The sequence below is a fragment of the Vicia villosa genome, linkage group LG2, assembly GCF_029867415.1.
Source record: "Vicia villosa cultivar HV-30 ecotype Madison, WI linkage group LG2, Vvil1.0, whole genome shotgun sequence".
Lineage (NCBI taxonomy): Eukaryota > Viridiplantae > Streptophyta > Magnoliopsida > Fabales > Fabaceae > Vicia > Vicia villosa.
The window spans coordinates 114,890,564-114,962,652 of NC_081181.1; the positions used below are offsets into that span (position 1 = coordinate 114,890,564).

Sequence of the window (72,089 nt, forward strand, 5' to 3'; positions counted from 1 at the left end):
AAATCCAAGAATTTGAAGTAGCTCTATAAATACCCATCAAGATTAATTGAAAGGGTTACGAACTTTTACCCTAAGTGCCGTCATTATTTTTTCTGCAAATTTCCAGTTCAGTATACTTCTTCCATACCCACTTCCTGCAATAGATTTCCACACCGGAAATACTATTGCAAATTCAATTTTCTTTTTAGCTTCACATTTAGTTTCATTTTTTAGGATTAGATTTAATTTCAGCATTTAATTCAAGTCCCGGATTCAAGAACCAGTACTGCAAGATTACAATTTTTAGTCTGCAATTTAATTCAGGTTTATTTATTAGCATTTATTATTATCTACTGTTTATGTTAATTTATCAAATTATGTCCGGTTTAATTTATGTCTGTTATATCTGCTCTGATTCGTCTATCAAAATAATGTCCGGCTAAATAAACATTATTCGTATGTAAAGTCATATAACAGAGGGAATCTAGTGACGCCATCGATGTAATTTATTAATGAAGAATTGTTTATCTGGCTATAATTTCTAAATGCTTACTTAAACTGTTTTGTAACGAGAGTTAAAACGATAGAAGTTAGGATCAATAAAATTGAGAGTTTGAGGTTTTAACTGGACCATAGAAATTAGGCATTAACCTTAAATACAGCGAGAGCGCTTTAAGATTAACTAGTCTTCATTTGTTTTCAAAAATCATTTTAAACTTTAATTGATACAGCGAGAGCGCTCACTTAGGTTTAATAGTGAAATCATAATCAATAAACACGAGAGTGTGAGAGGAAGGTTTTTAAACTAACGATTTCTACTGAAAAGCGATTCTTAATCACGATCCGCATCGATTGTTACTAGATCCCCGACGTCCGACTATTACATACCGATATAATCATCCTTTGATTTAATTTAATTCTATTCTTTTATTTTCCCCCGTCTGATCTTAATCAATCAAACGATAGCCTTAGATTTACGTAGTGACAATTAACTACATTAGGTCGATTCTTAGTCCTTTGGGTTCAATATCTTTTAAAACTACGTGATAGACTGTGCACTTGCAGTCATAATCACAGACATACCCACTTTGTCGTGATCATCTGGACTGTCGCAAAATCACACGGTATAGGTTCAAAAGTTCGGCGCAGTTTCGGATCACCACAAAGAACACAAAACACAGAGTCACCACCGGAACCGGGAACATAGTCACCATCAAATCATAGTCACCAACGGTGCCTTTACCTGTAAATAATCATCGCGCCCCACTCACGTGTATAGTCTAGGTCAAGGTAAGGTCAAGAGAAACGTAGTATACGGTTCACATGAAAGTAAGACCGTCACACACGGCTGTGGGTAACGATAATAACCTCATTTGAAATCACTACTTTGCTCGTGGAACACATGGTTCAATCTCTAGAGACGTACACCTCAAAGAAACACATGACTCCACTCTGTCCTAGTGTTCCTATAGTTCACTCATAGCCTATGTATTGGGCCTTTTACCTCATAGAACAATTCCACCCGCCAATGAAAATCCAAACAGTTCAGAACTATGACGCATAAAAGTAAAAGCGCAAATAGGATGCAACGGAAACAGATAAATATGCAAAGCATTAAAGAAAATAAACACCCACAGATAAAAATAAGCAAGTGCTAGGATTGACTCGCATAGGGAGTGACCAGCAAGATGTCAACCATTCCCCAGCAGAGTCGGAAGCTGCCGCTCCCAAGATTTTCAACCAAGTACAAAAACGAAAGTGGCGCAAGAAAGAGAGGGAAAGGGAACACAAAATAAACCTGGGGAATAGGATAAGCAAGGTCGAAGCGATCAAGAGAAACATGTAAGGGAGTCAGTTACGCGAGGGGAAGGTGTTAGCACCCCTCACATCCATCGTACTTGATGGGATCCATGCTTGTTATCTATTATATGGGTGTGTAGAGGATTTATGTCTAACGCTAAACTAGAATGCATGCAAAATGTAAGGAAAAGAAAGAGTTGTACTCTTACAGGCCCTACCCCGCTGCCTACATATCCTTTTTAGGAATCAGAGTTACGGTAGCTCGGCTAACTAGCTTCTATTTTTCTTTTGTATTTTTTAGTTGAACAGTTACATTCGCATCCTATGGAAGCTCGACCTTTGGAGACTTACGCGTGGGAGGTAGGAAGAGTGCTCTTAAGCGCCATTGAGGCAAAAGTAAAGAAAGAGTGTGGTTTATGTTTTAAAGAATGCATGAAAGAATAGCTAATGCAAAAGGGAAGTTTACCTAATGTTAGCATACAAAAGGGAATCTAGCAAGCTACTGGGAAGGCAGCACAAATGAACAATAATATCACACAAACGAGTGCGGCTCATAAAGTAAACAACTATCGAAGTAGAGACCTGTGGACAAGGGAAAAGAAAATAAAACGGGGAGCTTTTAGCCAAGGGGTCATATCAACCTAGGAAAACAAATCTACTGTAATGGATATGGGTGTCTATATCGTGGTATCGTATCACCAGGTACATGGCGGAAAAGGGGGTAAAGCAAAAATCGTGCGTGGGCACACAAAGCATCAGCGTCGGGCAACGTGAGCTATACAAAACATGGGGGTCAGACTACTAGGCCCTTCCACACGCCTTATTCAGGTCTTAGACTCAAATTGGTTCTTGGGAACATGTTCAGAGCATCTACTTGCAAAACGTGAGCATAAGAACGACTCGACTGAAAGTTGCGGGGTTTGATTGTGAACCCTCTCCGCTTGCCTACTTTGAGGACTTTTCTGCAAGCATAAAAATAAACACACACAAACAAAGCCTCTTTCGAAGGCTTGGCTAGATGAATGTCTAATCCTACTTCTCATGTTATTAAAAATGCACAAAAGAAAAATACGGAAAGAGATAAAAGGGAACAAAGAATTAATATCGAATGAATAGCAATATGTAAATAAACAACAAATAAAAGATAGAAACTCAGAGGTCCGTGCGCAAGCTGGCAACAAGCGACAAACGTGTAAGAGATCGGGTAAACGACATAGCATCAACAAAGCGCAATGATGAGACACAAAAATAAATCGCGTGTCGGAGACATCCGGGTAGTACACCTACAAAGTGTCACAACAGACAAGCAACAAACAATGCGAAGGTATGTAAGTGTCGTGTCTCAACAGGGAGACGAACGAACGGAATAGGGAGAATAATGTCGTGTCCCGCAAATAAAGTGGAACACGAAGCAAAAGCGTCGATCGGAAATCCCACTCAAATTCCCTCGTATAAACTAGCACACATTGTCAGTAACAAAAGGAAGTGCAACCGGAGTTGCACGAGATAAAAACGAAAAGCATGAAATGGCAAAAAGTGGTTATGTCATATTCACAAAGTAGCATGAAATGGAATTGAAACTAGCATACTAAAGTGCGTTGACACACAAATCACCATTCAAATACACATACAAGTCGATTAAAACTTAAAGCACACGAATTACATCACTCGGAAGCGAAAACAGCAAAAACGGGAAAATAAGCGTAAAAAATTAGTTGCTCTGAATTAAACGAAACTTGCACAGTCACCTACAAACGTGCTAACAGACACAAAAATGAACTCGATTTTAATTAATTTGGCCTATAAGTGGTCCAAAAGGGAAATTTCATAATTCTAGCAGTAGCGAAATCAAAAAATGAAGTCGGTCAAAATGAAAAAGTAAGCGCACACACAGCCCCAGAATTATCAACATACTCGAAAAACACTATTCACATTCGCAAAAACTCAAAACGGTTATGAAATTATGACAAAAATAGCAAACCCGACACAATTACGTTACTCATGAAATTTGGAAATAGCACAACAAATACATGCATCATTCAAAATTTAAGCTCGTGTGTCAAGCAACAAGCAATTCCAATATTTTTTGAATAAATTATCAATAAAAAGTTCGGTTCATGTTTTTGGATTTTCATGTTAATTTCACAACAATACAACAATTATTTCAAGGCATTTCTTAGCACATAGATGAACAAGTAAAGAGCATCTACAATTATATCATGACTCAAGCACAACACAACATATCATAGTTCATGATTTGCATCACACAAGTAACAACAATTCCATTCAAGGACTAGCTTCAAACAACAATTTGTGAGCATTTTCATGAATCAATAACAACACCAATAACTAATTTCCAGCACGTGTATAGCTACAATTAAAGTCCACTTTTCACATTTAAACTCAACAATCAAGCATAGCCATGAACCACGACAATTAGTCATCATTAATTAACATTTTCATGAGTTTTTCTCAAGAAACAAATCACAACAACAACATTTATTAATTTTCTAGCACTTGGTAACAATTAGGCTTCACCACAACAGCAAAATCATCATCAAGATTCACACAATCATTTTAGCAAACACTTAGAGTGCATAATTTCCAACAACAAATAGATCTAACTATTTGAACAATCTACACCAATCATCATCATCAATTATCAATCAACAACAATAATTATCAACTAAATTTATGTTATCATCAACAATCAAGCAATTATTCAAGATTCAAGCACTTGCCGAAATCGAAGAACAAATTGAAGTGCGAAGATGGAGAGATTGAGATCGCAAATCGCAAGAGAGAGAGAGAGAGAGAGAGAGAGAGAGAGAGAGAGAGAGAGAGAGAGAGAGAGAGAGAGAGAGAGAGAGAGAGAGAGAGAGAGAGAGAGAGAGAGAGAGAGAGAGAGAGGCGTAAGCTTCACGGAGGAAGGAGATCGAAAATTTTGTGATTTTCCAGAAAAATGTTCTTCTATTTCTTCGTGTTCGTGATGAAGTTGTTGAAGAATTTGAGAACAGAAATGTGTTTGATCTTGGAGAGAAAGAGAAAGAAAATTTTGGATTGTTTTTGGGGAATTGAAGTTCTTGAATTCGCTATTAAGATTGGATGAAGTTATTAGTGTTCTTGAGTTTTTGTAGATTTTGATTCAAGAGAGAAGGGAGAAAAAATTGTGAGAGGCTTTGTGAAGAGAGAGAGTGTGTGAAAGTTGGTGAATGAGTGTGTTATGAGACAAATGACAATATCTAGTATGGGCAAAAGTGAGTGAATTGGATAAAATGAGCATCAAAATAGTCCAAACAAATAGTGCAGAATTTTATTCGGTTAGACTTCGACACGTTCGGAGCAAATTCGCAGGGGGCTCTGTGCGAAATTCGGAACCAGGCTGAGAAGCAAAAATGTAGCTGACATCGATAAAAGCCTTATGCCAAAAAATGAGCCAAATCGGATAAAAACGAAGGAGATATGAATTTTGGAATATTCAGTAGTCGGCATAAAAACAAACAGCAGCACTGTGTTAGGTGTTTGTGCCAATCACTGACACGTCTTCACGTAAAAACTGGTATTGATCGGGGCAGAATTCGGACTCGTACTTCAAAGTAAAGTTGTAGGTCTCTGAGTCAGTGACATCGTGTAAAAAGATGAGCTCAATCGGATAAGAAACGACCGAGTTATGAATTTTCTCGTGAAACGACTATTAAATTTGAATTTCCCTTTCCAGTTCAGCCACTTTGTTTTTCAAAATAAACCAAAAATGAAGGTCTTCATAGCACCATTCGGACTCGGGCTTCAAAACAAAGTTGTAGTTAATAAGACTTATGACCCCATGTCAAAATATCAGCCTGATACTATAAAAATCGACTGAGTTATGATTTTTGCAAGATTGAGAATATTGTGGAACGCATCACAAAAATCTTTCAGTGTATCCAAATTTCGGAGGCCTTCTGGTCAAAATTGACTCTCGGGCAATAATGACAGCATTAAGATGGCATCAATACCGAATTTTGGGCACCGGAACAACGTCAATATCATGTTCCAAACTCAAGTTATGAATTTTTTAGTCCAAAAAGTAACGGTACAACCCATTAAATCCACTGTAAAACCTCGGGCAAATTGCGAATTCGGGGACCTTCCTTGAAGAAACAATTCTCGAACTCAAAACGTGAAACATAGTAGACCTCGAGACGAAACTTTTAGCATATGGCTCGCTTAAAAACATTATTGCGGTCAGAATTTTTGAATTTTTGAATATCCGAAAGACAGTGGAACAGTAAATTTAAATTTTAGAAACAATTAATTCTTGCCCCTTTCCTTTATGAATTGGCTTCCGGACCGAACACGGAAGATGTAGAGAAAGTCGAAATAGTCCCAACCCCACGAGAATCAAGATCATACGGCCTTCCATTCGAAAGTTATGAATATTTGCATTTGCCTTAAAAACATACTTTTGCAACAAACTGTCTGAAAAAATAGAACTCTTTATGATTTTTTATTACTTTTCAAACGACTAAATAAACTTCTTCCATAACTTATAGCACAAATGAAGAGGGAAAATTTTGGGGTGCAACAATTATCTTTAGGACTTATCCCTTGTTTGTTCACCCAAGCCACATTACAACCTCGGAAAGCCCTTGTAGTTCAATATGACTTTTGGATGAATGCATAATTTGGTCTATTGTTTGCAAGATTGTTGGGTGAGTGAAAATCCCTCATTTTTGTGTACCGATGAATTTTTGCTTGGTGTGATTCTTGATTGAACTTGTTTTTTTTTAGAATATTTTGCATGATTTTTGTACTTAGGATTTGTTTCGTTTTTATGCGTCGTTGTAGTATAGTGGTAAGCATTCTTTTGCATTTATGTTGTTGAATTTTGAACCATAAAACTGTTTCGTTTTCCAAACCTTGTTGATACATGATTCTTTGGTTGATTAATTGTGATTCTTTAAGTTTTTTTGACCTTGTTTGAGGATAAACAAGAATAAGTTGGGGAGAGTTTGATAAGTGCCAAAATATCGTTATTGTGAGTATATAATTGTGGCACATATCGATTCTATTCATTCCGTTTTTATAATAAAATCCCAACTTTTGTGTGAATATCTGCATACTTGTGTTTTTGATTCATCTGTGTACCGATTAATAGTTTTCCATTCATTTTGTAGGTATTCATGCATATTTGGAGCATTGAGTAATAAAGGCCAAAGACTATGCTTCAAGAATGCAAATTTTACCAAATCATCAAAGAATAAGACTCAAAATAAGGATGATAAAAATCATCAATTTGGTTGCCATTTATTCATTTTTAGATATAGCATTGAATAAGCTTTCCAACACTTCGAACTGGGCACAAATTAGAGTTACGATTCTCGAGTTATGGCCAAAACAAGATTTCATTTTTCTGTTGAGAGGACCCGCTTAGCGCGGATTTTGGCGCTAAGCGCGGTCTGGGTGGTTTCAAAAGTTATTAAATAGGGAAAAATCACATTTTTAGGTTATTTTTGGGATTTTTTTGTTTCCAATCCATCACCAACCATTTTTTGGATAGATTAGCTTAGAAAACAACTATGGAGCTTGCATTTGGTTGATCGGAGGTGGATTGATCATCGATCGGAGGTGACAAACCGAGAGATTTTTGGTTCATTTCTCTTCCTCTTTGTGTATTCTCTATTTGTTGGGTTTTGTATATGTATTTAGTTTGAACTTATGTATATCTGTCGTCCATGGTGTTATATTTAATCTGCTTTACAAATCTGTGTTGATTATTGCTTATATTTTTGCTCTGTGCTCGGGGTTTGAGTTGTTATAGACATATACTGCTCGAATCCTTATATAGGATGATTATCTGTTAGTTTCTGGATTCTAGAGATAAATTTAGAGCTAATAATATTTATGGGTGTCAAAACTTAATGCTTTCGTGTTGGTTGTGTCGGTTGAGTGATCGTCAATACGATTGATATGGATGTCTGCTCTGTTGTTGAGGTGTGCTGAGAGATCGTCGCCGAGATAATATACTAGTTCTCTCTACTTTGGGTTAGAAATAACTTAAGTTATGAGCGATGCCAGATGACATTGATGAGTATCGTAGGTTGAGTATAATTGGCCGATAGGTTTAAGTCTGTGACGAGTGAGTATGTTTGCATGCCTGTTAAACTAATTCTATCCGAAGAATGTATTTTATTTTCTGTTCATATGTTTTGTTTTCTGTTTTTACTTGCAACCCGTTCAAACCCAAGCTCGAAAACATAGAAACTGTTGAACGGCATTCTAATGACTATCTATGTGGACACGATAATTCCCGGATTAATATTTCCAAATCTTTTTTTGCTTGCTACTTCAACAGCTATGAAAGTAGAAACCTTTATAAGCCGGGTAAGATTGAAAGTCGTCTGGTACAAAAGGTCTAAGTTAATTAGTAATTAATTAATAAAGACCACGAAAGCTATTTGTTAATTAATTAGGAAGATAATTATTTTAATAAAATACTATTAAACCTATTTTCGGATGCGTTTGTAAGTTTAAGTTACGATTTACCGATACTAACATCAGGAACTCTTTAAAATATTATTTTCAAATCAAAATCACTTTTCAATCAAGTTAAGAGTCTAATTACTTAAAATACGTTTTATTACTTTAACACAATACGTGTCATCCACCGTGACAATGGATGGTATAATTTAAAGAATAAATCTGGTTATGAATACGCGGAAGCGACAGTTCCTGTTTAATTAGTTCTTTTCAAAATAGAAAATAATATCCCATAGATACTTAATTTATAAATAACAAGAGTATCAACGAATCGATGTGATTCGTATTCCAACATTGTTTTCTAATATTAATTCAAGCCTTTTATTGTCTTTATTTTGAGCAACTCCAATCTTATTTTATTAGCATTAGATAAACATCGTAACGATATAAATGATAGATTGACGATTAGGTCTCTTTGGGCTCGACACTCTTCCTACTATTTCGATAACTCCGTATACTTGCGGATACACGCAATCATGATCAAAGAAAAAAATCCTAACATACCAACGATGTGAAATTATATCAATGTTTACCCAAACATTTTCTCCACATCCACACCAGGTTTCATGCTTCGGACCGCGCTTGCGTTGCTCGTCGTCTACTCTGTGTTGCCTAAATCCTTCAAGGTTACAAACAAATGTCTATCGAATCCTCCATCATAGGAGCCATCATCTTCATCCGCATCTTCGTCATTGTATTCACCTCCATAGGAGCCATCATCTTCATCCGCATCTTCATCATCGTATCCTCCATCAAATTCACCATCTTCATTCTCATCTTCGTCACCGTATTCAACTTCTTTAAACCCAAAATCTTCATCAACAACTACGTTATCATATTCAACAACATACCCATCAACGTCACCCCCCATCCATCTTAAATCCTTTCTCTGTAAACTACAAACTTACCTTTTTGATTAAAAAATCTTCAGATTCAGTAAGGAAGAAATGAGGAAGAAGTCAAAGGGAAAAATAATAAATGAATTAAATGATGAAGAAATAATAAATGATATAAATGATAAATAAAAATATATGAGAGAAAGTTGATAAATATTAATGACTGATTTATTGAATGTGAAAAGATCTATGATAACAATGGTGCACCTCATATATTTGATAACTATATCTATCATATAAGAAAAGAATAGGTTGTGGAAATTCCCAACCTACCCTTGCTGGTCACACAGCCTACCACGTGGTTGGTTAACTTTCCTCCTTTCTATTTGTTTATTATCTCAGCATTTTTTATTTTTCTACTCTACCTACTACTCATTTTCTCTCTCTCCATTTTCCAATTACTTTACTTTCACTGTTTTCTCTCTTTACTTGCTGCATCTCTTTCATTTCTATTTCTTTCTTTCTTCTTTAATTATGTAAGTTTGAACATAAATTTTTATTTTCTCTTTTTCAGGTTTTAACATCTTTTTCACTTATTTTGTTTTTTCAATTGTAGATCTATCGATAAGAACACGAAAACGGATAGTAAAAAACATCAACAATGTTTGTGAAAACATAAATTGTGTATAAAAATTCCGACGCGGTGGTTCTGTCTTCTGTGACCGAGAATATAACTAATGTGTCAAGAAAGATATGAAATTAGAGAGAAGAAAAGTAACAACAAGACAAATGGTTAATGGTGTTGTGTTTTTGTGTTTTAAAGGTTAAAAACCTTTTTTATTTGTTTTTTTAATTTGAATTTTGAGTTTTTGATGTAGAGGCCAAGAGGATTGAAGGCTATGGAAAGTATGAAATGTGACTTAGAATAATATTGCAAAGGGGATGATGGATCTATAACAACACACAACATCTAAACTATTTTGGAAGACTGAAGAAAATGGTGATGATATTATGAGTGAATGATTCAATGTTTTTTTTTTTAAATTTATAAGTTTTACTTTTTCTTACCAATTTTTTTGTTTTGTACAGAAAATATTAATTTTTACATCCAAGAAAAACTTAATTATTTTGTAAATTTTAGTTATGATTTCATTTATTTGAATGATTTTTATATGTAATGGTCCATAAAGAAGAGATTGAAAATTTAAAGCATGATGATTTAATATTAGTATAATCATCCTTTAATCCATTTTTCATAAGGAGAGAAACAATTTATCATAGATTAAAGATATGAGGTTTTACTGTGTGGTTGACCATGACACAAAATATTATTTTATCAGACATGTGAATAAAATATATTAAGAAATATAACATATACATTCATATAATTATAATCTAATGAGAAGAATATCAAACAAACTAAAACCGTGAGTAAATTAATGTTTTTTTTAGCTATGTCTCTAACTGTCCCTCTCCTTATTCTAATATTTTTTAAATTAGTCATGATGATTTTGTAATTGCTTAATAGCACATAGATTATATTCTTAAACGTCATTTTCTATGTTGTCATTATTATGTGATAGGTCCGAAGAAAAAAATGGTTACTTCAATGATAGGCCTATAGAGGCTAAAAAATATTGAGACCCACAATTTAATTTTTTTTACTGACATACCTATGCATTGAGACCAACAATTTAAATAATTACTAATTAATAGGAAGAAATCATGACATCCTTTGCTGCCGAAGGAAAAAATCGTAACTATAACATACCTATGCATTGAGACCCTCAATTTAAACAATTAATTAATAGGGAAAAAATCATAACATACTTTATGGAAAATGAATAGGAATTAAATTTTACTTATTGACATTAATAACAAAATATGGAAAATAAAATCAATTTTAAAAACGGATAACCAGATACAAATAATTATTTGCTATATTAAAAGGAAATGTAAAATCATTAAAAAGGAAAAAATGAATGGTCATTAAAATGAAGAATTTGATTAAATATAAAGAGTATAAAGTATATATTATTATTTTTTTAATGGGATATTATAAAATATTTATTACTGTCTATTTTTTAATTTTTGAATAATTTTAAATATCACTAATTAAAGATAATTTTATAAATATTCACCGTGTCTCAAATTATAAATTTTAATGTATTTCACACAAATAAAGAAGCATTTCTAATTTGGAATAAAAAAATAAAAAATTATATACTATTTTATAATATCATCTTTCATTAAAAATAAATAAGAGAAATTAAAAAATTAGAAACAAAAGGACTAATAAATATATATTATATATTACATAAAAACTATTAATGTTGTATTAAAATTATAAAGTAATTTTTAACGTGATAATGAGTAGAAATTTGGATATTATAAAATAATTTTTAACGTGATATTTTGAAAATAACGGGAACATGAGGTTATTGATTAAAATACTGAATATTAACGGGAACATGAGATTACTGATCAAAATATTGAATATTAACGGGAACATGAGATTACTGATCACAATATTGAACATTAACGGGAACCTAAAGTTACTTATTAAAATATTGAATATTAACGGGAACATGAAGTTACTGATCACAATATTGAATATTAACGGGAACCTTAAGTTAGTTATTAACATGTTGAATATTAACGGGAACATGAAGTTACTGATCAAGATAGTGAATATTAACGGGAACAAGAAGTTATTGATCACAATATTGAATATTAACGGGAGCATGGAATCACTACAAGAAATCCTCTCCCAGCGACATATTTTAGCGACGTGGAAAACACGTGGCTCAATATTTTCAGTTGCGACGTGAGATACACTTCGCAAGGTGTTTTTAAATATTAAATAACTTTATAGCCATAAAGTAATCAGAAGTCAGGTATTGGGTTATGTGAAAAAAGGTTGCGACGTGGGATACACGTCGCTACATTAAATTTATAAATTAAAATATTAAAAGCTATAACATTCACATGGGGGGAAGATTCAAGTTTTTAAAAAGTTGGTTGTAACGTTACAAACACGTCGCAACATTTAGAAACCAAACACAACGTTCCACTGAAGTGACATGGTGACAGCTTTGCAGGCAGAGACATTAATTAATGTTACAGTTGTCATGTTGCGACGTGGTTCTCACGTGGCAAATAGCGATGTGATTCTCACGTCGCTACATTGTGTATTTATCTACGCAATTCACTTCACTCCACCACCATTCATTAGAACAACAACAGAATTCTTTTTCGTTTCCTCTCCAAAACCAGAACCACAACCCTTCTCTCCTAAAACCAGAAATCCAACCCTTCTCTCCCAAAATCCAATTGCAATACCAATTCAATCCCAAATATTTTTCTTATATCAAAGGTAATTAAGGTTACATCAGTATTTTCTTATAATTTCATTCTATATTCTGTTTTTAATTTTTGATTTTTTTGTATAGGGTTTAGTAGATTGAAGAAGGTGGAGTAGATTGAAGAAGAAGGATTAGATTGAAGAAGAGGTAAGTTATTTTTTTCTAATGTAGTATATTTTTAATAGATTTATTAGGTTATTTTTGTATAGATTTTAAAGAGATAAGTTTTTTTGTATAGATTATAATGTGATATATTTTTAATAGATTTAAAAGATTTATTAGGATATTTTTAATAGATTTTCGTTTTTTGTATAGATTAATAGATTTATTAGGTTATTTTTTAATTAGGTTATTTTATAAATTAAAACGAAATTATAAATTAAATAATTATTTATAAAAACTTAAAAAATAAAACAGAATATAGTAAATAAAATAAAAACGAAAATTAAATATTTTTTTATTAATATTTTTAAAACTATTAGAAAAAAACTGATATATTAAAACTATTATTAAAATTATTATATATTAATATTATTAAAACGAATTTTTTGTTTAATATTTTACAATATATAAAATAGATTATTATAAATATTAATATAATTTTAAAACGAATATAATAGTTATATATATATATATATATATATATATATATATATTATAAAGTTTTCATTTTTAAGAATATAATATAGATACTGGGCAAATATTAAATATTAACTGGAACATGAAGTTAGTGATCAACGTATTGATTATTAACGGGAACTTCATGTTACAAAAGACTGTTAGGCACAAATTAATTTTGGTGTTTTCAATTTTGTTTCTAATTTTTTTAGATACAATTTAATATTAATTATTCTTATATTTTTCAAAAAACGTTAATTACTTTTAATATACTTTTTTGTATTAAAAAATATACATCTAAGAACAAATGCGCGTTTCGTACCAGAACCCGTGCGGTTCGCACGGGTTTATTAGTAGTTTAGTTTGAAAAGAAAAACAAGGTCTCACTCACATGAGAGACCTGCATAGGAGACAACACCCTTTCTGGTGTGCTTTGGAGTATTATATATTTAATTGTTAAAAGAAATGTTGAAATTTAATGTAATCAAACATGGATAACATGCTCTCATCCCATTAAAAAAATAAATGCTCTCATCAAATAGGAATATTTGGTGAATGGAATCCTTTTTATTTTAACACGCTATTGCTAAAAAAACGCACGTTTTCACTAACAACCCGCTACTGTTAAAAATGTCCTCGGGTTGTGCTATTTATAGTGCAAACGTTTTTCCAAACACACTAACTAAGAAGCTTGGAAGAAGCAAACTTGATGTTGCAGAAAAGTTATTATTATTAAAGTAGAAAACTTGTTCAAATCTCATCCTCTAACAATTTATCTTTATTCAGATGGCCAGCAGCAGCACTCAAAGTAGCAGCAACCCCCCTTCTTCTCTAGTGAAATCTCCATGGAGAAATTCCTATGACGTGTTTGTGAGCTTTAGAGGTAAAGATACTCGACTTAGTTTCACTGATCATCTTTTTGCAGCTCTCCAAAGAAAAGGTATTTATGCATTTAGGGATGACAATAATTCTTGGCTTCATACTTTTCTCATTATTATTTCTCGTATATATAAAGGTTACAGGGCTATATCGGTAATTACACTAAATAAATACATTTAAACTAATTCCTATTCACATCCCCCTCAAATTGATGCTGCTTATCAATGAGCATCAATTTGCTAACAAGAAACTGATGACGTGGACGCGGAACAGCCTTGGTAAGAATATCTGCAATCTGCAACTGAGTACTGACATGAGGAAGTGATATTATTCTGTCATCATAAGCGTCACGGATTGAGTGACAATCAACTTCAATATGTTTGGTGCGTTCATGAAAAACAGGATTCGCAACAATTTGGATGGCACTTGTATTGTCAGCATAAAGTGAAGTTGGCTCTATTTGAGGAAATCCAAGTTCAGCCAAAAGACCACGGAGCCAAATTATTTCAGAACAAGCCGCAGACATGGCACGATACTCAGATTCAGTAGAAGATTTAGAGACTCTCGCTTGTTTCTTACTTTTCCATGAGATCAATGAAGAGCCAAGAAACATGCACCAACCAGTGACAGATCGTCGAGTATCAGGGCACCCTGCCCAATCGGCATCACTATAAGCACTCAATTTAGGAGGAACTCCAGTAGGAAAGAATAAACCACGATGAGAGCTTCCCTTCAAGTAACGAATTATACGTCGAACTGCTTCCAAGTGTAGGTGGCGAGGAGAGTGCATGAATTGACTTACTTGTTGAACAGCAAATGATATGTCAGGGCGAGTAATAGTCAAGTAATTAAGGCTACCCACGAGTTGACGATACAATAAGGGATCATGCAACAGATCACCATCATCACGATGATATTTAACATTAACCTCAAGAGGAGTATCTACTGGATTAGCTGATTGCAGACCAGCCATAGAAATTAAATCTGTGGCATACTTGTGTTGATGGAGGAATATGCCCTTGGATGTAGAATGAACCTCAAGACCAAGAAAATAATGCAAATTACCAAGATCTTTCATATGAAACGCTGCTTGTAACTGTTGTTTAAGGCTTTGAATGGAAGCATGATCAGAACCAGTAATAATCATATCATCAACATACAGAAGAAGTAGGACAATTCCAGTAGATGTTCTATGAATAAATAGAGAAGAATCGTACTGACTCTGAGTAAAGGAAAACCCAAGTAGAGTGGAGCGAAATTTTTCATACCATGCTCTAGGCGCTTGTTTCAAACCGTATAAGGAGCGTTTGAGCTTGCACACACCCTTAGATGACGGAAATAAACCTTGAGGAGGAGTCATATAAATATCTTCCGCCAGGTCACCATGAAGAAAAGCATTTTTCACATCTAATTGATGAAGAGTCCACCCGTTAGAAGCAGCTATAGAGAGTACCGTACGAACAGATGTTATTTTGGCAACCGGTGCAAATGTCTCATCATGATCAATTCCATATTCCTGCTTGTTTCCTAAGGCAACCAAGCGAGCCTTGAAACGGTTGAGGGACCCATCAGAATTCAATTTCACAGAATACACCCATTTGCAGCCAATGGGTTTAACATCAGGAGGACAAGAGACAATATCCCATGTGAAATTCTCTTGAAGAGCTTGAAGTTCCTCATTCATTGCTTTTATCCAACGTACATCTTTAACAGCCTGTGAATAGTAAGTAGGAATAGATATGCTAGAGAGTGTGGCAGTCAGAGAAGTATGTGAGGAATCATACCTGTCTGGTGAATATCTATCTGGTGCTCGAGATATTCGACCAGAACGTCGTGGTTCAACCATTACAGGATCAGGTGGCGGTTCAGCGTCGGGAAGGGGTGTGGGAACCTGCTGTTTGTGTTTTCTGACATATACATGACCTGGTTTATAGCGTTCTATAGATTGAGGCATAATAGAAAACTTAGGAAGAGTAACAATATCATTCATGACAGGAGAAACACATGGAAACATAAACTGGTTATCAAAAAATGTCACATTCCTAGAAATACGAAAACGATGGTTAGTGACATCATAACACACAAATCCCTTATGAGAGTGACTATAACCCATAAATGCACATTGAACAGACTGCGCTCCAAGCTTATGCCTTTCAAATGGAGGTAAGTGAACAAAACAAACACATCCAAAGGTATGTAAATCATTATAATTAGGCTGAATTTTAAAAAGACGAAAAAAAGGAGAATCGAGATCAATAACCGTAGAAGGAAGACGATTGATCAAGAAGACAGCTGTGGAAAGAGCCTCCACCCAAAATCGGGGTGGTACAGAAGCTTGAAGAAGTAAAGTGCGTGTCACATCAAGCAAATGACGATTCTTGCGTTCTGCCATCCCATTTTGTTGGGGGGTATTGGGACAAGATCGTTGAGACAAAATGCCTTTTTGTTGAAGAAATTCTTGAAACTCACGAGACATGTACTCACCACCAGAATCAGAGCGAAAAATTTTAACACTTTCATGAAATTGAGTTTCAACATATGTCAGAAATTTCTTAAACATAAAAAACACTTCAGATTTAGACCGAAGAAAATATATCCAAGTAAAACGACAATAATCATCAATAAATGTGACAAAATATTTATAGCGAGCATGAGAAACTACAGGAGACATACCCCATACATCACTATGAATCATTTCAAAACAAGAGGAAGCCCGATAAGCACCAGACGGAAAAGGAAGTGTTTTACTTTTAGCTAATTTGCAAACAGAACATGAAAGAGAGGCATTAGAAACAACATTTTTATTTCCAAACAAACCATTTTTAAATAAATGAGATAAAACAACAGAGTTAGGATGACCCAATTTTCTATGCCAATCCTCATAAGAATTCAAGACATTATTACAAGTAAAAGATAAATGACTAGAAATAAACTGAAGTGGAAACAGTCTTCTCACTTTAGGCCCCTTCGCAACCACCTTCCCCGACACCTGTTCCTGCACAAGGCAACCATCACGAGAAAAATTTACATTACAATTATTATCAACCAATTGACCAACAGATAATAAATTGGAAGCAAGTCCAGGTGATACAAACACATCCCGAAAATCAGAGTTGAGGTCACCAACATGAGTGATAGAGAGAGCATTACCATCCGCAATTTGAATTTTCTGATTACCATGGTAAGAATGTAAATTGTGCAAGTATTCAGAAGAGGCTGTCATGTGATTGAATGCACCAGAATCAAGAAACCACGGGCAGGAAACATTCGAAGACTTACCCTGAATTCCCAAGGTTGAAAGAGCGGAAAGTACCATCTGTTGGATTGTTTCAGGTTGGAGAGCACCACCATTAGATGGATTGGTGATGGAAGGACCAACTACAGAGCTTGTACTAGCAGGAAATGCTTGCACCGACCGTTGTGCTGATCGTGGAGGACGAGTGGGACAATCAGAGATAATATGGCCCCGCTGCTTGCAATAATTACAAAACTTCTTACTGCAACTCTGAGCAAAATGTCCAAATTGTTTGCAAGAGAAACATTGGACATGTCGAATATCACGACCTTTACCTCTACCCTGAGGAGCATATGCAAACATAGAAGACTCAGAAATGACAACATCATGAGACATGGATCTTTGAGTAGCAAGACGTTGTTCCTCTCTGAGAATTTCACCGACACATGTATCTAAAGAAGGAACAGGATTCCTATTCAGCAAGGCACCTCTGACAACCTCAAATTCTGCACGAAGCTTCATGAGAAATTGATCCCGCCTACTAGTATTATAGACTTCTTGGACATCCGCGAGAGAACTCTTGGGTACCTCAGCATGTATAATCGCAGAGTGTTCTGTCCACAAATTCAAAAAACCAGAATAATATTCTTGAACAGACAGATTGCCTTGTTTGTAATTGGCAATGTCTAGCTCCAACTGAAAACGTTTGGCCGCATTGTCTAGGTTATAGATACGCTTCAAGTAGTTCCACATTTCTTGAGCAGTTGAAAAAGATCGCAAATTATTAATCATGTGAGGATCAATAGTACCGAGAATCCAAGTGATAATCTGAGCATCTTCTATTTCCCATGCATCTAAGTCAGTTGTCTCTAACGGTGCCAAAGAGACATCGTCCAAGTGACTCCATAATCCTTTCCCTTTGACATACATCCGAAATTGAAATTCCCAAACAAGATAATTCTTTCCGGTAAAACGAACACAAATATGATCTCTCTCTTTTTCGGAAGCCATAATATCAGAGATGACTTAAGAACAATTTTGTTAACGTAACAATTTTGTTAACGTGAAACAAGAAACACCAACGGAACACTGAAGAATAATTGCCGACACCAAATCAACACCCCAATTCAGGAGACACGCCGACACCAAATCAAAACCCTAATTCAGGATACTCGCCGACACCAAATCAAAACCCTAATTCAGAATACTTGCCGACACCAAATCAAAACCCTAATTCAGAATACTTGCCGACACCGATACGAGAACACGATCAAAGCAAACACGATTTGCAAACAAGGAGGAATAACAAAATTGTAACTTATGAGCACTACTAGAAACACGATTGTAAGCACCAGAGATTAGAATCGCAATCTTGGAAGAGATTACCGAGAACCGAGATGATTTCAATTACCGAGAAACGAGATCTACCGAGATGATTTCAAGAGCGACCCAGTGGGGTGTCGCTGAATAAAGCCAAGATTAACCTAAGACTCACAGGTTTGATCGAAAACCTACTGATACCATGTCAATAATTCTTGGCTTCATACTTTTCTCATTATTATTTCTCGTATATATAAAGGTTACAGGGCTATATCGGTAATTACACTAAATAAATACATTTAAACTAATTCCTATTCACAGCAGCAACCCCCCTTCTTCTCTAGTGAAATCTCCATGGAGAAATTCCTATGACGTGTTTGTGAGCTTTAGAGGTAAAGATACTCGACTTAGTTTCACTGATCATCTTTTTGCAGCTCTCCAAAGAAAAGGTATTTATGCATTTAGGGATGACACTAAGCTCAACAAAGGTGAATCCATAGCACCCGAGCTCCTTCGAGCAATCCAAGACTCTCAGATTTTCGTTGTGGTTTTGTCTAAGAACTATGCTTCCTCAACTTGGTGCCTCAGAGAATTACAACACATTCTTCTTCACTGCAGTCAACAATCTGAAAAACGCGTTTTTCCAGTATTCTATGACGTTGATCCTTCTGAGGCGAGACATCAAAAAGAAACTTATGGGGAAGCCTTAGCTAAGCATGCAGAAAGATTCAAACAAGACTCCGAGAAGGTGCAAAAATGGAGGACAGCTCTCTCACAAGTCGCAGATCTCTCTGGCTGGGATGTACGTCATAAGTAAGTAATCTTCCTTATCGATACTATTTATAATTGGTGCTCTTGCTTTTGTAAATTTTAAAGTTCGGTAAAAATAACTCTATTTTAAACTTGCAGGTCACAACATGCAGAGATTGAAGACATTGTTGATCACATTATAAATAAATTAGTTTCCAAATTTTCAAGTCTTCCAAAAGATTTAGTAGGGATTCACCCTCCTATGTGGGAATTAGAAAAGAATTTAGTTTTGGACTCGCTTGATGATGTCCGTGTTGTAGGAATTTATGGCATGGGAGGAATAGGGAAGACAACTCTTGCTAAAGCTGTGCACAACAAAATCTCTCATCAATTTGATGTGCATTGCTTTATTAAAGATTTAAGCAGAAGTTATAAGCAAGATCGTCTGATCAGTGCACAAAAGGAAACTCTACTTCAAATTGCAGGTGAAGAACAACTTCAAACATGCAATTCTTACAACACATCTTACTGGATACAACGCAGACTACATCGTGTAAAGGCCCTTATAACTATTGACAACGTTGATCATGTCACTACTAAAAAAATTGAATTTAGAGAGGGAAATTAGGGAGGGAAGTAAATCCCTCACTAATTCTGAGGGATTTTGTGAGGGAAAGTTGTATACATAGCTGAAACGTCACGTTCACATATAAACAAATATATTTACGACATATTTATTCCGTCATAAAAAATCCCTCATAAATTCCCTCACAAATTTGGTAAGAGAAAATTTAGGGAGGAATTCTAAGATGAATTTTATCCCTCCCTAATCATTCAGTCACAAATTCCCTCATAAATGTGTAACAGGTTATTAGTGACAAATTTTGTGAGGGAATTGTTTTATATTTTTTTGTTGTTATATAAAAGATTAAATTCGTTCTGATAACTTGTGGGCATTTTTTAAAATTAAAAAATAATTATATTTTTTTAAAATTATTTTGGTATCTTTGTCCCAAATTTATTAATATATTTTTTTAATAAACATATAGATATAAATTTTAAAAAAAATCTTTAATAGATACAAATATTTATTTTTTTCAATTATAAAAAATATTTATAATAATACATATGTTTTTCTATTTTATATATAAGTATATAAAAATTCATTATAAAAAAATTAAAAATTGATAGATCAAAATTTATATAATTAAAATAAGAATTAGCCAAAAACAAAAGGAGATTTCAATGATACAAAATATAGAAAGATTATTTTATTTACATATTGATTCAGTTAATATATATAACATAATGAATTTGAGTAAAAATAAAGCTAATCTAATTTTGTTTTCAATTTCCCTCCGTCATCTCTTTATCATTTTTGACAAATTTTCATTTCCCTCTCATATCTCCCTCTCACTTATAAATTAATTTTAATTCTAAATTAATAATATTTTAAAAAAACCAAAAATGACAAATGCTAAAACCCTATTACACTTAGAAGCAGAAGCTGGTTAAGGTAAGCAAAACGGCGGAACCCAGCTTCAAGCTCTAACCGAAACAACATAGAAGAAATTTCTCACTTACGGTTCCTCTCTCAAGCAATCAAGAAAGAAAGAAGGTTTGTTAGGGCAAATAAATCAATAACGAAAAACCCAGAAACCGCAAAGATTCACGTTTTCAAGGTATGCAATCCAATCTAATCTTTTTTTCTCTTTTGTAGACCGTAAACGAATAAGAAACTAATTTTGCGTGTGCTGAGTTTTGTTGAAATAAGGTTTATTGGTTTTGGTTTTGTTTTTCTTTATTTGATAAGTGCTGGTGTTGTTTTAGATTCAATACCGAGATTAAGGTGATCAGGAGTGGTAGTTTCATATTGTGATTCTGTTGTTTATCAGTTTTATCAGTAGAGTTGTTTGGTGGTCCTTTGTGACTCTGTCAAAGTTATTTAGTCTGAAGCAGGATTTTTAATTTTGATTAGATTATGGTGTTTTAACTATTATGTTTGGGTAGAGGTAGATGCTGACTTTTAACTTTGTGGTGTTTAATGAGAATATTTAATGGTATATACTTTAGTGGTGTTTAGAGTTAAAACAACAAGTTTTCATAATATTTTTCTTAGGATGAAGCTGGCCCCTTTTACGTTTTTTTTTTTTAAAATTTCCAACAATCAGCAACTACCAACTTTTATAAAAAAAAGAATTTGCAAAGACAAAAAAACTATAGCATTCAATTTAGAAGTTGAGAGATAAATTAAACATTGCAGAAATATTTTTATCAGTGTCATAGTTTACAGGTTGCTACAACTCACCTAGTTTAGCTTATTCATAAGCATATTGGTTACACAACCTTTCTCCAATAATGGGACATGGAACCATGTTTTTATTAACTTATAAAAGCTTCTCAATTAAGATAAATGTTCCTTTACTAATAAAAAAATTCTTATGAATTATGAAGCAAGAAGTCAATATACATTAACCAAACAATGGTAACTTTGTAAAACCAAAGGCACAATATACATTAACCAAACAACAACGAGTAGCTGTATGTGAATGGGTTAAAAACCTTAAGCTTCCAGATGGTTATGTTTCTAATTTAAGTAGATGTGTTGACTTGAAGGAAGCAAAGTTGTTTGGCATGAAGAGTCATGACTGCCATGTATTCATGCAACGTTTGCTACCATTAGCCTTCAAAGCCTTACCCAAACCGATTTTGAATACACTGACTGAATTCAGCCAATTCTTTAGAGAAATTACGTCATCTTTGTTGAGAGAGGATAAATTGCGTAGTTTGGAGGAAAACATTCCAATCATAATGTGCAAATTAGAACAAATATTTCCTCCAAGCTTTTTTGACTCAATGGAACATCTTCCTATTCATTTAGCTTATGAAGCAAGAGTTGGCGGTCCTGTGCAATATAGATGGATGTATCCATTTGAAAGGTTAATTATTCAACATTATTATAATTTCTTTGATAAATGAATAAAAATAAGGAAATTAACCAAGTATATTCTTGATTTGATCAATAGGTTCATCCGAACTTTAAAACAAAAGGTAACGAATCAGGCTCGTGTTGAAGGTTCGATTTGTAAAGCATATTTATTAGAGGAGATGTCCACATTTGCTTCCTATTACTATCCACCCGATGTTCCATCAAGGAGAACAAGAGTGCCACGAAATGATGATGGGGGAGAGGATTTTTCAATGGGTCCTCCATTGTCAATCTTTAATTACCCGGGCCGTCCATTTGGAAAAAGTACCACTTCTACCTTGGATGATAAGGAAATGAAAGCTGCTCACTTGTATATTCTTTTAAATTGTCCTGAAGTGGTACCTTACCTGGAGTAAGTATTTCAAAGTTAAAAGTTTCACACATGTATATTTTATGAAGTCAAGTTTAACGGGTATCATCTTTGTGTAGTATGCACTCTGATTTGTTACGAGAGTTAGATCCTCAGTTGAATGAAACTGATTTGGATAAGCAAGTTTCCGCATCATTCCCAACATGGTTCAAAACATATGTACGTGAATATTTATAGTTTAAGTCTAGTGCATTCAATTTTTTAGGTTGAATTTAAAATATTGTTTAATGTAGGTGCTTGATTCAAGGAACATGATAGACGATGTGCTTTTAAGGAGTTTGGCATGGGGCCCTATTAGAGAAGTTGTTAAATGGTCTGGTTATGTTATTAATGGCTACAAGTTTGTGACCAAATCTCGAAATGAAGGGATGAGTACAACCAATCACAATGTTTGTGTTCGGGGAGGGCAATTTGATTCATTAGAAAATGATTACTATGGAGTTTTGAATGACATTGTCGAACTAGAGTACACTGGTCACCCGACAAAGAAGGTGGTTTTATTTCAATGTGATTGGTTTGATCCTAGTTCTCAAGGGACAAAGATGGATAACTATGGAAATGTTGAGATTAAAAAATCTAGGAGATATCAAAATTATGATCCTTTTGTATTATCCCAACAAGCTGACCAAGTTTACTTTACATCATTTCCTGAAGGGCAACAAGGTTGGCTAGGAGTCATAAAAACCAAGGCACGGAGTACCATTCAATCTATGGAAAAAAACAAACATGAAACAACTGATGCATATCAAGATGATGATGTTCATCAAATACCTATAGTTGTTTCAAATGATGATGATGATTTTCATCAGTGCCATGAGGATGAGGATGAGGATGAGGACGGGGATGAGGATGAGGAGGAGGAGGAAGGGGATGAGAAAGATGAAGAGGAAGAGGAAGAGGAGGAGGAAGACGAGGAAGAGGATGAGGAGGAGAAAGAGGATGAGGGGGAGGAGGAGGAAGAAGATGGATGGGATGATGACGACAATTATGATTATTATGGTATTATGCATCATTTATTCATGAAAAATATTATTTGTTTTTTTGCTTGTTTAAGAATAAATTAATTTAATATTTGTGTTATTCTTATGCATATTCATGAAAATTATTGTTTGTTTGTGTGTACTTTTTTTTAATTTTTATTTATTTATGTACATTAATCAATTTGATGTTTTTATTTTTGTCTATAGATGGAGGACAATGATAAAACGAAGGGTGGAGGAAGAGGTATTGGTAGGGGTATTTGTAAAGGTAAGAGAGGTAGGGCCACTACTACTTTGTCACAATCTATTAATGGCCAGCCTACAAATACTGAACTTCCTCATTCCACTTTTACCCCCCATCTTTCACCCGAGAGATTTAAGGGTACCACTATTTTGTCACAAACTATAAATAGGCAACCTACAAAGCAATCCACTCCTAACCCTCATGTTTCATCAGAAAAAGGTAGAGGTACGACTACTTTGTCACCATCTATTGTTGGCCAACCTACAAATTCTTCCACTTCTCAAAGAGCCACACATTCTCAATTTCAACACTCAACTCCTAGCCCTCATGTTTCATTTGAAAGAGGTAGAGGTACCACTACCTTGTCACCATCTATTGTTGGCCAACCTACAAATTCTTCCACATCTCATAGAGCCACAGATTCTCAATTTCAGCACTCCACCCATAGCCCTCATATTTCCTCCTCAGTTAGTCCACCTATTTCTTCTACACCTAGTCTGTCACATGTCCCATCAACTGCTGCATCCGGTGATGATCCACATGTATCATCATCCCATGTCGATTCACCTCCACAAATTGGAAGTAAGGACCCTACTGATGGACGGATTTGGATTCGTCCAGGTCCACAAAAGACGTAAGTTTTAATAACTTCATTTAACTTATAAATAAATCATGATTTTATATTATAATTTATTTAAATTTTTGTAGATTTGACCCTGCAATTCAGCCTACGCGTGAGATTGCAAAAATTATCAAACGTAAGTTTGTAGTGTCTTGGGCAAACTATGGAGAAATGAAGGGCGACGATGAATATAAAGTTGTGAACAAATTGTGGTTTGGAGAGTTTGAGGTACAATAGGATAAGGATGAACAATTTGTCTAGAGTTTTTATATATTCTATGGTTTGAAATTATACTTCTTTCTTTTAAAATTTTGGAAATATTTTAAGTGGAAATATTGAATTTGATGCTGCTAAGCATGCATCCTGTTTCCTTCTGTATCAATGGAAAATTTTGCTTGGCATTTTAAAGGCTAGTATGCCAATAGGAATTTTAAAGGCTAAGCATGCATCCTGTTTTGTTTTGTATCAGAGAATTTTTTTCATCTATTGTTGGCTTAGCATGCATCCTATTTCCATGTAAATATTGAGTTTTGATATCATTGATACATGACGAGAATGATGAACTCTTAAGTTTTAAGAACCTAACAGAATTTTGTTATATTAACATTTTTTATATTAACTTATATTGTCAATATTGTAGAGAAAGTACAAGTGGCTACCTGAACACAAGGAAGAAATTAAGAAGATATTTGATCATAAAGCCTCTGATGTATACTCAAACACAATGTATAGGGTGAGAAAGAATATTGATCCGGGTGATTGGATTCCTATTGAAACGCGCAAGATATTAGAAGAAAAATGGAATGATGATAAGTGGAAAAGAAAGTCACAAATTAACACTCATAATAGAAGATCTTCGGATGGCCCACTACACACTGGAGGATCAATTCCAACAACCGAGCACTATAAGAGACTAGTAAGAAATTGAATTTCTTTGGTAATGTTAAATATTTCAATTTTAATTTACATTGATTTATATTTTTTTTTCTTTTTAGAAAAAATCCTCAGATACAAATCCAACTTGTTGGGAGTTATTTCAAAAGACACACAGAGTAAAGGGTAACCCAAACAAGTGGGTTTCTTCAAAATCAGAGATGGTTGCTGTAAGTTACAATTTCATAAACTAAAATGTTTATACTAAATGTTGTTATATTATGTTGTACCAATGCATGAAATAATGTTCGTAATAATGATGTTAAAATGGTGTATTAATGCTTTTATCTACTAAAATGAGTGGTGTTATCAAAGAATGAGTTTAGCCACATGAAGCAAATTAAGTCCTCTGTGATATAGTGGTTGCAAATGGTTAATATTAAGGTACTTAGGTATCAGTTCAAACTACTGATGGCAGATTGAACATTTATAATATTGTAAGCCGTTTAGTACACAATCAACAAAAGGACACTATTAACAACAACATTTCATATGACTTAGAGTTTGGGCAGTTTGAATCTAATGCTTCAGCTTTCTGCTAAGGCAATATGATCCAAAGTATAAAGAGTTATAAAATAATATGCAACAAAAACAAAATTACTAGATAGGTTACTACAGCCATAAGAAATATTTGTTCTCTCAAAAGCTACATTAACAAAGTCAAGGGATACATTAATTTTTGAAGTTGATGATAGATATTTTCCACACAATCCTAAGTAGGAGAATCTAATGCTTATCTATGTTTTTTTCTATTTAGTCATTCATTTATTGAGATCCTATAAAATTTTATGAACATTTGCCTAGATATTTTTAATTTCTATCCCTGCTGATGCATTTTAATTTAACACTCAATGCCCAAAACAATGTTCACATAGAAATAACTATAATAAGAATTAGAAATAAGCATGAAATTGGATAGGATTGGAAGGACATAAACTAACACTCATTGTTCACTTAGTACATTTATGTTATATGTGAAGCATGAAAGTATAATTTACTTCTGTTTTTTGAAAAACAAAAAAACTCCAGTAAGTTTTTATAGCCACTTATTCAAGCTTATGCCCACATGTTATATCACTTATTAATTAACTTTCTTTTCATAACTCGTGCCACAAACTATTTACCTACTAGTACAAGATTGTGCGAGTTCTTATGAACTATTAATATTATGATATGTTGTGTTTCGACTGATTATATTTTTCCTATCTACTTAATTGTTAATTACAGAATGAGTATGAAAAAAGGATTATTGAGAGGGACTCACAAGAGGCACCTGGAGATGATGTTTCTAGTCATCAATCTGACAACATCATCTTCTTAGATGTTGTTGGAGGAGTGAACAAGAAAGGTCGTATATATGGTTTGGGACCAGAAGCAGCAAAGTACAAGTCATCTGGATCTTCCATATCTGACGGTATCTCACTAACTGAATATGAACACATGAAGACTGTTATTTCTGATTTGTCTGTTGAAAACAACACCCTTAAAGAGAAACTCAAGACTCATGAGGATTTAATTCGTGCATCACAAGAAGACTCACGTTTGCTTAGAGAACAATTATTCCGATTTATGGAAAGTTTTTCTGGAGGTCATCAACCTCACCGTTCGGCTCAAAATCCGTCTCCACCCACTTCTTGAAATACACTACTAAATTGTAGTGAACTCACTTTTGTTTGTCATGACTTAGTTTCAAGAACAATGATAGTACTATTTTCCTTGTAATTTCTTAATTTTAAGATCTTTTTTTGAACTTGTAGTTGTAATATTTAATGTCAACGAAAAAATACTATGGTTTTAATATTTAGTCTTAAGAACTTAATTTTAGTACTATTTGTATCTATTTGGGGAATATTTATGATATTCACTAAAACTATTTATGTTGTTTCATATTGTGATTGATTTATTTTTATTATGATATAGTAAATTTAGTTTTAATATTAAATACATTTGTCAGGAAATTTACAATTTCAATAACTTCAGGTTAGTTCTCATTGATTAGTGAGGGAATAAATCCCTCATAAAGCGAGTATTCAAACATTAGTCTTTAGCAATTAGTGACGGAATATAAACGTCACAAAAGTATATTTACTGACGTATTTTAAAATCCCTCACAAATTTCTGAAGGATTTCTTTGGCATGGTTTCTGACGGAAATTTAAAATTAGTGACGGAATTATTCCTTAACAGTTTATGACGGAATTTAAAATCCCTCACAAACTATTTGCGACATTGAAATTCGGTACGGATATTCCCACCTCGCTAAATCCGTCACTAAATGATTTTGTGACGGAATTTTGTGAATTAGTGACGGAATAATTCCCTCTCTAAATTCAATTTTTTTAGTAGTGTGTTAAGCAACTCGAGGAATTAGGCGTGGATCGGGAATGGTTAGGTCGAGGGAGTAGAATAATAATAATTTCTAGAGATAAGCATATATTTGAAGAGTATGGAGTGGATGCTGTTTACCAAGTTCCACTCTTGAATGAAAAAAACTCTCTTCAATTACTATGCCGAAAAGCTTTTAAACTTGATCATATTGTGAGTAGTTATGATAAGTTAGCACGTGAGATAGTATATTATGCAGGTGGCTTGCCACTGGTAATTAAAGTATTGGGTTCATTTTTGTTTGGTCGTAATATCTCTGAATGGAAAAGTGCATTGACAAGATTGAGAGAAAGTCCAAACAAAGATATCATGGATGTGTTGCGATTAAGTTTTGATGGGCTGGATGAACCAGAACAGGAAATATTTCTTCATATTGCTTGTTTTTTCAACTATGGATGTGAGAAATATGTTACAAATGTTCTTAAATGTTGTGGACTTAAAGCTGATATTGGATTGAGACTTCTAATAGAGAAATCACTTATAATCCTTTCGGAAGAAAATAGAATTCAAATGCATACTTCGTTCGAAGATTTGGGCATAAAAATTGCTCAAGAAGAACCAAGAAAGTGGAGCCGGGTGTGGCTCGGGGAACAGTTCGACTATGTTAAGTTGGAGAATATGGTAAATTAGTAATTTGAAAATATAAAACTTATTTTCATTTTTTATAAATTTTATTTCAAAAGTTATTAAAGTTTTTCTTCTTTTTTGCAATGTTTTAGGAAAAGAAGGTTGAAGCCATTTGTAATGAAAGAGGAAAAGATTTAGTGATCAAGGCTGAAACATTGTCAAAAATGAGCCGTTTAAGATTGCTCAAACTGATTGGAGTTGATTTATTAGGAAACCTCAGTTGCCTTTCTAACGAGTTAAGATACATGGAGTGGGTTGGATATCCTTGCAAGTATTTGCCATCAATCAAGTTTTCAACCCAATCAACTTGTTGAATTGATCTTGAGTTGCAACAACATAAAACAACTATGGAAAGACAAGAAGGTACTATATATTCCCTTTTAGCTTTTTTTATTCTCCTGTTAAGAACATGAACAAATTAGAAGAAAATAATGTCCCCCCTTCTTTATTTTAAATATTATGAGCAAAATGCGAGTTTTTTGTTTCTTTATTTTTGTTTGTTTGTAACAGTATTTCCCATGTTTGAGAAGATTGGATATGAGCCACTCAATAAATCTAAGAAAGATGCCGGAGTTTGAAGATATCCCAAATCTTGAGAAACTAAGTTTTGAAGGATGTGTAAAGTTGGTGCATATGGATCCATCTATTGGAGTTCTAAGAAAGCTTGTTTTCTTGAATTTGAAAGATTGCAAAAATTTAGAAAGCATACCAGACAACATATTTGATCTCAGCTCTCTTAAATATGTAAATCTTTCCGGGTGTCCCAAAATATTTAAGAATTCATGGATTTTGAATATAAGAGGAAACACATCACAATCCCAATCAACAACGCTCTCCATCTTGAAATGGACAGGTTTTCATGATTTCTTCTGCTCCCGCGCGCACAAAGATTTACCTAGTTATTTGTTGCCTTTCTTGAGTAACTTCTCTAGCTTGCGTGGTCTTGATATTAGTTTTTGTGGTCTAAGTCAACTCCCTGATGCAATTGGATGCTTACGTTGGCTTGAAGAATTAAATTTAGGGGGAAACAATTTTGTAACGTTGCCTAGTCTGAAGGAGCTTTATAGACTTGTATTTTTAAACTTGGAGCACTGCAAGCTTTTGGAATCCTTGCCTGAACTTCCTTTTCCTGCTGCTATAGACCGGGAGCATCAAGAGGACATACAGATAGTGAAAAAAGGATTGGTCATTTTCAATTGTCCTAAATTGAGTGAGAGGGAACTTGGCAGTACTATTAATTATTCATGGATGCCACAGTTTATTCAGGCAAACCAAGTATTCACTAATGAAATTTATTTTGTAGTTCCGGGAAGTGAAATACCAAGTTGGTGCAACAATCAGAGTGAGGGTTATTTAATAAGATTAGATCTATCTCCTCTTAAGTCTGGCAATTACAGTAATATCAGTGGCATTGTGTGTTGTACAATATTTTCTACTGCACCTCTTGACTCGACAAGAAACGCACAAAGATCTGGAATAGAAATAGGTATTTCTAATAGTAAGATTAACATTTGGCATGGTAAGAGGCTCATCCCAGTAATTCTTGAAAGACATCTTATTGATTTAAAGTCAGATCACATGTGCATGATATATTTCCCTATGAAATCATTCATTTATTTTCTGAAGTGCCTTGACGAAACTCAAACTCTCAGCGATCTTGATCATTTTCAGCTGTATGTTGATCTTTGGAATGGTGAAGATATGAAATTGAAGGTTCAGAAGTGTGGGTATCACTGGGTGTATAAACAAGACCATGCATCGCAGCCGAAACTCCTTAGCTCAGAAGTGCAAGTTTAGGCAATTGAAGATGAGGCACAACCACAATTGTGTATATGATAGAGAGTAATTGTGTTAGTATTATGAAGTTAGATAAGAGAAGTTGAATGTTTTATTTGGAAGAAGAATTTATCTTAGTTGAATTTTTATTTGTATTGTTATTGGGCTCTCATTAGTATTTGGGCATTTTAGTTAATGACCCCATTAGTATCATTATGTATGTAGGGTTCTAGAGAGAATGTATTAGAAGTCAGTGTGATTTGATAAAATAAGTGTTTGAACAATCTCTTGTATCATTAGCATTCTCTTTAAGGAAACATTTGATTTCCTAAGGAAGAAAGAAAACGAAAAATCTTTGTAATTGAAGAAAATGCTTTCAGGACAAATTAGCCTCAACTAATCTATCTTAAACTAATCTATCCAAATTCTATTAGCATGATTTAGAGCTCAATTCAAGCTAGAAGTGAGGTTTAAGAATTCATCCTCACTGCATGGAATTGTGATACCACCCATTGGATGATCATATCCAAATTCTTCTTCTGTTACATTAAGTAGTTCTTGAAACAGTGCTTGGTTCAAATATGATATCAGAATCACAAACTGCCTCATTTTATCTCCAACATAAACTGCGAGATAGCCTTTAGGGACTTCAGATCCCTTGGTAGATCCATGTGTTCTGGAAAATGATGTTCTTCCGATAATACTTGTTATGCGGAAACCCATTGTATATTTTTATTTGGATGAGAAATAGATATTGAGCTCTGATGGTTTAAGATGCAAAGGACTTGTGATACTTGTGAAACCAAGGAATAGTGTATTTTCAAAGATTAGGAAGCTATAAGGAAGAAGATACACATACCCCGCCTTCTGAGATAATGGCCAACATATAACCTACTTGAAATTAAAACATTGTATGGTGAATGAAACCTGATGTCTGTTGTTGTATTTTGTTATAGCTAATCCAATGGTGGGCATGGTTTAGACATCTCACAGCACATGTTTCTTCGAACTGACAATCCAGCTAATACACATTTACAAACTAATGTATCAGAATTATGCATAATTTATAGGCAACAAAAGTCATTTTATATATATTAGTAATCACTACTTTCCTGGTTTCTTCTTATGTTGCCTAAAGTCATTCACAACATGAGTGATGAGCATGTCCTCATGTAAGCGAGATAGCAGCTTTAATCATGTCGATTCATCCAGATTTGAGCCCCGCAGCCACTCGATCTGCGCTGATCACGACTGCTTAACCGGTTTACAAGAATGGAAAGACACTGTTGGAAGACATTAACAAAAAGCATGCGACACCCTTTGATTTTGGGGCTGGACACGTGGATCCTGTTCTTGCACTACGTCCTGGACGGACTTGTCTATGATCTTTCAGTGGATGATTATTTGAGCGTCCTCTGGGCATTGAACTACTCAGCTGCAGATGTTGATACCGTGGTGAAAAGAAAGTACGTATGCGGTATGTCACACAAAGAAGCAGTACAGTATAGCAAACCTCAATTACCCTTAGTTTGCTGTGGTTTTTGAAGAAACGATGCAGGTTAAACACAGGCGTACTCTCACAAACGTGGGTGCTGCGGGAACTTATACAGTATGGTTTAAATCAAACATGTCTTTGGTGAATATCACAAAGTTGTATGTTGTTACATTCAGTAGTACTAGAACAAGTTCAGAAAGAGATAGTTTTGGAAGCTTAGAATGGTCAAATGAAAATACTGTTGTGAGAAGTCCCATGACTTTCAGTTGGAAAAAGCATAAAAAAGCTCGAATGAAGCATAAAATACTTTTCCTTATTATCTTGTAATAGGAGGATACTTGTTTGTTCCTATCAAATTTGTATGCAGCAGTGATATTTATTTAAGATAAAATGTCAACATGATTCTAACAAGGTACTGATAAAGTAGTTTAACTGTAACAGGTTGAGGTCAATCCCAAAATTCTATATTGTTTCATGTTTTGAAAGGAGATATAAACTTACATTCCCAAAATATTGAATATGGAAACATGTTTAAAAACCTGTTTATTTCATAAGTGTTCATAATCAATTTTCAATCAGAGTTCATAAATGTTTAAAAGCATTATGATCTATTATCACATTTCATCTGTTGTATTAACACATACAACGATGAATTTTCGTTTACCTGGTATCATTAGTAGGTCATCATTTTCTGCAAACCGAGCAGTTTCAAAACTTGCTGCGTCAAGCTGAAGAAGAGTTTGGATACGAACATCCAATGGGCGGCCTCACCATTCCTTGCAGCGAAGATGTCTTTCAACATATAACTTCTTGCATGAATAGGCTATGAAATATGACATGAACCTAAGATTGTAGCATACTGACAGATTAGTCGAGACATTTTGTAGAATAGGATATAGAGAGGAATTATATCAAATTTTAGAGATCCCCTTTTCCAATGAAATGAGAAAACACAATTACTATTAGAATCACAAATTTATAGAGTATCTGTTATTTGTTTGTTGACAATGAACTCAACTATTCAAGCAACTGAAGTTCTAATACCAAGAAATATATAGTCATATTTCTAAATCTTAAGTGCAATAAACAAGAAACACGGATGAGATGTTTGAATAGTCGGATTCATTATCATTAAACAAAAATATCTGTCAATCTAATGGTAATTTTTTCCCCTTCTTTACAATTTGGTAAGATGCCTAGTTTACAAAAAATATCTGTACTAAACTATGTAAGAATATTTTAGTGTCAGAATCGTAGACAATACCATGCGATCCCTTCTCCCTAACTAGGCCCTATCACAACATATCAAAATACATTCATTGATTAATTGCTTTGTGGAGGCCCTTAGCAACTATATATACACTACTCCTTGGTTTCACAAGCAACACAAGTCTTTTGCATCCTAAATCATCAGAGCTCAATATCTATTTCTCATCCAATCCTTTAACATAATCAATATTATATTGGCGTGGAACCATAAAAATTACAATGGCTTTCCGCATCACAAGTATTCATAGTAGGGCATCATTTTCCACAACTCAAGGATCTAGCAAGGGATTTGAAGTTCTTAAAGGCTATCTTGCCGTCTATGTTGGAAATAAAATGAGGCGGTTTGTGATTCCGGTATCATACTTGAACTAAGCACTGTTTCAAGAACTACTTATTGAAGCAGAAGAAGAATTTGGATATGATCATCCATGGTATTGTCTTTGAAGATTTTCACATAGACCAAATATCATAGTAGATATACATCAACATATCACACCACCAGAAAGTTTAATTGACCTTATTGCTTATTTATCAAGGCAGGGACCGCAAATTCTGTTATTATAGGCAGATTTCATGGAGTTTGTCTTATAAAAATATAAAATGCGGTTCATAGTGATCTTGTATTCAATATTGGTTCTCTTATTGTCACCTAACACTGTTTCTGAGCTTCTATCTATCAGGTCTTACACAAACCTTACATGTTGCGCATAATTCTGATACATTAGTTTGTAAATGTGTATTAGCTAGATTGTCAGTTCGAACTACAACAAAATACAACAACAGGTTTAGATCAGTACAAGAGATTATTCAAACACTTATTTAATCAAAACTCAGTGAGTTCTAATACGTACACACCCACACACTCTCTCTTACAAATTATAGGAACATTTCAATAATCGTTTTCAATTGCCAAAACTTGCACTTCTGAGCTAAGGAGTTTCAGCTGCGATGCATGATCTTGTTTGTATACCCAATGATACCCACACTTCTTAACCTTCAAATCCGAAACTTCACCAAAACCAATATATGCACAGTTACAAATACTAACATACAGCTTAAAATGATCAAGATCGCTGAAAGTTTCGTCTAAGCACTTCAGGAAATAAATGAATGATTTCAGAGGGAAATATATCAGGCACAAGTGATCTGAATTTATCTCAATAAGATCTCCTTCAAGAATTACTGGGATGAGCCTCTTACCATGCCAAATGTTAATCTTACTATTACAAATACCTATTTCTATTCCAGTTCTTCGTGCGGATCTTGTCGGGTCAAGAGGTGCAGCAGAAAATATTGTACAACACGCAATGCCACTGATATTACTGTAATTGCCAGACATAATAGGAGATAGATCTAATCTTATTAAATTACCCTCACTCTGATTGTTGCACCAACTTGGTATTTCACTCCCTGGAACTACAAAATAAATTTCATTAGTGAATACTTCGTTTGCCTGAATAAACTGTGGCATCCATGAATAACTAATAGTACTGCCAAGTTCCTTCTCACTCAAGTTAGGACAATTGAAAATGACCAATCCTTTTTTGACTATCTGTATGTCCTCTCGATGCTCCCGAGCGATAGCAACACGAAAAGGAAGTTCAGGCAAGGATTCCAAGAGCTTGCAGTGCTCCAAGTTTAAAAATACAAGTCTATGAAGCTCCTTCAGACTAGGCAACCTTACAAATTTGTTTCCCCCTAAATTTAATTCTTCAAGCCAACGTAAGCATCCAATTGCATCAGGGAGTTGGCTTAGGCCACAAAAACTAATATCAAGATCACGCAAGTTAGAGAAGTTAACCAAGAAAGGCAACAAATAACCTCGTAAATCTTTGGGTGCGCGGGAGCATAACGAATGATGAAAAACTGTCCATTTCAAGATAGAGAACATTGTTGATTGGGACTGTGATGTGTTTCCTCTTATATTCGAAATCCTTGGATTCTTAAATAATTTGCGACACCCGGAAAGATTTACATATTTAAGAGAGCTGAGACCAAATATGCTGTCTGGTATGCTTACTAAATTTATGCAATCTTCCAAAGTCAAGAAAACAAGCTTTCTTAGAACTCCAATAGATGGATCCATATGCACCAACTTTACACATCCTTCAAAACTTAGTTTCTCAAGATTTGGGATATCTTCAAAATCTGGCATCTTTCTTAGATTTATTGAGTGGCTCAAATCCAATTTTCTCAAATGTGGGAGACACTGTTACAAACAAACAAAAAAAGAGATATAATAAACTCGCATTTTGCTCATAAAGTTTAACATAAAGAAGGGGGGACATTCTTTCTTTTGATTTGTTCATGTTCTTAACAGGAAAAAATAAGATGCTAAATGGGAAGATATAGTACCTTCTTGTCTTTCCATAGTTGTTTTATGTTGTTGCAACTCAAGATCAATTCAACAAGTTGACTGGGTTGAAAACTTGATGGCAAATACTTGCAAGGATATCCAACCCACTCCATGTATCTTAACTCGTTAGAAAGGCAACTGAGGTTTCCTAATAAATCAACTCCAATCAGTATGAGCAATCTTAAATGACTCATTTTTGACAATGTTTCTGCCTTGATCATTAAATCTTTTCCTCTTTCATTGCAAATGGCTTTAACCTTCTCTTCCTAAAACATTGCAAAAAAGAAAAAAAAATTTAATAACTTTCGAAATAAAATTTCTAAAAATGAATATAAGTTATATATTTTCAAACTACTCATTTACCATTTTCTCCAACTTAACATAGTCAAACTGTTCCTCGAGCCACACCCTGCTCCACTTTCTTGGTTCTTCTTGAGCAATTTTTATGCCCAAATCTTCTAACGAAGCATGCATTTGAATTCTACTTTCTTCCGAAAGGATTATAAGTGATTTCTCTATTAGAAGTTTCAATCCAATATCAGCTTTAAGTCCACAACATTTAAGAACATTTGTAACATATTTCTCACTTCCATAGTGGAAAAAACAAGCAATATGAAGAAATATTTCCTGTTCTGGTTCCTCCAGCCCATCAAAACTTAATCGCAACACATCCATGATATCTTTGTTTGGACTTTCTCTCAATCTTGCCAATGCACTTTTCCATTCAGAGATATTACGACCACACAAAAATGAACCCAATACTTTAATTGCCAGTGGCAAGCCACCTGCATAATATACTATCTCCTGTGCTAACTTATCATAACTACTCACAATATGATCAAGTTTAAAAGCTCTTCGACTTAGTAATTGAAGAGAATTTTTTCTATTCAAGTGTGGAACTGGGTAAACAGCATCCACTCCATACTCTTCAAATATATGCTTATCTCTAGAAGTTATTATTATTCTACTCCCTGGACCTAAGCATTCACGATCCACGCCTAATTCCTCGAGTTGCTTAACTTGATCAACATTGTCAATAGTTATAAGGGCCCTTACACGATGCAGTCTACGTCGTATCAAGTAAGGTGTGTTGTAAGAATTGCATGTTTGAAGTTGTTCTTCACCTGCAATTTGAAGTAGAGTTTCCTTTTGTGCACTGATAAGACCATCTTGCTTATAACTTTTGCTTAAATCGTCAATAAAGCAACACACATCAAATTGATGAGAGATTTTGTTGTGCACAGCTTTAGCAAGAGTTGTCTTCCCTATTCCTCCCATGCCATAAATTCCTACAACACGGACATCATCAAGCGAGTCCAAAACTAAATTCTTTTCTAATTCCCACATAGGAGGGTGAATCCCTACTAAATCTTTTGGAAGACTTGAAAATTTGGAAACTAATTTATTTATAATTTGATCAACAATGTCTTCAATCTCTGCATGTTGTGGCCTGCAAGTTTAAAATAGTTAACCAACAACACCAAATCATGACATACATACGATAACTAAAAGAAAAAGCCATTTGTATAATAGAGTTGTTACTTACTTATGACGTACATCCCAGCCAGAGAGATCTGCGACTTGTGAGAGAGCTGTCCTCCATTTTTGCACCTTCTCGGAGTCTTGTTTGAATCTTTCTGCATGTTTAGCTAAGGCTTCCCCGTAAGTTTCTTTTTGATGTCTTACCTCAGAAGGATCAACGTCATAGAAAACAGGCAAAATGCGTTTTTCCGAGTGTTGACCGCAGTGAAGAAGAATGTGTTGTAATTCTCTCAAGCACCAAGTTGAGGAAGCATAGTTCTTAGAGAAAACCACAATGAAAATCTGAGAGTCTTGGATTGCTCGAAAGAGCTCGGGTGCTATGGATTCACCTTTGTTGAGCTTAGTGTCATCCTTAAATGCATAAATACCTTTTCTTTGGAGGGCTGCAAAAAGATGATTAGTGAAATTAAGTCGAGTATCTTTACCTCTAAAGCTCACAAACACGTCATAGGAATTTCTCCATGGAAATTTCACTATAGAAGAAGACGTGTTGCTGCTACTTTGAGTGCTACTGCTGGCCATCTGAATGAGATAAATTGTTTGAGGCTGAGATGTGAACAAGTTTAATAATAATTTTACTGCAACATCAAGTTTGCTTCTTCCAAGCTTCTTCAACGGAGGTTCTTTGCAAGTTCCGAACCGGGAAAGGTTTCAGTGACTTTGATATACTATAACTTTGGTTAATTTTCGTTCTTCAACATAATATAATAATCGCTGAAACCAACCACACTGTAATTGAAAACTAAATTATGAAAGTTATGCTACAGGGAAGTCGCTAAAGCCAACCACACTATAATATATAATAATCGTTCTTTGCAAGTTTTTCAAAGAACCAACTAACCACACATTTTCAAAATTTTGTCATTGAGTCCGCCTGAGTGGGAAACTGTTCACGTTGAAGCACGTTGGTGACCCATTTTCCAATAAAAGTTAATATTTTTTTTACATATATCACTTGTAATTAATTAAATACTACCTCCGGTTCTATTTATAAGAAAAGATTCTTTTTTTTAGATACATTGAATACATAATGTATCTGGACAATATATTATCCAAATACATTATGTATTCAATATATCTAAAAAGGAAATCTTTTCTTATAAATGGAACCAGAGGGAGTATATTGATTTTTTATAACATAAATTTCAGTTATAATTTTAACTAATAAGAAATTCATGCTACCACACAGATTCTATTTAAATTTACATTACACGTCTATTAAATTATCATTTGTAAAGTTAAAGGAGAGACTCAGAATTTTTATGGGGCAAGTCAATCTTTAATTTTTTTTCCGAAAAATATATATTGAATGATTTCATAAATTTATAGCATTTAAATATTATAAAAAATCTTAAATACGTGTATAATAATGTTTGAGATAGTATATAATATTGAATACAATAGTATAAAATAGGAGTGAAGACCCATTTTGGTCCCTCACAAATATTACACGAGTCAAATTAGTCCCTCACAAAAAAATTGATCCAACTTAATCCCTTACAAAATTTAACCGGGAAGACCCATTTTGGTCCCTCACAAATATTACACGAGTCAAATTAGTCCCTCACAAAAAAATTGATCCAACTTAATCCCTTACAAAATTTAACCGGGTCATATTAGTCCTTCTGTTAATATTTTTCTCAAATCGGTTTTTTCTACTTCTAAACCGGTTCTTTTCATACTTCTAAACCGTGACTGGACTGACACGTTAGATTTTTTTAAAATACTAAATTAATTTTTATTTTTAATTTCATTTTTAAACAGTTATCAATGAATAATATCAAAAAAGCCAAAATTATTTCTTATAAAGTAATTTTTAAACAAATAATTTCCATGATTTCTACTAATATTAACAAATTCTATACATAAATTTTTACCTATGAGGTCTCAAATCCAAGTCTCATTCAAATTAAATAATTTTCACTTTACAACTAGACAAATCAATTTCTATCGTTAATAAAGTGACTATCATTTACAACTAGAAAAATCAGTTTCTATTGTTAGTAAAGCAACTATTATTTACAATAAGACAAATCAATTTCTATTGTTAGTAAAGTGATTATCATTTACAACTAGATAAATCAATTTCTATTCTTAATAAAGTGATTATCATTTACAACTAGACAAATCTATTTATACGGTTAGTAAAGTGACTGTCAATAACAACTAGACAAATCAATTTCTATTGTTAGTAAAGTGACTATCATTTACAAATAGACAAATCAATTTTTATTGTATAATTGACTATCATTTAATCTGAAGAGACTTAGAAAAAAAGCCGATTTGAGAAAAATATTAGCAGAAGGACTAATATGATCCGGTTAAATTTTGTAAGGGATTAAGTTGGGTCAATTTTTTTGTGAGGGACTAATTTGACTCGTGTAATATTTGTGAGGGACCAAAATGGGTCTTCACTCTATAAAATAGTGTATCAGTAAAATACTTTGCTACATAACTATAATTGTTTGTCTGTAGTATTGACACTTATTGAACTTTATAATTGTGCTTGTAATAGTATTTGATATACTATGCATAATATATATACTAATGATACTAATTGTTTGGTTTGTAGTGTTGACATTTATTGAATTTTATAATTGTGCTTGTAATACTATTTGAGATACTAGTGATATCGAAACTTTAGTGGGGCACTGGCCTACAGATTAGTTTATGTAAGTTCGTCTAAAATTTAAATTTATTTTTTAATTGGTTAACATTCACAGTAATAATATGTATTTGCTTTTAAAGCATTGATCTGTACTTAAAAGAAACTATACAATCAATTTTCTAACTTCAATTATATTAAACAACAGCAAATCAAATATTTAAAAGATGGACATTTTCTATATTAAACCTACTTTATATATTAGCTCATTTTTCCAAACTTAAAATATGTAATAGCTCTCTGTCAAATTTATAAATTTTACAAATCTAAAATGTATGACAATACCCGTTAAAATTTATTTTCTTACATTTTTATAAATAGACAAAACTTATTTTTCATGCGATGATAAAACTTTATATTATGTGTATTAATTAAATAAAATGATGATAAATCACTTTAGAAATGTAAAAAGAATGATAAATTTATGTATTTTTCTATCATAATTGTCTCATGTTATTTTATCAAAAATAAATATTTATAACATTTTTTTAGTATAAATGGTAATGTTTTATCATTAAAAAATACTAACATCTTTTGATAAATTGAAATTTTAACATAATTTATTATATTTTAATAATAGTTTTAATTATAGTTAATTTATTACTAAAGTTTTAAAAAGAAAAGCTTAAATAAATTTAATAACAACAACCATGTAAATTTTTAATACTAAAAGTAAAATGATATTTACAAAATTAAATTTTTGAACATTTAAGGTAAATCAGGAAATATTAAATAATATATATTTTTATTTATTAGATTTAAAATAAAAATAAGTCATATTAAATTAAAAAGAGTTAAATATTTTCTTTTTTCTTATATCTTGTCATAATATTATATATGATATAATTTTTTCCGTCCATGATACTTTTTAAATAAATTCATAAAATCACTTTTAATTATTATTCTTTTTAATTATTATTTCTATATCAATGAATTTTTTCTGATTATCATTATTTTTTTCTTGAATACCATTTAATATATTTTTCATGAATACCATTTATCAATTTTTTTATCAAGATTATCATCATAAAGTTAATTTGAAAATATTTTTTTTTGCTTTAGTAATTTTATAAATTTAAAAAATATAATTATAAATAAGAAATTAAACATAATATAAAAAATTGTAAACTCACTTTTATATAAGTATAAATTTATTATTATATAGTTACGAATAGTCTTTATAATAAAATTTATTAAAATTTTTAAAAATATTTTGAGTTTTTAAAATAACATGACAAATGTTGATTAAAAAGGTATGTATAGATTTTAAAAAAATCATTTTATGACATAGATGTATTCTATAATCATATCATGTAATTATAAAAGAGATTAATTATAATTACTAAAAATTTTAATCATTCCAAATGTTAAATTGCTCCTAAAAATTTAAAGTTTACAAAATATCTTTTATTTCCAATAAGAATTTTTAATTATTTCTTTTTTTATAAATAGTGTCTTAATATAAACTCCTATGACATCACCAAGATACAAACCGAACAAATCTAAAAACAATTTTTTAATTATGAATCTCTTCATGTAACTTTATGTTTAATTCTTCTCTCAGGTAATATCTACAACATCATTCAAATTCCAACAAAGCAGATAATTATTCTCTCAGGTACTAATATCTACAACATTATTTAAATTCCAACAAAACAGATTAACATATAAACCCCTTCATGAAAATACCTTCAAAATGTTTAAAAATTAACAAAATAAAACAAACAGCTAATTGATCCTTGTTCTTCTTTGTTGTCCAAGCACAGCTAATCGATTCTTGCAACAAAACAAACAAACAAATTTAAATAATTTGTTAAATAAAATAAACTTTAATAAATTACAATAATCATCATTAACTTCGATTAACCATGCAAATTAGTCACAGCATCAGAAGGTGCTTTTCACTATTCCTCCAGCCTAGTCAACCTATTCAAAATTCAGAGAGCCAATCTATTCAAAATTCATCATAAATCACATTAGATAACTTAAAATTTAAATTTAAATTTCAATCGAAAGTCCCCGTGAGGCACAGCTGGACAATAAATTTGAGAGGAATGGCATGTACTGTCGCAATTAAACGGAAAAGTAGAGGTTAAGAAAAAAATTAGGTTAGAATTTGAATGTAAAAAATAGATGGTGTCAGTTAGATCTTAGATCTCACAACATTTTCAAATTGATATGAAAGAAAGAATGAAACCGTAATAGTACCTGGTATGATATCTTTCGTCGAATGGTGCAGATGCTTATTCCGTCTTCGTCTGCTACTATTTTATAGAAATTTTGCAAATTGAATCTTCTGTATTCATGTTTAATTTTCTCACATTAATATATTAAAAAATCAATCTATGAAAAATAAAAAAAACAAATAACAAACTTACTTGATTGATTGAAGCTTGGGTGTTTAGTCAAATCTTTAATCAGTTAAAGCGATGTTTCTTTTTTTCTTTCTATAGAAAAAAATAAATAAATACAAAACCTTTTTGAGAGAAATTTTCTTCTTGGGACGTTTGAGTTTATCATCAGATTCAACCCATTTTTGTTTTAATTGAAAACAAGCATTAAAAGCAATGAAAATTAGAACATACAAACTAAAATAGAGACAAAAACTATAGTTGTGTCACATCAGCGGCATTTAATGCCAAATGAACCACAATGAAGCAATGGTGAAAATAATCACTTATATTCCTGAAATTAGAAAAGTTTAAATTATTTTAGCAGAAGGGTAATATTAATTTTTCCAAGTACTTCAATTTTTATAGAAGTATATTAGATGTACTAGTTTTCCAACAAAAGTTAATGTTTTTTTATATATTACTTGTAATTAATTAAATATATTGAATTTTTATTACATAAGTTTCACTTATAATTTTAATCTATTAGTTCACTACAAGAAATGAGCTTCCCAGCTGCTTAATATAGTGACGTGATTATCACGTGTTAAAATTATGGCTGTTGCGACGTGTTAATCACGTCACTACATACTATATTAATAAAATATTACAGATGACATTACTATTGTGTGTGTCAGTGTTTTTATTTAAAAAAAAATACTGATGTGAGAAACACGTCGCTAACTGAAAAAATAAAATAAAATAAAAATGGGCGGTGGATTTCAAATGGGGGGAGTTTGACGAAAATTTTGAAATTCAAACTAGCGACATTATCTCCACGTCGCTAATAAAGTTGTCTGACTCAAGCAGACAATGATTACAGTTTTGTTGACCGTTACCTGGGGTAGCGACGTGATCATAATGTGTGAAACTAGCGACGTGATTTACACGTCGTTGACTTGAAGACTTTGCAGCCTTTGCAGTAAAAATATAACTTTTGGTGGTTTGCGACGTGATCCTAATGTGTGAAAATAGCGACGTGGCTATCATGTCGCTGAATATCTTATATGTTTCCCAGATCTCCTTCGTGTTCCACACAGTTTCATCTCTCATCAACTCTTCTTCATTTCTCTCAAACTAACCATTATCTCTCTCAAACCCATTTTCATTTCTCTTCTTCATTTCTCTTCAACTCTTCTTCCCCAATCTCTTCCCCAATTTCATTTCTCCAAATTAACCATTTCAATTACAAGGTATATCTCCACACCCTTTTAATTTCTTATTTCATTTTATAACATATGTTATGCTATAATTTTGTTGTTAACAAAAATCTGTTTCTTGTAGGTATTATTTTTGTGTTTGAAGGAGCTTCCAGAGGAACATTTGAAGAAATAATAGAGGAAGATAGAGGTATTTTTAGCATTTATATTTTATTTAATGTGTTATTAGGTATAGTTTTTGTATTTGTAGGTATAATTTGTTCTGTTATACACTTTAATGTGTTATTAAATCTAGTATACATTTTATTGATATTTGTTATATATAATTTTTAGATATTATATTAAATCTGTTATATCTATTATGTATAATTTTTAAAATAAAATATACATTTTATTGAAAACAAAATTATTAGTTTTAATTTAATATAGTATACATTAATCTGTCTTAACATATTAATCTGTCTTAACAAAATTATATTTTATTGAAAATAAAATATACATTTATTTTTTATTTAATCTGTTAGACTAAATTACAGTTTTGGCCTCCCTATTTTGGCCAATTCACAAAATCAGTCCTCCTATTTATTTTTTAAACAGTTTTGGTCTCTCATATCCATTTTTCGTCCCAAAAATGTTGATTTTTTCAATTTTTTGTATTCCTGGGATACTTTCTGAACGAGAGAGAACATAGAGAGCGTTTTTTGGAGAATGAAAGAGATGAACGAGCAAGCTGAGAGAAAAAGACGACGATTAGAGAAGAAGATTAAAGGAAGAAAACATCGTCAATAATTAATATTTCTTATTCCAAGTCAATAAAAGTATGCTATGTATCTAAAAAATAATACACAACAGTGTTTTTTGAATGAAAAATGGACATGGGGGACCAAAACTGTTTAAAAAATAAATAGAGGGATTGATTTCATGAGTTGGCCAAAATAGGAGGACCAAAACTGTAATTTAGCCAATCTGTCATTAGGAAAATAGAAATAATTTGTATATATAATTTTTAAAATAATATATATATATATATATATATTATTGAAAAAAAGAATATTAGTTTTAATAAAAACAGATTATATATAGATATATATTATTAAAAACATATTATAAATGTTATTAAAAATAAGTTTAAAAAATTATATGTAAAAAACAGAATATAGATATGTATAAAAAGTGAAATGTTTTTAAATGTTATAAATGTTATACTAGATTTTAAACATATTATAAATGTTATTAAAAATAAGTTTAAAAAATTATATATAAAAAACAGAATATAGATATATATTATTAAAAACAGATTTTTAAAAAATTATAAATAAAAAACAGAATATTATATGTATAAAAAGTATTTATATTTAAAAAGTGAAATGTTTTTAAATAAAAAGTATTTATATTTAAATTATAAACAGAATATTTATTTGTTACTTTTTTTATGTTAAAAAGTATTTATATTTAAAAAGTGAAATGTTTTTTATAATAATTTTTTATAGTTTTTTTATAGTAAATAATAAATTTGATTGATAATTATTAAAAATATATAAAAATAAATATTTTCTAGAAAATTATTAATTTATAATAATATTTTTTTATGGGAATTTATAATAATCTTTTATATTAGTTTGGAGAAATGAAATTGGGGAAGAGATTGGGGAATTAATTTTTTTATTAAAAAATTAAAAAAAGTTAGAAATTAAAATATTTTGCAAAAGATATTTATATAAATAGATTAATTATTTAACACGAGAGTAAAAAAAACATGTTGAAAGACTTTATAGTAATAGATTATAAAATCTTACTTTATGTTGAAATATTTTTAAAATTGATTGTTATATATAATTTTGCTTTAAAAATTGTCTATATGTATTAAAAAATTGATATAAAAAACACCATTGTATAGAAAAAAACAATGTGATGTAGTATTTTTTTTAATATAACTTGTTTTAAAATAATATTGTTTTAAAATTTGTTTAGTTACATGATGTGATGTAGTAGGTTGAATGATTTAATATAGTTAAATTTTAATTATAGTTACTAAAAAGATAATGATTGAATATGTGCAGTATAGAATATTATTTGTACTATCGTAGTTGGATGTACGATAGATTGTATCCAGGAAGAAGTGGACTTAAACCCAATTTTATAGAAGGAGTTAATGGGTTTATAAAGTGGGCGTTTGCTCAGGAATGTTGCCGAAGCGAAGGGGGAGTTAGGTGCCCTTGTCTTAAATGTGATTGTAGACGTATAATTAGTGACCCAGAGGAAGTAGAACGTCATTTGTATAGAAGAGGTTTCATTGAAAATTATTGGGTTTGGACGTCTAATGGTGAACAACTGCCGATGAACGTGCCAGAGACTAGCAATACGCATGCTTCAAGCAGTCGTCCGACTATGGAATACGAGGAAAATTTTAATCTGATTGGTGACATGGTTGAGGATGCTTTCGGTGTGAACGTGACCTATGATCAACCTGAAGATTTTGATGGGGAAGAGTTGCCGAATGAGGAAGCACAAAGATTTTATCAGTTGTTGAATGAGATGAATATACCGTTGTTTGAGGGGTCGTCAGATTCAAAGTTATCAATGTGTGTGAGATTATTGGCTGCCAAGGCAAATTAGAATGTCCCTGATAGGTGTTTGGAATTCTTCATAAAAATGATGTTGGACTCAACTGCAATGAAAGACAACTTGCCTAAAACTTTTTATGATGCAAAGAAGTTAGTGTCGAGGTTGGGTTTAAGTGCAAGAAAAATTGATTGTTGCACTAATGGTTGCATGTTGTTTTATGACAATGAGTTTGGTACTAATGATGGATTGTTGGAGGAATGTAAGTTCTGTGAAAGTCCAAGATATCAAGTCCAAAGTAAAGCCGTTAACCGTCAACAAACACGTGTAGCAGTGAAGTCCATGTTTTATCTCCCGATTATACCAAGGTTAAAAAGAATGTTTGCTTCAATGCATAGTGCAAGTCATATGACGTGGCATCATACAAACAAAACAATTCCAGGCACTATGCGACATCCATCTGATGGCGAGGCATGGAAGCACTTTGATCGGATGCATCTTGATTTTGCCGCAGAACCTAGAAATGTCAGGCTGGGATTATGCTCTGATGGATTTACTCCATATGTCCAAGGGTCGGGAACTGCATATTCTTGTTGGCCAGTTATTGTAACACCTTACAACCTCCCTCCCGAGATGTGCATGACAAAACCATACATGTTTCTGACATGTATCATTCCAGGCCCGTCGAGTCCAAAAGCTGGAATTGATGTCTACTTACAACCTTTAATTGATGATTTGAAAAGGTTGTGGATTGGAGAATGCACATATGATATATCTCGTAAACAAAACTTTACTTTGCGAGCTGCCTTAATGTGGATAATTAACGACTTTCCAGCATATGGCATGTTGTCTGGTTGGGGTACGCATGGCAAAATGGGTTGTCCGCATTGCATGGAACACACTAAGGCTTTTACTTTGGAAAAAGGGAAGAAGAGCTCGTGGTTTGACTGTCACCGCAGATTTCTTCCAAGAAATCATAGCTATAGAAAAAAACAAGACAGATTTCAAAAAAACGAAGTGGTAAGAGATCATCCTCCACCTCGATTGTCACTAGGTGCTATATGGGAACAAGTTTGTGTACTTCCAAAATTCACAAATATTGGTAAAGCATTTAGAATTCAAGGATACGGGGTCGACCACAATTGGACAAAAAGAAGTATATTTTGGGACCTCCCATATTGGAAAGATAATTTGTTGCGCCATAATCTTGATGTTATGCATATTGAGAAGAATTTTTTTGATAATGTATTTAACACAGTGATGAATGTTAAAGACAAAACAAAAGATAATGAGAAGGCTAGACAAGACATGGAAAAGTGGTGTAATCGAAAAGAGTTGGAGTTGAAGCGTCAACCGAATGGAAAATTTTTAAAACCCAAGGCTTGTTACACTCTGACTTCACAAGAAGCTAAAGCGGTTTGTCAATGGTTAAAGGAATTGAGGATGCCCGATGGGTATTCTTCAAATTTAGCAAGGTGTGCCGACGCTAACACTGGGAAGTTGCATGGTATGAAAAGTCATGATTGCCACATTTTTATGGAACAATTGCTACCAATTGCGTTCGGTTCTCTACCCAAACATGTGATTAATCCACTAACGGAAATTAGTCATTTCTTTAGAGATATTTGTGCGTCAACTTTAAAAGTGGATGACATCATTAAGTTGGACCAAAATATTCCAGTCATTCTCTGTAAGTTGGAACAAATATTCCCGCCTGGTTTTTTTGACTCCATGGAACATCTACCTGTGCATCTTGCATATGAAGCTTATCTTGGAGGACCTGTTCATTATAGGTGGATGTATCCCTTTGAAAGGTTTATGGGTGATTCTAAGCGGTCAGTGAAAAATAAAGCAAGGGTTGAGGGATCAATATGTGCACATTACTTGCATCGGGAGACAATACATTTTTGCAGTCATTATTTCAACAACTTGGTGTTAACTCCAAGAATCATAAGGAATCTTGTAAATGTTAATGAGAGAAGTCAATTCACCTTATCAGTCTTCGGGCTTCCAGGTCGTCCATCTGGAAAGAAGGTTGTTCATTGGTTGACCCAACAAGAAATGCAATCTGCACATGTTCATGTCTTGATCAACTGCGTTGAAGTTAAACCATATCTTGAGTAAGTATACCCAACTATTTTATTTTATTTATAGTGTGAAAATAACCTTGAAACTTATAGTGTGTTTTTTTTAGGGAATTCAACAACTTCTATTTTCAAAGTACCGGTGTACAATCAACATCTAGTGTCATTCATGATCAATTTCCAACATGGTTCAAACAGAGATTGTCAGGCATTGTTACACCGACTCCAGAAATACTCCATTTGAGAAGTTTATCTGAAGGCCCTAATCGAAGCGCAAACGAATGGCACACATATTTCGTGAACGGATATAAATTTCACACCGAGACTTGGACTGAAGGGAAAAAACCAAAAACAGTGGTGTATTTGTAAAAGGAGTTACAGATGGGGGTGAAAATGACTTCTATGGCTTTGTTAAACATATCTATGAGTTGGAATACAATTACTTGGACTCGGAAAATAAAGTTGTCTTGTTTTATTGTGAATGGTATGATCCAACTAGAGGCACAAAAATAGACAAGACATATGGTACTGTTGATATTCAAATGGGCCGAAGGTACAAAGAGTATGACCCTTTCATAATGTCACATGTTGTTAGGCAAGTTTATTATGTTTCTTATCCTTCATTTGTACCACGTAAACGAGGGTGTTGTGTTGTAATTAAAACAAAACCATTGGCCCATATCGAAAGTGGCGATCTAGTGGAAGATCTTCCTGTCCAAGTTGATGAAGTTGGACCAATTAATGAGGTGATTGCAGTTGAACAAATTACAAGTTTGTCTGATACAACAGTTGAGGGGTATGAAGTTGATGCGTCTATATTGTTGGTTGAAGATAATATCGACGGAGAGCATGATGAGAATATCACATCAGATGATGAGAATGATATGGATGAAGAGCATGATGATAATAATAATGATGTATATTAATGAGAACCTGTGTTTGTAATTATACTAATGAACCATCTATTGAATGTTTTAATGAAGATATATATTAATGAAAATGTGTGGTTTGAATATTTATATATTTGATTAATTGCGTATTCTATATAAATAGGTAAAATGCGACCCCGGTCTGAGAAGACTAAAGGTAGACGTCAGAGGGTAGTGGTATGCGACTCACCTCAGACGACAGTATCTCCCCGCCCACGGACTCAGCTAGACCGCATGTCTTTGGCCAGCACTCAGCCTCTTATGCCATTACTCTCCTCTCCATCTTTTATTAGCCCACCTAGTTATTCATTTCAGCATACTGGGGGACCTGGCTATCCATTCCAGCAGACTGGGGGACCTAGCTATCCATTCCATCAGACTGGGGGACCTAGCTATCCATTCCAGCAGAGTGATGGACCTAGTTATTCGTACCAGCAGAGTGCTGGACCTAGATTTCCACCACAGGACCCCCCAGGTTTCCAGCAGACAGGGGGATCTCGCACCACACATCCGACACAGGTGCCCCCATCCTTCCAGCAGACAGGGGGATCACGTACCTCACCTACCACACATATACCTCCAGGCGGGGATGATCATGTGGAGGTAGATCAGGATGATATTGAGCAGGATGAGGATGATGTTTTGTTGGATGGCGATAATCTTCAGGGGGACGATAATCCGGATGAGATTCAAATCGTCGATGGCAGATATTATATTACGCCTGTCGGAAATAAGTAAGTATCTTATTTATAATTTTTTAATTAAGTTTACAATTACTTTTTTAATATAAATTTATATTTAACGCATGCTAATTCAAATTATAGTTGTTTAGTTTTACTCCGAGTCGGACAACTGCAAAGTGTGTGAGCTATGTGATTCAGCAAATGTATAAAGATGCTTGGACGAGATTTGGAGAAGTTCCAAATAGAGGTGATTGGTTTAAAAAATTTAAGGTATAATTAATTTGTTTTAGAATTATTATTTATTTAAAAAAAAATATTATAATTTTCTAACTGTTTATCTTAATGTCAACAGGAAAAGTGCACATGGGATGTTTTGAGCGAGAAGGTTGTTAAAAAAGTCTTTTTCACCAGAGCATCAAAAAGACTTTCTGACAACTTACGACGTGTTAGAAAGCATTGGGAACGTGATGGTAGTTATCCCGCTTGGATGGGCAAAGACACTCTTGATAAACTTCTGGTCTATTGGGATTCACCTCAATTTAAAGCTAAGTCTGAAAGTGCCACAAAAATGAGGGCATCTGAAAAAGGTGGGCACGTTAATGCTGGTGGATGTAGGGGTGGCAAAACGTGCCGTGGCCCGCCGGGCCGGCCCGCCACCCGCCAAAAAATGGCGGGTTGGGTTGGGATTTTAGGCCCGCCGCTCGCCAAAGCTCGCCCCGCAAAAACCCGCCGCCCGCCATACTCGCCCCGCCAAAGCCCGCCGCCCGCCAAAACTAGCCTCTCCTCCAAAACTAACTCTTTTTTAGTTAATTCTAGTAATTTTAATTCTTGATGGTTTATTTTATACATTTATTTATAAATATATGTAATATTTTTTTAAGTAAATTTGTTAAAAAGTTGCTTTTATAAAAAATTGTTTTAAAAAATAAGTGAAAAGTTTAATTAAAAGGTAAAAAAAAAGCCTATTAATCTATAAAAAATATAAATAAAAATAGGTGGGTAAGCCCGCCGCCCGCCAACCCGCCATCTTGGCGGGGCGGGCATGACTTTTATGCCCATTTTACTTGGCGGGCATGCCTGCCCCGCTCGTTTTTTGGCGGGCATAAGGCGGGGCGGGCGGCGGGCGAGGCGGGCGGCCCGTTTTGCCACCCCTAGGTGGAAGTATAAGTACCTACGAACATATGCGACGCATGGTAATTACTACCACTTATATATTGAAGTTATGTTTTGATTAATTATTATATATGTATTTAAATAAAGTTAATTTTATTATTTAGGAAAAGAGGTTGGGGAGAAAACTACTCATGGTTGAGTTAGTTAAGGAGACTCGGACGAAAAAGTCGGGAGAGTATGTTGATGAGCGTACACGGCAAGCTTTGGTAAGTTATTCAATTTACATTATGAATATTTTTTTTATTTTAATGACAACTTTGTGACGTGATTTTCACGTGGCAACTAAGAAGTTGCAGCATGATTTACATGTGGCAACTGAAGTTGTGGCATGAGAATCACGTGACAACTGATTTTTATTTTATTTAAGTTAATTTAATTTAAGTTTTATATTTAATATTTTTATTGTATGTGTAGGAGGATTATCAAGAATTGCTTGTACAATTTTTGGTCGCTAATCCCAAATATACTCCTAGAGAAGGAGAGCCGCTTCATCCAGATGTTGATTTTTATATTTGGAATGAAGTCATTGGCGGAAAAGGTTCTAATGGATGTTTTTTGGGTGGTGGAAGTATGGCGGGATGCTTGAGAAGTGGTGATAGAAATTTATTTGAAAGAGTTAGAGATGGGGAAGGATCGTCACGCCCAGCACAATTGTCCCTGCAAATGATGGAAACAATAAGACAATTGGCGGTAAGTGAGGCGAGACGCGAGTCAGAGCAATGTGAGACAGCGTTAAAAACCAAATTAGAGGAGCAACAACGGCAAATAGAGGCAATGACGAAGAGGCAAGCGGAGATGGAGGGGTAACAAAGACAAATAGAGATAATGGCCAAGAGGCAAGCGGAGATGGAGGAGCAAATGCGGTTATTTATGAAATTTCATGGAAGCGGTAATCAAATGTTTGGTGGAAATGTTGGCGTTGGTGGTGCCTCGACAAATCAACAAGATAATGATGAAGATTTAAACCTTGATGATTTTCCCGATCCAGGAGATACTTAATTATAATGTAATATTAATTATATTTTAGTTTTAATTTTAATTTTAATTTTAATGGATGTAAGATATTAAATTTTAATTGATGTATGATAAATTTTAATTTATATTTTGTTTATTACTTATATTTTATATTTTATTATTTTATTCAATAAATATATTTTATTAATATTAATATTCAAATTATTTATTAATTATATTTTATATTTTATTATATTAATTATAATTCATTATTAATAATAAAAACCTTTTTTAATAACAATAATTAATTTTTTTTATTAAAAAGAATTTTGTTTAGTGATGTGATATACATGTCACAAATGTAGTGACATGTGAATCACGTCGCTAGGATAATTTTTTTAAAAAAGAATAATGCTTTGTGACGTGATATACATTTCACTATATTTGTGAGATGTTTATCACGTCGCTAGATGCATATTAAAAAAAAAGGTTTGTTTTGTAGTGGCATGTTTCCCACGTCACTAATCAGTGGCATGAAAAACACGCCACAAATTTTCTCCGTTAGTTCTGCCATCCCTGCAAACCTGCTGTGCCAGAATTTTGAGTTGGATTGTGGGTAGGATATAGCGACGTGATTTACATGTCACTGAATAGTGACGTGAAAACCATGACACTATTAGTTTACCACCTTTCCCCTTGCGACATATACTCTCACGTCGCAAATTTTGTGGGGTGACGTGATATTCCTTTTTGTGGCGTGGGAATCACGTCGCTGGAGAGAACATTTTTTGTAGTGGTTTTACAATAAAAGTTAATATTTTTTTATATATCACTTGTAATTAATTAAATATATTAAATTTTTATCACATAAGTTTCAGTTATAATTTTAATCTATTATTTTTATAAAAAGTTAAAAATTTTATTTCCCGTTTAAAATTTAATTTTTCATTTTATATAATATATTTATTTTTTAAATTAAAATAAAATTTAATATAAATAAAATATTAATATATGAGATAAAGTTGTGGACCTAACATAAGTTCTTTTGAGTTGCACCATTAAAATTAAAATTAAATGAGTTGTTTCAAGATGATATGATTTAATGGATCCCATCAAAAAATCCAAAAATAAGTTACACCATTAAAGAAATTTTTAGAGTGTTTGGAAAAACGTTTGCACTATAAATAACACCATTTTTTAAGTATGGAAGAAGCATGGAAGCTTGGAAGAAGCTTGTTTGAAATTGTGTTAGTGGAAACATAGCATGTTATTCCATCCATTTTAAAAGGAATGTAGTTTAAGGTTTTTAAACATATATTAAAAAAATATAAAGATATTGTAATAAAATATTATATTTTTATTAATTTAACTTTATAAATACATTAAAAGTCGTGTATAAAATAATAATCAAAAAATATAATTAAAAAATAATAATAATTAAATTGAAAAGTGAAAATAATATTTATTTTAAAATAAATTTTATTTATTAAAATAATATTTATTTTAGAAATGAGTGAGTAAAATAAAAGGTTTCAATATACCCCACACTCCATTCAAAATATAAAAAAAAAAAAAAAAAAAGATTAATATATCCCCACACTCCATTCAAAATAAAAAAATAAAAAAAAGATTAATATATCCCCACACTCCATTCACCTAAGAGAAAAGCTATTGTTACACTAATAGATACACATACACCGTATTTTCTATAGTATATATACATATTTATTATTTTTTAATAATTTTTTAGCTTACTTCGATATATGTGCAGCACAAAACTATTATACATGTGGTGTATTTTTATACGGTGTAGCAAATCAGTGTAAAAATCAGTGTAAGCATAGCATAGCTGTTCACCTAATATTCCTATTTGATGAGAGCATGTTATCCCTATATGATTACATTGAATCCTACACCATATTAGCTACACCATCCCAAATACAACATGTGCATTTGTTTACTTTTCTCTGAACAAGTGAAAAAAAATTACTTAAATATAGTATTAAAAAAACAAAACCGTATCAATCTATGGTGTTGGTTGTCATGTTTAGTGTAGCAATTTCATTTGTCTTCTTCTAGTAGTAATATAATACTCCAAACTCCAAAGCACACGAGAAAGGTATAGTTTGGTCCTACTATATAAATATATATAATCTCTGTGATTTTGACATTTGACCATTTATTTTTGTTTTGGGCTTTAAGTTGTTTTTTATCCATATTTGTTTTTGTTACAATTTATATGTACTGTTAATTTTTTAAAACAAATTTGATTAAAAAAATATGTGTGCCATTTTAATACTAAGATTACTTAGATGGCATATTTTATTGTTTTATAATATATATAATCAAGTGCTAATTGATCATGATTCATGATTCATAAGTTGTCTATGAAAATAAGGTGGACACAAAAAATAAAATATATCTTGATTTACAATTATAAATATTTTTATTTGAAATTTATGATGGAAAATTGAGTAGAATAGATATTCAGTTGGGAAAGACAAGTATATATATATATATATATATATATATATATATATATATATATATATATATATATATATATATATATATATATATATATATATATATATATATATATATATATATATATATATATATATATATATATATATATATATATATATATATATAAAAGGAGCATATCAAGTGAGAGCATTTTTAAAGATGAGAGGAAGAAATATCAACCATTGGATTCATCAAGAGAGTGAAATTAATAGCCTCATTAATGTATTAACATTCTCTCTTGATGAATCCAATGGTTGATATTTCTTCCTTTCATCTCTCATTTAAAAATGCTCTCACTTTCTATGTTGATTTAAAATAAATAATAAGAATCATAGAAAGAGAAACAAATCTTGTCTATTAAAATCAACAAATCTAAATCTAATGGTTGTGATTCATTGTTCTCATTTCTCATAATAACCAAGTGTTCTCACTTGAGTCGTCCCCTATATATATATATATATATATATATATATATATATATATATATATATATATATATATATATATATATATATATATATATATATATATATATATATATATATATATATATATATATATATATATATATATATATATATATATATATATAGGGCATATCATATGAGAATGACATATTTATATGAGAATGTGAGAATGAATTTGAACCATTAGATTTTAAAATAAATGATAGAGATTATGGGTGAATTTTTTTTTCTCTCTCCTACTTCATTTATTTCAAGATGCAGGAGAGATAAAAAAAATATTCACCCATAATCTCCACCATTTATTTTAAAATCTATATGGGGTGCATAGATCGCTTTAGAAATTTATTTGGATATAAAAAATTAGTTTTAGAAAAAAAGAATACTTTGATTTGGTGGAATTGGATAGAAATCTTCTAATCCGAATCCATTATTACAAAGATCAGATATACGCAACCGCTGGAAATAAAATCCCAATAATGAGAAATTTAAGATCAGTAGGATTTATAATATGTATGTTTAAATTTGATACGATTTGGTATCCTATTTCAAATGAATACAAAATGAATGCTAAATGAAAATTTTGTTGAACACTTGTGTGCAACACTTTCAAACTTAATTCTTTTGTGGGTCTGTTTGGTAAAAATAGCGGTTGACTGATAAGCTAGCTGATAGTTTATAGCTTATGACTGATGGCTGATGACTGATGACTTATAGCTTATAGCGGATGGTTGAGACTGATAGCTTATAAGTTAATTGAAGTGTTTGATAAAATTAGCGGTTCAATTAACTTATAAATGTAAAATGACATAAAAGATATTTAATATATATTTATTTTATTTTAAATTAAAATAAATTATAAGGGTTAAAAATGGATTTTAATTAAAATAATAAGGATAAAAAAGGAAGAAAAAATGATAAGCTATAAGACATAAGCTAAAACACTATTTGAAATAGCTTCTGTGAAATAAGCTATAAGCTAGTAAAATAAGCGATAAGCTCGTGATGAAAATACCGTTACCAAACGGGTCTAAATTATCATATGAGCTTATAAGACATAAGACATAAGCTATAAGCTCGAAAACATGGCTTACCAAACAGAGCCTATGTCTTAGGAAAAATTGAATTGAATTGCAATTGATTGAATTACAGTTTTTTTTAAAGAGGTTTAATAAACCCTAACACATAGAGAAAATCGAAATTCAAATGCTCACAAAGTGTAATCACAAAATGTAAGTTGAAAGAGATAAGAGAGAAAAGAGAACACACAATTATTTTTTAGGAAGTTCCCCAATCGGCCTCGCTATGGGTACGTCTTCCTTCAATTTAAAATCGAATTGAGATGCTCTTATTAACCTTTGCAAACTATCTCATGAGTATTGAGATACAAATTAACTTAAATCATCTTTAAAGTATTAGGAATCAAATAAATGTTGGACTTCCACATGAAGATCCTTACCACCATACATTGTAGTATAAATATTGGACTTCCAGTATAAGATCTTTGTCGTCCTACAGAGTAATATAAATGTTGGAGTTCCACGGAAAGATCTTTGATGTCTTACAGTATAATATAAGTGTTAGACTTCCACTGGAAGATCCTTGTCGCACACGAGATAATTAAAAGATGGACTTCCACTTGAAGATTCTTGCCGCCCAAAAGACAATTTAATATTGGATCATCAATAAGAAATCTTTTCCACCTAAGGGGCACATAAATGCTAGAGTAATCCTACCCTCCTTAAAATGTTTAAGTGTAATCACCAAGTGGAAGTTTATTAAGTGCTTTTTAGAGGCTTAGTCTCCTAAAAAGCTCTTCCAAACATGCATACAACATATAAAAGCGAGCAATCACCAAAAGGCGTGAACATATTCATTAAAGAGAAATTTCTAACGGATATAATAAAAGAAAAAATTGAACTCCCCCCAAGCAATGATTGAGGGACTTTCCCTCTAAGGGACCCAACTTTACAAGTCTCACATTAAGAGGGGCCTCTGCATGAACTTCATAGGATATCAACTAAGCTCGCCCTAAAACACAATTGTATGACGGACCTTCACAAAGGGATCCTCACCAAAATAAATTCAAGTCGCCCATAAGCAACGCTTGAATGATTTTCCCCACAAGGCTGACTCCATGAGGGAAATCTACTCAACCTAGGCAACATAGAGAAATATGCCTCCAAACTAATTCATGAAGAAAGAAAACCAAATAAAAAATTGCCATGTGGATTACACCAAATCATAAATCCCAGAGGGAGATGTAAATATCCTCAAACAGGGCAACAAAACAAGGGCCTAAGAGGTAGACAGACTTTCCCTCATAAAGTCTCGCATGAGGGATCAACTTAAGGTCTCTCCTAAGGAACTCAACTTAAAGTCTCGCCTGAGGGACTTAACTAAAGTGTCGCATGAGGGATTCAACTCAAAAGTCTTGATTATAGCTCATGCTTGAAGGACTCGCTGCAAGTCTTCGTCAAGAAAATCCACCTGGAATAAATCCGTATAAAGGAATCTTAATAAAGGATAATCCATAAAAACGTAGGGCAATCAAACACACTGGAGTTGGGTGAACATCCTAAGGCCGTCCAAAATGGGTCATCGGCCGCCCAAGAAAGGCATGCATGTCATTAAGAAGTGACTATAAAGGTCGCCCAAAAAGGGACAATGTTGGTTGCCCCATGAAACGACAATGTTAGCCTCCCACTGAGTCTCATTAACTAACTCTAATACCCACTTACCAAACAAACATGTGAGATGATGTGTCCAAACTATAACTAATTGAAGAGGTTAGTCAACAAGGAAACTGTTTCTCCCACAAATTAAGGAAGAATGAGTCTTCCATTACTCTCATGGTTCTGATTGTAGAATGAGGAAAATCACCTTGTGGCTTTCTGGCCTACACCCAAAGGTCTTCTTTCAATATCTCAATTCCTTAATTGAGAAAGATCCATCCACAAATTCTAGGGAGAAACACGGAAAGCCTCTTACTTCTTACGCGACCAGACTCTCTCTCCTTTATTGTACTTTTTCGCAAGTACACTGATCAATCTTTATCATCTTCTCTGCAAACTCATCAAGCTTCCACTATCCATCCTCAACCTAATCTATTTTTATTTTATTCTGTTAAAAAACATAAATATATACAAACAAATGTCAAGTAAAATTACAATTTTTCTGCAAAAATACATAAATAAAACAGAATAACATATGCGATTGATTAAAACATACTCCATCCGTCTCATATATAAGCAAATTTCATATTTTTAGATTCATTGAATAACTAATGCACCTAAGCTATATATAGATCAGATACATTAATTTTTCAATGAATTAAAAAGGTAATATTTGCTTATAGCATGAGACGGAGGGAGTAATGATTTGATTATAACTTTGATCTTCCTATTTCACTTGATTAACATTTTTTTTAATAAGTCAAATATATAGAAAGAAATAAGAAGTACAAAATACTGGGGGGCAAAAACCAAAACCAGTAGAAACCACAAATACAATAAAAGTGGTATTTTAAAGATACTAAAGCAAAAACACACATGACCGACTATCCAGCGAACCCGCTTACGAGCACGAAACCAAATAGCAAAAGAAATAGTCATGTGTGGGCATTCACTTTTCAATATGGTGTATGAACCAACCGCCAACACGAACTGACTCACGAACCAATAACTTCTGGAGAAAAACCAGCAAGCAATACGACTCTTTCGAGCCAAATAATCCAACATCAAATAAAATGAGATGGATAAGAGATCAATCCGACAACAATCACTAAAACGGATAAAACGTTAGTGTCACGTTAGTGTTGGCGCAGAGGATGCAGACCATAAATCCTGAAATCTGCAGATCTCAACAGATCCGAAGCCAAACAGAGAATATGAACTCTAGAATACCAACCTGCATATGAAACAGAAACCTGCAACCAAGGCTTACCACCAGGAAGGAGTTGTTCTCGGCAAAATCACGATAGTGACGAAACCACCATTGTTTAAAAGATCAACCGAGAAAAGGGCAGAATCTCCACCCAAAAAAGCTCCTGTTAAAATCAAAACGAGCACATCTGATTCAATGAAATCAAACTCAACAAAGCAGCAACCTAGCTCCAAAAGCCTCCGCCGTCACCGAAAAACAGAGAAAGAGAAAACAGAAACTAGCACTTGTTTTGGAAAGCCAGATTCGTCGGAACAAGACATGAATGCAGAGCAGCCAGGAGGGCATCGCGCCACAAAGACCAGAAACTACATCGGAAGAGATCTGTTTGGATCTGTGAAGAATAAAAGAAAAGGAAAAGGGGGAGGTTTTGATGACCTCTTACTTGATTAACATAATCAAACCCCTATTTCAAATTAAATACTTATGGCCTCTCTCTATCTCTCTCACATATTTTTACAGTTTACACTTAACAATGTCGAAGTGTCCATTATTAAATGATATGTCACTTGTGAAATGTGTCAAATTATCATATGAGAACCTTTGTAGAATTTTAAAGATAAAAAATATAAGCCGCATGTCATTACCAAAATAAAACATTTCATTAATTTTCTAATAAAAACAAATGAGAATGAGATTAAAAAATCTTTGAAAATTTTAAAGATAAAGTAAATAAGTTACATCGAATATTTTAAAAAGTAACCAATTGATTTCTCGATTCAAATCGGCTCATAAGAAAGTAATTCTCTTTAAGTTTAATTGATTTCATTTTACTTTTATTTTATTTATAATTATAATATATTTATCATTTTGGGTTTTTAGCCACGTAGAATACTGAATTCTTTTATTTATATATTTTTAACTTTTTTATATCAATTTTTTTGTAATGATTAATTTCTATTTTTTAAATTAACTATTTTAACTGCTACTTTTTTATTTGATTTTGTTTACTTGTTTTAATATTTTTTATTTAAATTTAACAAAAGTAATTATATAATATTTTAATACTTACATTTCTTTCTCAGTTTAACAAAAAAAATTACTTGTTTAAATATTTTTTATTTACATTGAAGACAACCCAACACATAATATTTTAATATTAGTGTGTCAAATAGTTTTATAAACGCTTACATTTCTTTCTCAGTTTTCGATGTGGGACTCAGTTTAATAAAGTAAGACAATAAATTAACTCTGCATGCAATCTCACTTGTCTTCAACAACAAGACTTGAATAAACCACTTAAATACCTGAAATTATTTCCAAAAGTTCATTTCACTGTTAGTCTCCATCACGACTCACACAACAGACCATGCTAACACCACTCACTGGTTGGTACAACTACAGGAGAAGCTTTTATGTACATGCTTAACACTTTTACTATAGAAAGTGCTAGTTTCTCTCATCTTGTTTTTTTTAATCACTTTAGCTTTTGAGTTTGTGATTTGAATATATATGTATCACGAATCCAAAAGAAAAACAGAAAATTAGCTTAGTAGTACTATACACTTTTCTTTCTCCTGACCCTTTTCTTCACACTTTTGTTTTATGTAAGGATTATTTTAAAGGGTAAAAGAGAAATCTTAAATTAATACTGCAAAGCATAAGCAATGTCTTTAGTTACAAGTTCTACACCAGAAAACAAATACAAAGGCACCATGCTAGAACAAAAGAATTCTGCATACTTCATCCATAAACAAAGAACCCCCAAACCAAAACATAATATACTTAGGCACCCCATCCCCTAAACATAGCATTGCTGTAACAAATAAAAAATATAACACTAGAAAATAAGCTTATAGTTTCATAAGAGTAAAATGATGATTTAATTTAAGAAGTTTAGCAATAAAAGATAATAACAAGTTTAGCAAAAAATAGTTAATAATATTATCTACACATTATTTTTATTGCCATTTAATTTTTATTTTCTTAAAAAATTATGAGCAGTTACTTTTCTTCTTATTTTTCTTTCAGAGAGGGGTGATTTAGGATCGATTTTGATCCAAAATCACGCCCCAAATCATTTTTGTTTCTCTATTACTTAAATAAGTGATTTTCACATATATTTAGTGTTTCTATTGTATTTTTTTTTTTTTTTGTAATTTCGTCATTTTAGTGAGTCGTTGTTTATTTTGATTTTTCATCTTTGTGCGGTGAATTTTGTTTTCTCATCTTTGTGCGGTGCGCTTTGTTTTCCCGTTTTTGTGCGGTGTTCACTTGTTCCAAGTTGAAAGATAAGTTTCGATCTTGTACAGATCCAATCTATGACTTTGGGGCCATCAACGCTATAGATTCGGAGGCATGGATATTTCGAACATTTCAATACAGCCATATTTGCAGGCTTATGCAATTTGCCATTTTATGCTATTAACATGGATAATGTGACTTTATTTGCATATTCATCCTTTTTATTTTTGGTGATTTTGAATTTGTATTGTAGCGATATAGTCTATTAATTTGAATGAATGAATATCGTTTAATTTTAGTAAAAAAAAATGATTAACTAATATATCCAAGACTTGATATCTTTTTGGTCACATATCTTAATATCATAGTTCATTTTAGACCTTTAAATTAAAAAAAAAATGCATATTAGTTATTTCAAAACATACCATATTAGTCATTTTTGTCTAATTAATAACGAAAAATTAAAAATTTAATCATTAAATCCATCACAACTTGATAAAAGTGATTAACATAGTACGGAATTAAAAAATGATATTAAACCTATATATATAAAAATACTCGTTGGACAAAACTGTGTCCAAAAGAGATTGAATGAATTAGTAATATTGAATATAGAGAGACATGTTAAATTTCATATGATTATAAAAAAAAAATCTACTAAATTTTTCAATTTTAAAACCTAAAAAATTAATATAAAAATATTTGTATAATATTAAACTAAAAATATTTGAATTAATATAAAAATCTAATAAGACATTTTGTAAATAGTGTTGATGAGTACTTTTCTTTTGCTATGCTAATTTTAATTGAAAAGAATACGTAATACAAGATTCTATAAAAATTAAGAATGATTATAATTCCGATATTTTTGTTGTTGAAATGCACACACTAGGAACAACAGCATGGGGGTTTTTAGTTTTTGTGAAATTGGATAAAAGTGCATATGAGTAAAAATCAATCGATCGGATGAATCAACAACTCCCAACTATCGCTTCTTCGATTTAATATCTAATTATATTATATTCATGTTTGATTATAAATTACATTAAGCAAGTGTCTATCTACCCTATGCAAACTTGAGTTCATGTTACCGGATAAAGCATCCCAATTGACAATGAGATATAGTTAAACAATTAAGCGTATTAAAATCATAATCTATTTGATCGTACCTGATCAGACGGATTGTCAGGGTCTGCTCGGATGTTGGATCTTTGTGAAGTGAAGGGGGGTGTACCTGCAAGATACTCCGATGCCAAAGTGAGAAGACGAGTAAAGGAGTGCAAGTACAAGCTAAAGGTTAGAAAGTAGTGAATACCTGACCCTCTAGTGAAAGAGGGTATTTATAGCCCCCAACGCTGGGCCATGATCTCGCTATTGGGCCTAGATTTTCAGGCCCAACTAGGAGACTGCCAGGTTTCCTGGGCGGAAATACCGGAGGTGCGTGAGAGCCCCCTGTCCTATAACCGCTCCGAAGTTCATGGGAGACGCGGTCTTTTAGGAACCACGTGGACTCCGTAGTATTCGGGGGGTTGGAAGTGAAGGAACCCTACGAGGAGAAGGGGTCCTCGGTGGGGAAGGCGCTCGCGGGGAGCACCTATGCAGAGCACAAGACAGCTCACGGGAAGCGCTTGTGCCGGGCACGGTGAAGACGAGCACTTGATTGCTCTTCATGGGACATGAAGTGGTTTGGGCCTCCAAGGCTAAGTGGGTCGAAAGTAGATTGGGCCGAATCTTGGCCCAGTCCAGAACAGGAGCCCCCCAAGTCGGAGTTCCGAGTAAGGAGCTTCGACTTCGCCAGTGGTCGGCCCATGTCCAGTTGATCCTCGTCTCTAAGTCGCGCTCGGATGGAGCCGTCCGCGGGGGGAGACGAGAGATCGCGCGTGACCCTCACTCATTGACGTGACATTTTGTAATGATTACCTAGGGGTAGATGGCGGCGCCTAGGGAAGACTGTGTCAGCCGACGTGAAGTTTCATATTCCGAGCGTTTCAGCCCCGGGTTCAAAAGACTCAACTGCTGAACTGCCCTCCTAAACCCAGCTTCGGCCATATCAGCAAGCTCGAGCTTCAAGTCGTCGATTTTATCGACAAACTCGACCCTGGTCTTTAGCACAGCCACATCCGAGGATTCCTCCGCCGTCGGCGCCCAGGACTGTTCGAGGTCAGAAATTTTTTTCTTCTCGGCCTCCACTTCCTCGTCTTTCTGCTTAACGAGATCCTCGATCCTCTTCTTCGTCTTCTCCCGAGCCGCTTTTAGCTTAACCACCTCCTCCTCGGTGATTTTTTTGTCAGTCTCCGCCTTCTTTAAGGCATCGGCGAAAACAGTGCCCTTTTTCGCGAGCACATGAGCCATCTCCACGACCCTCATGACCGCAACACTATCACTGGCAAGCTGTTTGAGACGGGCAGGAGCGGTCATTCCCTCGACGCGACGGGCTTCGTCCGGGGAGACAGACAGAGGATACTTCTCGAAGAACTGGCCCTCCTTGAAGCAGGGAGGGAGCGAGAATCCACGGCCAGGCCCCAAGTACGACGGTTCTTCCCGAGCCGCCTCAGCCGTGCGCATCTTCTTCGGGGGTTTCTCCCCCTCCACGATCACCTGAGGAGAGCCAGCCGACCCTGAATTATCTCCCGAAGTAGTTGACTGGTTCTTGTTCTTTGCTCGGACCCTCTTCGCATCCTGGGATATCTTCAGAAGCTTCTCATCCTTTTCCGGCATGGCATCTAAAAAACAAAACAAACAGATTAGCAAAGGACGTTACTAAAGAAGAACAAGAGAGAAATATCCTAAAAACCACCTAGCAACGCTCTAGTCTCCTCGGGCGTCCTATAGGACAGAAGAGCTTTCGTGTTGATGGCCCACGCCTCAACATTCGCCACACCATCCTCGTCTAATACGGGCTCACCACTCCTCGTCATCCACTGGGTCAGTGAGAAGCTTTCTACGTACTTGCATAAGACCGCGTAAGACGCCGTCTCCTGCTCGTCCAAATCCGCATCATCACAAGCATAGCTCTTAGGAGGAAGATCGAAATGGCCCCTCCACCAGAAGAAAGGGAGCATGCTACAAAGCTTGGTCCTAACCACACCAGTTTCGTCCCGCTCGGGCCTCCCATCCTCGTCAAGGACCGTCATCATCCGAGCTAACGGAGCATAAGCTTCCCGGCTTTGACGACGGACAATGAAATACCGATCTTTGAAATCCTTCACCGAGTCGACGTAAATCTGGAAAAGCTTACGGTCGGCATTCTTAAAGGAGACCCAACTAAATCGCCCACCGGCCGACTGCCTCTGAACACGAAAGCAACAGCCGAATAGGGCAGTAGTGGCCCCGATCCCCAGGTAGTCACAAACAACTTCGAACGCACGCACGAAGGCGTTTGGATGTAGCTGAGACGGAGCCAATCTGAGACCAGCCAGCAAGGCAACTGGAAAACTGGTGAAAGGAAGACGGAACCATAGCTCCTTGAACATATGCTCGTACATCGCAAAGCTATCCCCAGCGAAACGAGAGCAGATCCGATCATTTTTGGACGAACACCCGACCTGGAAATTTAGAGGGTCGTTGGGCCCCCTATCTTCGACCTCCCTGAAAGCCCCGTTCAGAGATTCAGTGTATCGAGAAACCACGATCAGAGGCTCGTCGACCACCCAATCGACACTATTGTCACAATCACAGTCGAAGAGTGGGGTCGGCGGAACCCCCTCCTCGGCACCGGAACTGGGGGAACCCTCCTGTTCTTCCCCTCCTTTATAGCAGTGAGATAAGAGCTGTCAACCTCGATCACCTCGACGTCGAAACTACTCGCAGCTGTCTCCTGCGAACTAGCCCACGAGCTAGATTCCGAGCCTGATGACGAGCTAGATCTTGAATTAGATTCACCTGCATGCAGAAGGAAAAAGTGAATCTGACGGTTCATCAAATCCACCCTTCCACCGCGACACAAGTGAAAGGGTAGAGCAGCAGGCGCCGAAGCCCCTGGCTAAACCCCTCGTCAAGGATGCACTTGGTTGCTAGCCGAGAACTCACCCCATTAAACTTAGCAAAAATTAAACAAAACATACGCGCTCGAGTCTTACGCAGCATGATCAACGGAATCCTTAAGCGCGCCGAACATATTTATGAATGAGCCGAGGGAAAGCATGAGTTCGCCGGCCAAACCGATGGGTTTGACAAGCCAAATCATGAAGGCACCGGGCGGTGACGGAAAAATCAATTATACTACTAACCTCTCCCGGGCATCACTTGAATAACCCAAGGAGACGGTTATGGCTCTTGAATCTCACGAGGAGAAACTACCGACTTAGACGACAAAACGACAGAACACACCCTATAAATTCCCTAAAAACAAAGGAAGATGTTCGAAATCTAGAGGTAAATATCAATCGTACCTGATTGTGACATGTTTCCAATAGATTTGAGCGTAATCCTTCAAGTAAGTGTTGTCAAACGATGGAGGTCTGGGAAAATCAACGCTGGAGCCGAGCACGTAAACGGAGAACAAAAAATCCCAAATGAGAGGCGAGGATCGTGGATGGTCAGCTTGTGCGCGGCACTCCTGACGAGGAGGAATGAATTTTTCTGTTTTGATATTCTGGGCCTGCGCGCCTATGTCTTCTCGGCCTGCATGTCGTTGCTTGTTTCTTTCCTAGATTTTGGGGCTTTTGCCCGGGATATTTGGGGCCTGCGAGCCCGTCTATTTTGTAACATTCGGATATCACCGGCCAATTTGGTCGGGCTTTAATTAAATTCCTGTCTTTTTAAATCTTGTTTATGTTTTGACTTTCCTCTCCGTGTTTAGAATGTTTATTGCTGCAGGAAATTTGTGATCGAATCATGTTTGTACTCCGGGTGAGTGATATTATACTTAGAAATATTTTGTACTGCGGCTGGATCAATGGAGAGATGGTGGCAGGCGACCTCAGGGTCGAGTCCGGGCATTTCAGCTGCGCTCCAAGTGAACAAGTCAGCGTTGGCTCGAAGGCAAGCCACGAGTTGTTTCCTCGGCAGATCCGGGATGTCTTTGCCGATCTTCACCGCCTTGTCAGGGTTGTCGCCAAGTGGGACGAGCTCGAAATCACCGTCCGGGATTGGTCGGATGGGGTGGGTCGTCCTCGATTGTGGTTCTTTGCTATTCTTCAGTTCTTCCTTCGTAAAACGGGCGTCGAGGTCGACTGAGCTGACGTTGGTCGGTTGCTGAGGGTTTTCTCGAGCTGGCTTGTCTTCGGCTCTTGGTTTCTTGTTGGAGCTGGAAGGAGGGGCGGTCAGCTGTAATCCTTTCATCGATGCGTCGAATATTCTTCTAGCTGCTTCGATGTCGGCGTTGATAGTGGCTACTCGTCCCCTTTCCGTGTAGAACTTCATTTTGAGGTGCACGGTCGAGGGGACGGCTGTGAGCTCGACTAGAGTGGGTCGTCCGATGATGCAGTTGTAGACGGTCTTGCAGTCTGTAATACGGTGAACTGACTTTTTTAATTGAAATGTCGCGGTAAGCAAGAGTCGCCACCGACTTTTATTTTATCCAATTTTAGGAAAGGCTAAAAGAACAGGAAAATACCTTTTTTAAAAGATTTTGAGTTCGGGGGGTAAGTTATGCAAAGGGAAGGTGTAAGGCACCTTTGCATCCATGGTTATCCATGGGCTCTTAATTGCTTAGCTCACTTTGTTTGAAATGTTTTGAATTGTTTGAAAAGATTTTCGAAGAAGAACTTTAGCTTGTAAATAAGCGTAGTCTCTTTGAATTTGACTTGGAAAAGAGGTGTAAAAAGTAATTCGAATTAGAGCAAGCAATTAGTAGCAACTACCCTAAGTTTGAAAATTCGTTCTTTTAGCTTTTCAGGCGAAAGGATCTATCCATACCATGAGAGGGCAGGAAGCCTTTCAATTGGATGTGTAAGGGTCATCGAGAAATCGTTCGCCATGAGACTGTCCCTTGCCATAAATAGGGCAGGTAGTCTAAGGGAAGGATATAATAGTCATTAATCTTTTTAGGCATCATGCGAGGATACCTTAGCAATAGGACAATCATCTTTATTTTTCCGAGGCAACATCGAGGGACTAGATCATTTGTTAAGGCAACTTCGAAGGGACTATGATCTTATGATGATGAACTGAGAGTAACGTTTGTTTTGCTTAGGTATCCTCGGAATCGAGGGACTTGACTATTTAGTACACTTAAAGGCAACAAGGCAACATAAGAGGTTACCCTAAAGGTGAGTGTGTGCACTAATCACGTGATTTTATTCAAATAGTATTTATCTTATAGGTTAGCGATCTAGATTCAGTTAATAATCTTGCACTCCCTATTTTACTAACCACGCAGTTTAAAATTGCAAAAATTAAAGGCAGAAAAATAAAAGCTCCTACGCTATTACAATAAACACCTGCGGGGACGGGGGAAATTAAGGCAAAAAATAAGAGAGAACAATAATTAACAAATATTCTTGAATGCCTTGATCTTCCTTGAAGATTCGATCAATCCTGAAAATTAAAATGGAAAATAATAGTGGTGAGTGCATTATTAATTCAAAAATCAGGCACGGTTAACCCTTAGTCAATAAAAGTAATAATAAAAGAAAAAAAGGTAAACGACACTTAGCTTCGATTGATGAAGGTTGATAGTCGGAGGTTGCCTTAGCATTGACTCTGACCATCTGAGAATTAAATAGAAAAATAATAGGAAGTGAGTGTAGAGGGATTTCATTGACAGGGGCAATCAAACCCTAATTAAAACAAAATAATAGGCGAAAAATATTAAATAAGAAGAAATTAGAACTTAGCTTCGTTCTTTGACGTGGCGCGCAGTTGGAAGGTATTTGTAAAGCCAAACCTGGAAAGGCACGGAAAAAAGAAATGTATTCAGTGTAGGGCAAACCCTAATTAGGATTCAAATTGAGTATAATGGTAAATTGATTTAATTAATTATTGGTCTTATGACCTAATTAATTAAATCAGGATAAGAAAATTAAATCGAGTGTGAAAATAATTTATTAGGAATTTTTGGAATTAAAATAATGCATATATGAATTTTTGAAAATATTTAATTAAATTATCTAAAATAAATAAATAATTAAGAAGATAAAATAATATATATATATATATATATATATATATATATATATATATATATATATATTAAATCAAAAGGAAAAAATTTTAAATATTAAATATTATAAAAAAAGAAAATGTTTTTTTTTTGTTATTATAAAGTTTTTATAAAGTTTTATGTAAATAAAAGAAAGGAAAAAAAACAAATAAAATAAGTATATATATATATATATATATATATATATATATATATATATATATATATATATATATATATATATATATATATATATATATTAAATCAAAATAAAGTGGCTGTGTAATAAAAAATAAAAGAAATTCTGGAAATCTTAACTTAGGATCCAGTGTGGCGCATGCGTGAAGTCTATGGTGCACTTGCATGTTCTGGTGCGTGGGATTGATCCAAGAATGCATCTAACGGTTGGGATGGTGAGGGAACACGCTAACGGGTACGTCTTGATGCACTGGATCTGGCAGCACCACCCCCTTTTGCGCGCCAGAATTCCTTTGAATTGGGCCAATGATAGGCTGCCACGCCATCACCCCCAACCTTGGACCGTCGTCTTAGGTCCCCTGCGTTTTACCTACGGTTTTAACAACCGTTGCCATAGACCTGCACATCAACGAATGCAAGCAAACACAACAACAAATCCATCGCGACCATGCTATGATGATCGTCTCAACCTCACGAGTATGATGGTACCCATTATTAGCCCTAATTTTACTTAGAACACAAAGCCCTCTTTGAAGGTCATAAACCCTAATCATGGCCGCACGCTCAAAACAGCATATAAATGCAATTAAATCTCCAGATAGCATTATAACATGATCAGGATCAATAATATGCCATTAATTTTAAGGAATGATGCACGAACGAGCGTAATCGAATTCAAGAAGCTAATGGCTTACCTTGGCTAATCGGAGGAGTTTCTAGGGGTGTTGGCCTTGAATAACGATCTTAATAGTTTCCAGGAACACTAAGGAACGTGATTGGATCCTCCAAGCTCTTTGATTAGGCCTCTAGCACCGAAATTGCAATTGGCTTTTCTTTGAATTTTTACACACTTGGTTAGGGCTCTAATGGCTGCAAAATTCGTAACCCTTGCCTTCTGACTTGGTTGTGTACTTATAGGGATGATTTTAGGGTTGTAATCTTGACTTGAATCTTCAAGAATCACTAATTGGCAATCTCAAAAATTTGATTCATGGAAGTTTCTATATTTAGGTCCAATTTCAATTTTTTATGATCAATTTGATTTGCACGAATTTGGAGGTGATATTGAGATATTGTTATGATTAATGATGATTGAATTTTGAAGGAAAATCAAATCTTTCATTATTTTTCATATTTCAAATAATTAAATCATGATTTAAATGGATTAAAATCATAAATAATTAATAAAAATTATGAAAAATAAAAATCCTTGTTTTTATCTTGTGGATGGGCTTCTAATGAGGATAGAACAAAAATAATGCAAGCCCATTTAGAAATATTTTGAGTTTTAGGCTTTTTCCTTTTGTACACCTTTGAAAGATAGGTGAACTTGTACGCCATGCCATTTCCTCATATCTCAATATTGTTTCAAGCTTGTAGACTTTTTGGAAACCTTAAAGAGTCCTCTAAACAGTGTCTTTGGTCTCATATCAAAATCATTTTCCATGCTCCTTTTATGTCCTTTTGAAATAAGTGTCTCTTTGTTGACTTTTGAAAATGACCTATAATGTTTTAGTCCATATCTCTCAAATGAAGCATTTTTGGACTTGGCATGTGAGAGACAAAATTGTAGAGAATCAAATTTCCTTCAACATGAGCTTTGGATGGAAAATTTCTGATGTTCCATGTGAGAGTTATGACTGGTCAAAGTTCAGTTGACTTTTCCTATACAAAACCCTAATTTAGAAACTTTTTGAATTGTTGATTTTTGATCTTTCCTTGATGAACCATGATCAATTATTGATCAAATGGTGAATGACACTTCAATATGAGGATCTTGACAAAAAATCAGGAGTTTTGACTTTGCTTTGACCACAGTTGACTTTTTTAGGTTAACTAGTCGATTGTTGATTTTCTGGACAATTGAGTGTCCAATTCTTTGATATGAGCTTTGATACTTGTTATAGAGATAGTGTGAAATGTATTGAGCCATATGAGATGCTTTGGAGTCATTGATTCACTGATTTTCTTTTGAATAAGTCAAACCCTAGTTCCTGTGCTTTGCTTAAGAGAGTGTGTCTTGAAGCTTTGTGTTTTGATTTGAATTCGTGTAAGAGAAATTGTATGGGCAAATTTTGGGGTATGACAGCTGCCCCTGTTCAATTATCTTAAACCTGAAGATGTAGAGTGGTTTGCATGCCAGTCGGTATCTGAAGGTGGAAGATGATTGAACACTAGAATACCAAGAAATTTGCCCTAGCAGAAGTAGGGACCTTTGTTGGAGATGGGCTTGAAGATGCCATCCTGGTGTATGACGGGGATGGGATTGAAGATGCCATCCAGTAAATCATGCATTTGATCATGTTTGGAGTGTTTTGAGAGGTAGTTGTTTGAGTATTGATCGGGTCATTACTGTTCGTAGTAAATGAATTAGATCTTTGAGAGTTGATCGTGTCAGTACCATTCGTAATACTTGAGTTAGATCTCGGAAAGATGATCGTGTCTACATCGTTCGTGATGATAGAATTAGCTCTCTTGTCGTGTCAGCACCGTTCGTAGTAACCGAATTAGACTTTAGAAGCAGGTGATCGTGTCCACACCGTTCGTGATGATGGAATTAGATCTCTGAGATTTGATCGTGTCAGTACCGTTCGTAGTATCTGAATTAGATCTTGGAGAGATGATCGTGTCTACACCGTTCTTGATGATAGAATTAGATTCTTTATAGGTCGATCGTGTCAGCACCGTTCGTAGTAACCGAATTAGATCTTGGAGAGATAATCGTGTCTACATCGTTCGTGATGGTAGAATTAGATTCTCTTGTCGTGTCAGCACCGTTCGTAGTAACTGAATTAGACCGGGAAGCAGTTGATCGTGTCCACACCGTTCGTGATGATAGAATTAGATCTCTGAGAGTTGACCGTGTCAGTACCATTCGTAGTAACTGAATTAGATCTTTGAAAATGATCGTGTCATTAGCGTTCGTGGTAAATGATCGTGTCCCATGGTTTGGTGGTAGTCCCGTTGAAACCCGGGAGGTCGGAGCCTACGTACGGAGTGAGATGGGAGTGATCCGGTTTGAGGGTCTGAAAAAGATGAGAATACATGATGTCGACCGAGCTTCCCTCGTCGATCAGGATCCGACGCACATCAAAATTTGTCATCCTCGCTCGAACGAGCAGGGGAATTGTGGCGTTCGGGGCTCCGCCGGGGAGCTCCTCCAGATAGAAGGTGATCGGATCTGATTTCCCTTTGAACTTCTGTAGGGTTGGGTCGAGGTCCGAATTGGCGCTGATCAACTCGTCAAACTTTCTCTTTACTGAGCTGATCGTGAGGGAACCTGGATCCCCACTGTTAGATATGACCATCGCGGTCGAGAATCCTTCCCATGTGCTGAGAGCAGAGGTCACTCCAACCGAAGGTATGAAGTCCTCTGGTCGGGTGACGGACAGGGCAACTTGCAATGGTCTGCCATCTGGAGAATTGTCCTCATCGGAGTTCCTTGGACCTTCCCTTCGGGAGGGTTCTCCCTTCTTTGTGTATTTAGAAAGGCGGCCCTCCTTAATCAGAGTTTCGATGGCGTCTTTGAGGTGTACGCATTCATCGGTCAGATGCCCATGACTTTTGTGATACTTGCAGTATTTAGATTTTTCGGTCCCCGGCCTGGTGGGGTTTGGCCTCGGAGCCTTGTCGTTGGAATTTTTGAACTCGGTGCTCTTGCACTCGGACAGAATACGCTCGCGTGACACGATCAGGGGGGTGTACTCATTGAAGCGACCAGATGGTCCCCTGTGTTCCTTCGCGTCGCGGGACCTATCATCTTTCCTCTTTTCGTGGCCTCGGCGTGGAAGAGAGCAGTCTTGGCTCGAACTGCAGGCAGCGTCGTTACCTCTTGAGGCCTTCTTTACAGCTGCTTCGCCTTCCTCGAAAGCAATGTAAGCTTGGGCTTTGAGGAGGAGGGCGTCCATGGTGCGCACCTTCTCAATTTTGATGGCCTTCTTGAAGTCGCTCCCTGGGAGGAGCCCTCGTTCGAGGAGGTACCTCTTCATATGGTCAGTTGTCTGCACCTGGACGGCCTTTTTGTTGAACTTGTCGAGATATTCTCCGAGAGTTTTGTCGGTACCCTGGATGACAGCTTCGAGGGTCGCTTCAGATTTCGGTTGTCGGCGGGAGGCCGTGAAGTGGTTGGAGAAGAGCTTCTTGAGTTCTGCCCAAGAGTGGATGGAGTTGGGAGGAAGGTTCATGTACCAGATCATTGCT

General features: G+C 34.2%; 5 protein-coding genes and 1 pseudogene across 5 annotated transcripts in view; 4 read left to right on the top strand and 2 right to left on the bottom strand.

Moving 5' to 3' along the window:
- The first annotated feature begins 12,217 nt into the window (after positions 1-12,217).
- LOC131649832 (uncharacterized) lies at positions 12,218-23,724 on the top strand. The gene is made up of 8 exons (XM_058919585.1): positions 12,218-12,510; positions 18,873-19,364; positions 19,461-19,890; positions 21,807-22,240; positions 22,328-22,642; positions 22,720-22,819; positions 22,894-23,468; positions 23,715-23,724. The coding sequence occupies exons 1-8, from the start codon at positions 12,218-12,220 to the stop codon at positions 23,722-23,724; spliced, it is 2,649 nt and encodes an 882-aa protein (XP_058775568.1).
- LOC131651836 (uncharacterized) lies at positions 20,891-27,224 on the top strand. The gene is made up of 6 exons (XM_058921541.1): positions 20,891-20,983; positions 23,848-24,518; positions 24,593-24,734; positions 25,147-25,422; positions 25,502-25,609; positions 26,667-27,224. Exons 2-6 carry the CDS (start codon positions 23,848-23,850, stop codon positions 27,075-27,077), a joined length of 1,608 nt encoding a protein of 535 aa, XP_058777524.1. The 5' UTR covers positions 20,891-20,983; the 3' UTR covers positions 27,078-27,224.
- A 597-nt stretch (positions 27,225-27,821) lies between these two features.
- LOC131651835 (disease resistance protein RUN1-like) lies at positions 27,822-30,500 on the top strand (annotated as a pseudogene).
- Positions 30,501-33,488: 2,988 nt separating this feature from the next.
- Positions 33,489-37,618, bottom strand: LOC131651834 (disease resistance protein RUN1-like). Its single transcript, XM_058921540.1, has 4 exons — positions 36,893-37,618; positions 35,710-36,796; positions 35,346-35,612; positions 33,489-35,199 (listed from the first exon to the last, which is right to left on the bottom strand). Exons 1-4 carry the CDS (start codon positions 37,408-37,410, stop codon positions 33,880-33,882), a joined length of 3,192 nt encoding a protein of 1,063 aa, XP_058777523.1. The 5' UTR covers positions 37,411-37,618; the 3' UTR covers positions 33,489-33,879.
- An 11,189-nt stretch (positions 37,619-48,807) lies between these two features.
- LOC131649833 (uncharacterized) lies at positions 48,808-51,341 on the top strand. The gene is made up of 5 exons (XM_058919587.1): positions 48,808-49,412; positions 49,511-49,631; positions 49,714-49,956; positions 50,639-50,740; positions 50,949-51,341. Exons 1-5 carry the CDS (start codon positions 48,808-48,810, stop codon positions 51,339-51,341), a joined length of 1,464 nt encoding a protein of 487 aa, XP_058775570.1.
- A 19,463-nt stretch (positions 51,342-70,804) lies between these two features.
- Positions 70,805-72,089, bottom strand: part of LOC131649834 (uncharacterized) — a 1,428-nt gene continuing 143 nt past the window's right edge. The window contains exon 1 of the mRNA XM_058919588.1: positions 70,805-72,089. This exon is cut by the window's right edge and continues 143 nt beyond it. Within this exon, the coding sequence (XP_058775571.1) occupies positions 70,805-72,089 (1,285 nt within the window).

Bases quoted from the DNA above. Each gene is read 5' to 3' on its own strand.
- LOC131649832 (XM_058919585.1), top strand. From the start codon at position 12,218: ATGGTGACAGCTTTGCAGGCAGAGACATTAATTAATGTTACAGTTGTC. The intron at 19,891-21,806 runs GTCACTACTAAA...GTAAAACCAAAG, and splicing joins CTATTGACAACGTTGATCAT to GCACAATATACATTAACCAA. The intron at 22,643-22,719 runs GTAAGTATTTCA...ATCTTTGTGTAG, and splicing joins GAAGTGGTACCTTACCTGGA to TATGCACTCTGATTTGTTAC.
- LOC131651836 (XM_058921541.1), top strand. From the start codon at position 23,848: ATGGAGGACAATGATAAAACGAAGGGTGGAGGAAGAGGTATTGGTAGG. The intron at 24,519-24,592 runs GTAAGTTTTAAT...AAATTTTTGTAG, and splicing joins CGTCCAGGTCCACAAAAGAC to ATTTGACCCTGCAATTCAGC. The intron at 25,423-25,501 runs GTAAGAAATTGA...TTTTCTTTTTAG, and splicing joins CCGAGCACTATAAGAGACTA to AAAAAATCCTCAGATACAAA.
- LOC131651834 (XM_058921540.1), bottom strand. From the start codon at position 37,410: ATGGCCAGCAGTAGCACTCAAAGTAGCAGCAACACGTCTTCTTCTATA. The intron at 35,613-35,709 runs GTAAATGAGTAG...GCAATGTTTTAG, and splicing joins ATGTTAAGTTGGAGAAAATG to GAAGAGAAGGTTAAAGCCAT. The intron at 35,200-35,345 runs GTACTATATCTT...TGTTTGTAACAG, and splicing joins AACTATGGAAAGACAAGAAG to TGTCTCCCACATTTGAGAAA.
- LOC131649833 (XM_058919587.1), top strand. From the start codon at position 48,808: ATGCGACCCCGGTCTGAGAAGACTAAAGGTAGACGTCAGAGGGTAGTG. The intron at 49,632-49,713 runs GTATAATTAATT...TAATGTCAACAG, and splicing joins ATTGGTTTAAAAAATTTAAG to GAAAAGTGCACATGGGATGT. The intron at 49,957-50,638 runs GTTAATGCTGGT...TTTATTATTTAG, and splicing joins CATCTGAAAAAGGTGGGCAC to GAAAAGAGGTTGGGGAGAAA.